At 30.8% G+C, this 72,089-nt stretch overlaps 4 protein-coding genes and 1 long non-coding RNA gene across 8 annotated transcripts in view; 1 reads left to right on the top strand and 4 right to left on the bottom strand.

Annotated features, from left to right (window-relative positions):
- The window catches only part of LOC114393601 (topless-related protein 4-like), an 8,407-nt gene extending 1,838 nt beyond the window's left edge, over positions 1 to 6,569 (bottom strand). Inside the window, exons 1-21 of one of the 2 annotated variants that reach the window (XM_028354955.1) lie at positions 6,339 to 6,569; positions 6,044 to 6,182; positions 5,766 to 5,945; positions 5,541 to 5,654; positions 5,284 to 5,442; positions 5,005 to 5,188; positions 4,793 to 4,916; positions 4,428 to 4,543; positions 4,016 to 4,184; positions 3,781 to 3,890; positions 3,609 to 3,678; positions 3,432 to 3,505; positions 3,173 to 3,268; positions 3,000 to 3,095; positions 2,467 to 2,594; positions 2,135 to 2,369; positions 1,889 to 2,053; positions 1,730 to 1,822; positions 1,494 to 1,640; positions 1,052 to 1,162; positions 785 to 964 (exon numbers count right to left, since the gene is read on the bottom strand). In XM_028354955.1, coding sequence (XP_028210756.1) covers positions 785 to 964; positions 1,052 to 1,162; positions 1,494 to 1,640; positions 1,730 to 1,822; positions 1,889 to 2,053; positions 2,135 to 2,369; positions 2,467 to 2,594; positions 3,000 to 3,095; positions 3,173 to 3,268; positions 3,432 to 3,505; positions 3,609 to 3,678; positions 3,781 to 3,890; positions 4,016 to 4,184; positions 4,428 to 4,543; positions 4,793 to 4,916; positions 5,005 to 5,188; positions 5,284 to 5,442; positions 5,541 to 5,654; positions 5,766 to 5,945; positions 6,044 to 6,123 — 2,631 coding nt within the window. In that variant the 5' untranslated portion in view covers positions 6,124 to 6,182; positions 6,339 to 6,569. The remainder of the gene's footprint in view (positions 1 to 784; positions 965 to 1,051; positions 1,163 to 1,493; positions 1,641 to 1,729; positions 1,823 to 1,888; positions 2,054 to 2,134; positions 2,370 to 2,466; positions 2,595 to 2,999; positions 3,096 to 3,172; positions 3,269 to 3,431; positions 3,506 to 3,608; positions 3,679 to 3,780; positions 3,891 to 4,015; positions 4,185 to 4,427; positions 4,544 to 4,792; positions 4,917 to 5,004; positions 5,189 to 5,283; positions 5,443 to 5,540; positions 5,655 to 5,765; positions 5,946 to 6,043; positions 6,183 to 6,338) is intronic. The other variant, XM_028354956.1, reaches the window with a different exon arrangement.
- A 12,095-nt stretch (positions 6,570 to 18,664) lies between these two features.
- LOC114391447 (beta-1,4-mannosyl-glycoprotein 4-beta-N-acetylglucosaminyltransferase-like) lies at positions 18,665 to 28,067 on the bottom strand. 2 transcript variants are annotated; one of them, XM_028352462.1, is made up of 4 exons: positions 27,775 to 28,067; positions 27,337 to 27,675; positions 27,192 to 27,232; positions 18,665 to 20,062 (listed from the first exon to the last, which is right to left on the bottom strand). In XM_028352462.1, the coding sequence occupies exons 1-4, from the start codon at positions 27,981 to 27,983 to the stop codon at positions 19,065 to 19,067; spliced, it is 1,587 nt and encodes a 528-aa protein (XP_028208263.1). In that variant the 5' UTR covers positions 27,984 to 28,067; the 3' UTR covers positions 18,665 to 19,064. The 2 variants fall into 2 exon arrangements, with proteins under 2 accessions (XP_028208263.1, XP_028208262.1); XM_028352461.1 differs by lacking the exons at positions 27,192 to 27,232; positions 27,337 to 27,675; positions 27,775 to 28,067 and adding an exon at positions 21,100 to 21,342 and having other exon boundaries at positions 18,665 to 20,235.
- A 9,015-nt stretch (positions 28,068 to 37,082) lies between these two features.
- On the bottom strand, positions 37,083 to 47,124 carry LOC114393315 (TBC1 domain family member 15-like). Its single transcript, XM_028354607.1, has 15 exons — positions 46,766 to 47,124; positions 46,428 to 46,598; positions 46,304 to 46,355; positions 46,114 to 46,221; positions 45,290 to 45,374; positions 44,594 to 44,648; positions 43,906 to 44,298; positions 43,013 to 43,072; positions 41,104 to 41,202; positions 40,897 to 41,007; positions 40,119 to 40,190; positions 39,903 to 40,019; positions 39,270 to 39,419; positions 38,223 to 38,323; positions 37,083 to 37,548 (listed from the first exon to the last, which is right to left on the bottom strand). The coding sequence occupies exons 1-15, from the start codon at positions 46,826 to 46,828 to the stop codon at positions 37,218 to 37,220; spliced, it is 1,968 nt and encodes a 655-aa protein (XP_028210408.1). The 5' UTR covers positions 46,829 to 47,124; the 3' UTR covers positions 37,083 to 37,217.
- Positions 47,125 to 59,001: 11,877 nt separating this feature from the next.
- Positions 59,002 to 60,068, top strand: LOC114394115. Its single transcript, XR_003662644.1, has 2 exons — positions 59,002 to 59,615; positions 59,694 to 60,068. It is a non-coding gene; the product is annotated as an uncharacterized LOC114394115 (long non-coding RNA).
- A 982-nt stretch (positions 60,069 to 61,050) lies between these two features.
- Positions 61,051 to 65,083, bottom strand: LOC114394114 (probable serine/threonine-protein kinase PIX7). Of its 2 annotated transcripts, none has more exons than XM_028355689.1 (6): positions 64,694 to 65,083; positions 63,713 to 64,032; positions 63,471 to 63,606; positions 62,629 to 62,762; positions 62,424 to 62,547; positions 61,051 to 61,876 (listed from the first exon to the last, which is right to left on the bottom strand). In XM_028355689.1, the coding sequence occupies exons 1-6, from the start codon at positions 64,851 to 64,853 to the stop codon at positions 61,428 to 61,430; spliced, it is 1,323 nt and encodes a 440-aa protein (XP_028211490.1). In that variant the 5' UTR covers positions 64,854 to 65,083; the 3' UTR covers positions 61,051 to 61,427. The 2 variants fall into 2 exon arrangements, with proteins under 2 accessions (XP_028211490.1, XP_028211491.1); XM_028355690.1 differs by having other exon boundaries at positions 64,769 to 65,083.
- Between the last annotated feature and the right edge of the window lie 7,006 nt (positions 65,084 to 72,089).

Here is a 72,089-nt window from a genome sequence, read left to right as displayed (position 1 = left end):
TTCACAGAAATTAATGTAACCACAATATACAATTGCAACAAAAAAATGATACTAAGGTCTGGAAATACTAAACCAAACCATCAAAAGGTTGCTTAGTTGAATTACTAAGTAGATAGTAGACTATCATCTAATTTATGTGGAGTTGCATTTTTTTCTTAATATAGTATGTCCATTTTGGCAATACTGCGTAAAGGTCAAAGAGAATAGGAACTACTAATAATGTGAACACCATTAGTCTCTGTCTCTCTCCTCCAGAGAGAGAGAAACAAGGAGTAAGAAAGACATGTTAGGCTCCAAACTACTTCACCCAACTGAAGCAGCCAAGTTGGTGATTTCCAATTGTCTTGGTTGCAACTTCATAACTAAATTAAGTCTCTTTCATTTGTTTTCCAATCTTAGGCATTCATAAAAGCCTAAATTGTAAACACTTTTAATTTAATGAGGTATATGATAAATATGACTATCTGAGAACAGGCTATACTGTGCACCAAATTGAATAGGTGCTAGCCTATGACAACAACAATAATGTTGCACTCAGAAGTGAGGTCGGTTCAGTGATCCCAACAACATGGCAGTCCTAATTCAATATAGTAATATTAACTACCAGTAAATGCATAAATATCTGCGTACACCCGCTATGTTTATTATCTTGTCTATTGAAGGGTCAGAAACAAATAACCAGTACATAAATTCTTTCTAAATAAAGAATTAGCAACATGACCTACTTAATAATTTCCTAAATTATTAGAATACAAGAACATCCAAAATGAAAGCCACGACATACCTTAAATGTCATCATATTGAATAGAGAAATTTTCCCCCCTGAAGCAGACATAACATATGAGTCATTCTTTGACAGTGCAAAACATGACACAGCATCCTCTGGGTTAGTATCACTTATATCATTAGTCATCAGTATTCCACTAGATGGTTGCCATAGTTGTGGTTGAATACTTGCAGTGGCCTGTATAAGAAATACTTGTTTTAACAATCTTATGAACATTAACATGATAAAATGTACACACAACCAAGTATAATAGATGCTCATTACCTTCCCAGTAGTGTTCCGCTCATTTCTCTGCCATTTCCAAAGCTTGTGAACAGCATTTGCTGCCAAAGCCAAAATCGCAACCCCCTGATTTGTATAAATTAACCTAGAAACCTGAAAAAATATTTAAAATGTTAATTGAATACTCAGTTGAACTTGTAATAAGATGCATGCATCCTAAAAGAAAAAAAAGTTAATACTGTTTTGAACACAATGCAAACAGAAATACTATACAGGAAAAGGTGTCATACACTACACATAAAGTACAACTGTACAAGCAACATCACATCTATTTATTGATTAATATATAACTTTGCTGAAATGTTGTGAATTAATAGGGAAGGAAAGCATGGATGCATTGATGGGAATAGAATACAAGTACAGGCATCAGCTTCACATGCCAAAAAAATATTATGAATATATAAGATTTTAATATCTGCAGTACCCTCATAGATGATAAACTATCAGGAAGTTTCAGGGAGCGGCATTGTGATGGTTCATTAATTTCTGTCAGCTTCCATATCCTAGATTTTTCCACAGATTCATCAACAATTCTGGGTTTCACATCAGCTAAATTCCGAGTATCATTATTCTACAAAGAGAAAGAGAATAGTACAATTAAAAACAAAAAGAGAAATAGAATCCTCATTCATTAAAAGATTTGTGCATGGAGAAACTCACAATCCCAACCATGGCTGCTACTGGAGGAGCTCTATCAGCAAGGCTTGTTCCAACAGTTACATTGGTAGAAGGAAAAGCTCCAATAGTAGGTGCCTGAATTAACATGAAGGATTCAGAAGATGTACTTGCAAAAGATTAACAAAATATCAATCACTTTACCTTCACAACAGCTGCAGAAGCAACTCTAGAAGCATCAAATGTACGATTTTCCACCGTTCGAAGCAGCCTAATTCCTTCTGCGTTAGCTAGAATTTTAACTCCATTGTCATTTGTGGAGACAGCCAACAGTATTCCATCCTTGTTAAATCTAATACAGGGTGAAGCCTGCAGATTTCAAAGACATGTATTACTACATAATGAAATTATCATCAGATAAATAAAACACAATGTCAGTCCAGTAGTTACCAGTAATCCACCTTCTGCCTCAACACTTGTCAGCATGTTTGTGTTATCCATGTCCCAGAATTTGATTGTAAACTCGTCACCAGCAGCTAAGAACCTATTTTTGGTGGTATCAAATTGAACAACACCTACAGATCTCTTCCCAAGACCATGATAAGTACGCTTCACAGCTCCTTCACTTTCATTCCATTCTACTAGAAATGATTCCCCTTCTTTATTCGTTCCACACGAGAACAATCTAAAAACCAGACATATAATAAGAAAATAAATAAACTAATTCATGCATCAAACAGAGCAAGGGAAGATAAGAAGAGGAAAAACATTTATCTCTTAACCTTGTTCCATCAGCACTATATGCCATTGTAGTAGAAGAATGACCAGGTGCATCATAGTCAACCCTAGAACCCATGTTATCATACAACCATGCTTTTATTTTTCCATCAGTTGCGGTTGAGAAGATGAACTGCAGAGCCATATCAGAACACAGTTGAAAATTTTATAACACAATCGAAAATGTGAATCAAAACAAACTACTATATATATATATATATATATATATATATATATATATATAGTTATCAAGGCCGGGGCATCCAACAATGTGAAAATATGACCACCACATGCAAGCTTCCAGATTGAGAAATATGTCCATATTATAATGCTATTGTTGATCTAGCATAACCAGTTAACTACTATGGCACAGCGAGAATTACATATACCATGAATTATAGAATTACATGTATGACTGCTCCCCGCACAATTTATTTTCTTTTTTCTCCGTTTTGCCCTTACTTGGTCCCACTCAATTTAGACAAATGATAAACATGTGTGCACATGTGCAGACATACACACTGATATAAATTATTACCTGAATACTTTCTTTGTGATGAGGGCATACAGAATATACAGGTGCTTCATGACCCTCAAAAGTATACTGCTTTGCACCAGTAACTGCATCCCATACCTGCAAGACCTTGAACATTTAAAATTGTTTTTTTTTTATTGATATTGATATCTATAACAAAATATGTGACAACTAACCTTGATGACCCTATCCTCTCCACAGGTCACAACACAAAGCTGTTTGTTTGGATATGAAAAGGCAAGATCATTGACACTCCCAGCATGAGCTTCAATCTGAACCACAAAAACTGAGTAAGCAGCTATATATCAAGCACATAAGTTGTGGGCCTTTTGCTTTCAATGTATAGATTGGACATAATAAAGAATGGCTATAAATTTAATAGAAAAATAATGAGCTCATAGAAGATCTAATGAACATTAAGAGAGACAAACAAACCTCTAGGTGGTTTCTAAGATCATCCCCACCATGATAGGAATATATGTGAACAATATGTTTAGAATAAGCAACACCTGAAATATCAATGAGGATAAATCAAACTTTAACTCCTTGCAAATCTGTGTTCTAGGCAAACAGCAGAAACATCACAGCACACAAAAACTCATTAGAACATACTGCAAAGTGTTCCATCAGGACTCCACACCACCCGATTGATTGATGCTGAGTAATCATTGGAAAGAGATGCCTATATAAGAATCGGGGAATTAGTAGTCATCACATGGCAAACAGTCTTAAAAAACAATCAATAAATACACAGCATTGACAAATTTTATTTTGAGAGTCATACTTGTAACGCCACAGAGCATGCTCCAAGTTCCCAGACTTTAAAATTTCTTTGTGCGATCCTTTCACGGCTGCCTATATCCCACACCATGACATCGCCCATGTTTGTTCCAACTAACCATCAATAGAAATAATAAGTAAATAATGAATATCAAATATCACTAGATATAACATATAACATACAGAGAAAAGAAGAAATTATCAAGCCATAACTGACGTACACACCAAAAGAGGCTTACCAAGAAGTAGAATTTGCTGCAGTGGATGGAAATCCATGCTTTTGACAATTGAACCTTGGTTGAGAGTCATCACAACAGTCTTGGGCAAGTCATCAGAGGAATAGGAGCTCTGACCATGGCTCTGGCCAGAGTAAGCAACGGGAAGCAAATTTACTGGTAGATTACTGACCTGTTGAAACATTTTAACAGGGACCGATCATATAAAATGAACTATCACTCTAATCGGTACACTTTTCATTGCAAAAATGTATAGTGGATAAAACAGATACAGTCTTACAGATAAGTGCATGTGCACACAAACAACAATGAAACAAAGGGAATACCCTTAGGTATAGATAACAACTTCAAACTCTCATTTTTAAATTAAAAGAGAGAGAGAGACAAAGGAGCAAATAGAAAGCAGGTACTGTACTTCATCTGATAATCCAAAAGGTCTTGTTCTCTTCAATACATGATCTGAATCAGCAGTTTGATAGTCCATAGCTGGGTTATTGGAAGGAGGGGTTCTGGGGCGCTTTAAAATAGCTGCTACCATTATCACAAGTAGAAAGCCAAAAAGGGCAAAAGAAAATCAGTTTGGTTAAAGACGAAGTGTGCAATCCAGTTTCATTGAATGGCGGAACATTAGCTGCTATTGCATACTGCATGTGTTTTCTCAATCATGAGTGATTATACTCATAATCGATAGCAAACCACATATTGCTAGCATAGAACTAATGCCAATTCTCAGGCCGTGTGTTATTAGAAACACTAAAAAAAAGTTACTTATGACCTTACCTGCATTATTAGCTGCTGCCAAACCTATGGGTCCGGCAGAAGCCGAAGGGTGTGGAACAGGAGATGGGTTAGCCATCCATCCAGCAAGGGATGTCGGAAGAGCAGCTGGTGTGGGCTGAAATGGCTGAAAAATGTAAAAACAGAGTCATAATAAGTATAAAGAGGCATTACTAGTAAAACATAGATGGATCATGTCCTGTTGTTTTACTTACACCATGAGCACCAAGTGGTGGGAAACCTCCAGCCTTTGGGACAGCACCCATTAAGGGATTGGTAACGGGAGAAGGGGCTCGTGCACCATTTGGTTGCACTTGCCCACAACTATGGTCCACAAAAAGGGTCTTTATGTCAGGGTTGGGCCTTGGGTTCTTACAAAGTTGATGTTGCCAATTTAAACTGAAAGTCAATACACAAATAATAAATGTGAGTAACATCACAATTATCACAGCACGGATTATATTTACACATCTAAGATAAGATCTTTTAATAACCTCTGATTAATTAGAGTCCGCAATCTGGAGTTCTTTAAAGTAGGAAATTGAAGCTTGTCGCGAAACAGAGGGTTAGCTTCTATCAATTTCTTCAGTTCAGCCAGCATTATGCCTCGTGCAGATTTTGTATCTCCATACTTGGATAGCTGTTCATTATGTCTGCAAAATCATAAAAACCCACATTATAGGCCAAGAAAAAAATTACATCAATAAGTCAGGCACCAAAACATAAAATCCAAGGGTAACCATCTTCATACCTAAAGTTGTCCAAAGTCAACAACTGTGTGATTTCCTTAAAAAGTTCTTCATTAAATGCAGCAAATACTTTCAAATCCTTCACTAAAATATCCACCGCTTTTGCTCGATCTTGCCTGTGACAATATTTTTCCCATTCAATTTTTAACTAACAACAAAATAAATGTCTAAGCAGTAAGCAAATTGGAAAAGAATAACACAGCAGCCAAACACCACAGATAACCTACTTGTCCAATGCTTCTAAGTACTTCTGCTTGCGTATCTCAAAGAAGATCTTCATGGAGTATCTATTGTCATCCACCTTCGTAAAACCAGACAAGTACTTCTCCACCTCATCCCACTCCCCATTCGTCACCATATCCTCAAAATACCTCATGTTAAAGAAAAATCCCGATTCTTGCTCCAACCTTCACGTTCACAAATTCACATACAAAATAAAAAAAATTAAATTAAATATATAAAAAAAAACTGCAATAAATTTAATTTTTTTCGTAAACTAACGTACTTGTGAACAGTCTCCTTAAATTTCTCTTCATCGAGAAACTGAAGTATGAGAAAAACAAGCTCTCTGCTGAGGGAAGACATGACGGTGCCGTCAACAAAAGCCGCACGAAAAGATCTAGAACCGAACAGATCAACAATACCTGATCATCGAAACACGGAATTCAACCGCCGATACATAAAAAACCACAAATTCATGAAAAACAAGAATACACAAAAAAACACATCACAAACAAAACGAACTCTAAATTGGACGGAAAATTCGCGCTACAAAAATGACAGAGCGAAGAAGCTCTCACCTGCCAGAGAATCCCTGACGCAGATCGAGAGGGACGGAGCAGAACAAGAATGGCGAGGGAGGGTTTCAGTATTTTTCTCGCTCCACTTTCTCTCTCTAGCTTTTTCTTGTGTTAGAGCTCTTCTGGCTGAGTATTTATACAACAAAAGGGGGCTAGGGATTTGAAGAAGAAGAACAAGAAGGAGAAAGAGAAAACGGAGATAGAGAGAGAAGAGAAGAATTGTTGTGAGCGACGAAATAATGGTATCATCAGACAGTTTAAATAGCACGAGATGAGATGGAATCATGGTTTGTATTATAAGTTGTTGGATAAGTAGTATAACTTATATGCGCTTTCAATAAGCGAACGTGCTTATACGGTCTGTGATAAGCTATTGGCTTATGGAGAGTCCTAGATTTGGATTTATTTTCGGGTGGACTCGCGGCGTTTTCAACCAGCGGTAACATTAATTATTTTCTAATTTTTGCTATTTATTTAATATTTAGGATTTTCAAAAAAGATTAAATCGAGAAATATATTATGTTATGGCCATATTTGTCATCTATGAATTTTCCTCTATTAGGCTGTTTTTGTGTCTAGGTACGTCTGTGTGGTTTTGTTAGGCAGAGATTTCAAGTTCTTTCTAATAAAAAGAAAAGAAATACAACATTTTTTTTTGTTTTTGATTGATTGAAAAGGTAAAATATTTCTTATATTATTAGAATATAAATATTAGAGTCTTTTTTGCTGTTTCTGAAGAATAGGATGTTATCACACAAGTATTGTTCCATGCGTGGTGGATCCCATGTTATCATCTATATGCATGTTTGTAAATTGTAAAGGGTAGCCCCTCCAGTGACAGCCAACTTCACCCACTTGCAAGCACTAGCACGTAATTATAACTGTCCAAGTAAAATAACAACAATAATAAAATAGTCATGTTAATGACAAGAAGTAAAATAAATATAGACTCGGCATGCATGATAAAATAAATAAATATTGGATGTTTATCTTGCCGGATTGAGTTTACAAGCAAACAAACAACTTAAATGAAAATATATATATTTATTACTATTGATTTTAATTGAAATATTTTGTAATTTTAATTAACTTTAATTGAACAGTAAATGCATTTTTCTTCTTCGTGTTATATATTTTTTGCCTTTGAATCAGTCAAATCTTATTATATTAATAAATTTATTTGTCTTTTTGTGAAAAATGGACATTATTTCTAAAAGATTTTGTTCATTTAAAATAAGGAGATACACTTTAAAAGATAAAATACATTTATTAATATTAATTATAAAATCAAAATCAATATTTATCTTTTTCTTTATTAGGTCATGTAACATAATAGGCCATGTGCAATGTATTTATCTTTTTTCTTATTAATCTTTTTACTCTCTTAATACTTAAAATTGATTTTAAAAATCTAAAAAGATGTGTGTTTATTTAAAAAGAATATATTATTATTCCTTTATATTAATGAATTTAATATAATAATACTTTTCTTTTTTAACAAAATCTTTCCAAATTTTAAATATTTAAAATTAATAGCTATTATTTTATTTATTGGGTCATGCAACATAATAGGCCATGTGCAGTGTATTTATCCTTTTCTTTATTAATTTTTTACTTTGTTAATATTGACCCTTAGAATTGATTTTAAGCATTTAAAATTAATAAGCGTTTATTAAAAAAGAAAACGTTTTTTATACTTTATATTCAAGAATATAATACGCTGTTAAGACATGTAACATTTCTTAAAAAAGGAAAAAAAAGACATGTAACATAATAGGTCACGTACAGGTTTTGTATTTACCTTTTTATTTAATTTCCATAATATTAATTGACCCTTAAAATTGATTTTAAGCATCTAAAAGTAATAAGTGTTTATAAGAAAATAAAATTTGATATTAATGACCATTTTAAAATATTTGAAATTAATAGTTATTTTTTCCTTTATTATTATATTAGGTCATGTGCATGTTTTGTACTTATATTTTTATTAACATTTTATTTTTTTTATTGACCCTTAAACATATAAATTATATTTAAGATTTATGATAAATAATTTATACTATGATATAAGGTTATTTTATTTATTGGTAATTTTTTAAAAATAAAATATTAGAATTCAGTTTAAAAATTAATATAAAAAGGGTGAATTGAGAGAGACGAGAGATTGAAAAAAACACTTAAAATTATTTTTAAAAAATGTAAAATGCACGTGTTAAAAAATAATTTCTAAAAACGTTTTGATTTAAAATAGTTATTCTAAAATATAGAGAGATGATAGATTATGTGCAAGTTTTGTATTTATCGTTTTCTATTAAATTTTTTATGATATTGATAATTATCCTCAACATTGGTTTTAAGCATCTAATAATTACTACAAATAATTTATTGTTTAAAAATAAAATATTTATTACACTTTTGTATTAATAAATATAAAACATTTTTTTTTCTTTTTCAACAAGATCTTACCATTTTTTAAAATATTTAAAATCAATATTGTCTTAAAACATACATGGATGACTACTACAACAGTCACATGTTTCTTTTTATATAAATTGCATGTTTAAAATAGTTGAAGATGTCATATTGATTAACAAGGAGTTTAAAAGAATGTCAACGTTGTTGTTATATTGTCGATTAATGTTGCTATTGGACAATAGGACTTGAACAAAAAAATTGAAATCTTTAAATGACTAAAAAAATACCCTCATACCAATTAATCTGTGTCATGTGATTATTGTAAATATTGTAATTTTATAAATTACATTGTTATTGTTTCTTTAAATATTAAAAATAATTATTGCATTTCTTATATTAATTTTATTAAAATAAACTTTAACTAATTAACCATAGTGTTTTTTTCATGAAAAACCTGATCTTAAAGAGAGAAATAATTTTTTATATACAAATTTACTTATTTGACTAAGGAAAGAAAGAGAGGAAATAATTAGTGAGTTCCACGCTAATTTTATTTCTCCCATTTTAGAAAGAAAAGTGAAAGAAAAATACTTATTTACAAAAATACTCTCATTTTTTTATACAAAATATAATATTTGTCTTTTAGATAAGATATTTATTATTCATATTCTTTACCCAAACAAATATGGAAAAGGAAATTTTATTTTATTTTTTCTTTTTTATTCCTTTTTTTCTTCCATATATAACAATACAAAAATCAACACTATTTTTTCACCTTTTCCTTTCTAGAAAATTCTTTCTTTCTAATTTCATATTCACCAATATTTTTTTCTCCTAGCAAAATAATGATAAATATACTTAACAATAAGAGAATATTAATTTGTTTTTTTGGGGAGGTAATAAAAGATGTATAAATATCAAATTTATCTCTTCCACCCAACCCGTTAAACTTTCCCGACTCTTTCTATTTTCTCTCCAGATTTCTCTATTTCTTTTCCAAACTTATCTTCTTCCTCCCCATTTATATTCCCTATATCTTTGTTTCTCTCTCACTACATCCTCTCTTGTTATCATTTTCAATGAGATCAGTGACATACTGACATTGGTAACTTGTCTTTGGTGATTCCTACGTCCAACTTAGTTTTAGGCAATCTTTAGTCATTTATCACGTCTAATGTTGCTGGGAAATTTGATATGGATTTCTATCTGACTTGACTTCAAATAAAACACTGTAAGAGTGATACTAAGAAAATTTGAATGTATTTTATTTTATTGTGTTTTGTAATCTTGAAATAATAATTTATAAATTATATGATTATGTTTCAATGGTTGATGGCGTAGAGGTTTTAGGTGATTTTTTATGGGTGTTTCACTGTTTTGGATTAGATGATACAAATGTAATTGGGTGATGGGTTGTTCACAGAGAAAGTGTGAGAGAATGAGTGAAGCTTTGTTAATGGACATTGAATTTTTAACTGTTACATGGATGGGTAAAAACAATGGTGTTTTAAAGTGTTAGTTTAAAACACCATTGTTGAAAAAATATATAAAACAATGTTGAAAAAAGTTAATTAGCTTCGTGACTTTTTTTTTTGCAACAAAATCGTGACTGAATTACAAGCTAATGTAATATTTTAGTTAGTAACCTTCAATTTTTTTTATAATTGGTAACTACTTGACTAATTAAAATACAAAGTTTTCATTTTTGCAAGAAGTAACAGTAAAATTGTGGAATCCAATATAGGAGTGAAGTAGTCTTAAGAAAGTAAAACAGTATTTTGAAACTTTATAGATTATTATTATTATTATTATTGCATAAATTAGAGAACATATGATCAATACCATTTTATAAACAGTAAGGATAATAACACTAAAATTTTTTGTTGGTTTGAATGCAGAAAATAATTACTTATATCAAGAAATTGTGGCTTGGTTGGGAAAATGTTGGTGTGTGTGATAATGTTAATACCCAAAATAACGTGCAAAACATAAGGGAGAGAACCAACAATTTTCACACAAAACAATAACACCATTAAGCAGGTAACAATGCAAAATTCTAAACCAATAAATTCAATGTTGGCATTACTTTGGTTGATGAAAATGAAATAACGAGTTGTGTTCGATAGTAGATAGTTATGAAATTGTGACGAATTCAATGATTGAAGAGATACATTTAAAGAACAAACTTAAAAATGTCTTATATTTATTTTTATATAAAGGATTCAAGATAGTATCATAAGAACATATAAATAACATCTGTAACAATTTTTTATTATTTATAAATAGCATTTGGTATCACTTAAGACTTACATGTGAGATTTTTATTTGACACTTAACTAGTTAATTTGTCTCTTATTGGGTTAACTCATCATTCTAGAATAAGTGATATTTTTAGTTTGAATTTCATATCCAAGTTAGAGATGAAATCTCAACTAATCACTCAAGAGTTTTTGAAATAAAATGTTTGATTTTTTCCTATTTTGTGTCTTTTCATCAAAACATGCTTATATTTAAAAAGTACTATAATATTCTTTGAAGAATGACACGCATTATAGGAAAAGGATATATGACTTCAACGGTAGAGGAGAATCAAAAGATGGAATATAACACCATGTCAAAAATGGACCCCAGCAAAGCAAAGAAATTTAGAAACACGTATAAACATTTGGATTCAATGAGAATTTTCTTCCCCCAACAACAATAATAAAGACCTTTGGAGTTACCAAAACAACACGCACGCACACACACACACTGCCCAAACCAAAAGGGCGAGTAAGCAGTGACTCGTACTCGCGCGCGTAGGAATCCAGACACCAATTGTTCACATCAATGGGCTTGCATAATAATTTTTATATTTATATAATATATCTATACATGCGTGTGACAGACGTCTATTTAAATTGGATAAAGTAGTAGAAGAGTTAAACAAACAAAACAAAAAACAGAGAAAAGTCACACTCAATTTATCGCCACCTTTGGTATCGCGATATATCTCGCGGTGTCAATTTATCTCCCGTCACTATCTCGTGAAGAAACAACCGCACGTCGATTCACTGTGACGCAAGACATTTTAAACGGTTCCAATCAGGTCGCTTTTGTATTTATCTAGAAAGAAGGAGTGCCATTCACATGTAAAGCTCCCCATCATAAATAAATAAATTAATAATATAACTGCGACTTTCTCTTCCACTTCCTTTTCGCTTAATTCTTTCTTTTTTTACCATTTTCTTTAAATGAGAATTCCTACTGTATAAATATCTGCTCCTGATGTTTTGATATTATGGGTAATTTGTGATAAATTGTTTTTCAAATAATAATAATAATAATAATAATTATTACTATCTTTTGTCCTAATTTATTTATCACTTTGATTTGATTTTGACCCTCCACGTGATTGATGTTAATATGGATTATAAAGTGCCACTTGTCGTTTTTATGAGCATAAATACGGATTCATGGTATCCCCCTGGCACCTGGACAGCATCAAGAGTCAGAAACTCAGAATTGCTAAGTAACAGTACTCATTTTATTCGGAAGATAAATATTTTTTTATTAATTTAAATTAAATCAATAAAACTAATTTAAGTATTATTACATAAAAATTAATTTTTATACATTATCAATAATGTAAGATATCTTAATTGTTATAATAAAATCCTTTTACATTATCAATACATAAATCATTTATTCTTTTATTTATTATTGTGGTTCAATATTATTTTTTGTTATTGAAAATAGTCATTTTTTAATAAAAAAAAATTAATATTATTATCATATTTGACAAGACCTCATAATTATGTTTCTTTATGAGTGTTTCATGAATTAAGATGAAGACGTAGAGTTATGTAAATTATATATGTATTGAAATTAAAATGTTTTATCTAAATTTTGATGATCTCTTATATAACAAGAAATTAAATTATTTATTAGACAGTCCATAATATTTCAATATTTATATTTTTCTATAAATATAATTTTTAATTAAAAAAATTGTCCTCTCCTTATTTCCTCCAAAATCCATTATCATATGTCCCCAAAGTAAAAAAATTTCTTACCATATGTTTCTATTACTAGTACGGTTTTGAACTATTATCTTTTTTTTTTAATAAAAGATACTTTTTGGTATTAGATCTTTATTTTATGATTAAGAGATAAAATTTTTTTTTTTACCTTTTTTAAATTTCCTAAATATTTAAGATTTAAGGAGCTTATCATTAAGTATGAAAATTACTTAATCTGAATATAACATTTATATATAATATTACAAATATTATTTTTTAATCAGATTCATATTTATCTTGATAATCACTACTATTTTAGTTTCAATAACTAAAATTATCATCAATAATATAAAAGGTAAATCTTATTTAGAGAATAATATTTTTAATAATATTTTTAAATTTTATCTGTTTAGTAGTATATTTTTTTTTATCAAACTTATTTTAATAAAATTCATTAGGTATTTTTTTATATTTTCAATTAAGAGTATAGTTTACATTCAGATGTCAATTTAATTTTATCTACAATAATTCCCTTGATATATTAAATAAAAACACATTTTTTATGACACATTTACTTAATATTTTTTTTTGAAAAAAAAACACCGTATAATTATTGGTTATATTAGAAATGAATAACAACTATGAACAAAATTTACTTTTAATATTAGCTTTCTAACACTATTATGCTATTCTATTTTTTTTAGCGTGACTTTTACTTAGTTATTAAGAGTAGACAATTTTTCTCATTCTCCTTATCCTCATGCGATTTTTTTTTTAATTTAATTTATTTTTAGATTATAAAATTATAATGACAAATTTATCAATAAATTATTTTTTATTGTAAATAAAAAATTTAAAACTCAGTCTTATCTAACATTATCTATATAATTATTATTATTTATTTAAATAGAATAAATAATGCATGTATAAATAATATAAAAAAAATTATACTACCAATCAATTACAAACTATCATGTACTACAAGTTGTTGAATATTATAGTAGTTGCCTTAAAAATCATTTAAAAACTGATTAATTTTGTATAGATTAACAATGTAAAAGCATTTACACTCGTAGTGTATGTATGTAGTTTTTTTTTTAATAAATTAAAGTAAAAGGAAAATCTTAATATTTGAAATGTTTAAATTTGTTTTCATCTTATACTGTTCACATTATTTTTTGTTATATATCCTTAAGCAACCAATTACAAAAAAATCTCCTTATCTCTTAAATGTTTTAATTTAACTTTTAAAATACATAATATTTTATAGTTTTTGTTAAGATTATTAAAAGTATGGAAGTTATTCATACATTGCATGAATTAAAATACAATTTTTGTCTCTATAAGGTGAGGTAATTAAATGTAAGTCTTTCATAAGTATTTTTTTAGCTTAAAGATTTTCTTTATCTTTAGAGTGATACACTATTCCTAAAATTTAAATGTAGCCAAAAAAACAGAAAAATACTATTTTCACAGTTGCGTCTGTAAAATATTTGATTAATTAAAGGTTTACAATATGTTATTTCATAAAAATAATGTATGCCATTATTTTTTTTTATTTTTTTAATTTAACTTTTTTACTATGTATTTTTTTTATATAATTTTAAGTATTTTTAGATTAAATTTTTTATATTCTACCTTAATCAAGCCTCCCAGGTTTAATTTGCGGTATTTCAATAACTTGGTTCGGTCAGTTTGTCCTTATTTTACTTTCATTTTATAAATCACTACTCCCTAATCTAATTATAATTATCATGTAAGAAATTTTTTTTAAAAAATAATTATCATTTTAAATTTTTAATATAACATTAATTACTTTTTTTTACTTATATTTCTTATAATATTAAGATAAATATTAATCGATGTTTTTAGAATATTAATTATGGAACTAGAATGAGAAAAATAATGCTCTCTTCTAAATTTCATAATAAATGTTTATTTCTTCAATTAATATTTTAAGAGCACTAATTAATAAAACCCCAATATTAACCATGAACTATAAGATCTATAAATAAATAAACGATGATAGCTATTCTGAGAAAAAAATATAAAATATTATTATTTTTTTATCAATTTATTATTTTTCTTTGATTGGTATAAAATAATACCATAATTATTTAGAGATAAAAGAGAGTATTAATTTGTGTAATAAAAGTTGACGACTAAATTCGGTTTGATTAGCCTATATTCTGAGAATAGTACTAATTAGGTACTAGATTTTGACTTTTTCTGTTTTTATAACAAAAAAGTAGGAAATAATGGCGTGGCATAATTAACAGCCAAAAATAAAAATTGAGTATAGCGGGAAGTGATGTACTTTAGTTCTTTAGCATCAAAGAAAGCATTTTGCTCTGTAATTAATATGCATCTTCACCAACACATGTCGCTTTCTATGAGTTTTCGTGGTTGCTTCATGGACCAGGGGTGGCAACATCCCTTCACGCTCTTTTTTATGCTTTATTTGACAATCCCCTCCAACCAATTCTCCTTTGCCTCTTTCGAGTTTTAACAAATATACTAGACTCATTGCTGCACAAGGACAACTTTCCATAATGCTCATTAGTTACTCACTAGATAGTACCCTTGGGGGTGGAAAATTTTTGGATTATATTCACACATTTATTAATTTTTATATATATTTTTTTAAAATCTTAAATTTATTAAAATGTTCGCAATATATAATTTATTTATAAAAAATATTAAAATAAAATTAAATATTATTAGTTTCCAATGCAACTATAAATTAAATGTTAGAAAATATCATTCTTTTGAAGTCAAATAAATATGTATAAACAAATGAAATTACATGACAAAACTCAAATAAAAATAATAATACAATTTTTTTAACCGACTCAAATTCTTTTATTATAATCACTTTTATGGAGATGATTAATTTAACATTTTATGATAAAAAATATTGAAATCAAAATTAAGTGAATGGATGAAAAAAATGAAATTATATCAACCCATTAATTTATATTAAATTTGATTAGATATCGTATTCATCTGTGTTTAATTTGATCTAATATAATAAATAATATACTTTTTCTTTTTTATTTTAGTGTAAAACATAAGTTCTTATATGCATTTTAGTAAGGTCTGATTCTTTTATATATAAAAAAATAAAAAATAGTTGCGATTAAAAATGTTTTACTTTTTATTTGTCTATTTTTAAATGAAAAAATTGTTACTAGTTGTTACTTTTAAAAATCCAAGATAGTATTTTTTTTTATAAACTGACCGTAAATAAAAATACTGAAGTTACATTAATAAAAAATAAATTTAGATAAAAATATCTTTTTATCCTCATAAAATTAGAGAAATGTTTGAATTTCATTCTTTATTTGTTCTCATAAAATTAAAATATACTGTTATTAGCTTTAAAATAAACTTGGTTGATTCAGATATCTTACGTGTCACTTCCTTGTTGGTACTAGTCTCTTCCTACCATTTTTGGGTTAAAAAACACACAAATTGAAAAGGAAAAAAAAGAAAAAGAAGAAGCACAAAACAAAGACACACAAAGAGAGAACAAAACAAAACAACAAAGAGGAAAAATAAGAACAATTGCTTATTGTTGTATTTGGATATGGAGCTTGAGTAGCAGGAGCACTTCCTAGGAGCAATTTGAAGGTTTATTCACCTCCACCATATCTTTGGCACCCATACCCGTATCTGCCACCCATCACCATCCCAAAACCACCCCCGCGCGACCCAAACTCCTGATTTGTCGTCCAGCACCATCCCTAACCTCGCTCCTTCGACGAACCTATGATCTGAGTTTTCTCTCAAAGATTTTGGGGATTAGTTTTTACCATATTTGAGTTGTAATTTTTGCGATCTGCTTCCAAGTTGTGTTGTTTGCGTTTGATTCTTAGCATCTGACTCTTATGTTTATCATTACATTCAATGGCTATGGTTCTGATTTGTGATTTTGGGGTTGTGGTTTAATGGGGTTTGAAGAAGATGAATAAGGGAGAATGGTTTAAAAATTTTGTTTCAGTTTTTTGATATTTTGTGAATATTTAATTCCCAGAAAATCATATATTAAAATTTACATCTAAATCGAGTCAAAATATCAGATTTTAATTTTATAATTTTATGAGGATGAAAAATATTAAATTTTTTGCATGAATGCAATTTGAACATTTTTAATTTTATGAGGATGAAAAGTCATAATTTTAATATAAAAATATTTATTATACTTTTTTAATTTAGATATTATTTTTAAAATAGAAACAAGGTAAAAATGATAAATAACTGCCCAATGTATCCTACCTTCATCCTACCCAGTTGAAATAAAAAATACAGTTTATTTAAATGTAAGTCCAACCATTTTTCAAGAGACAAGGTTGCACAAAGAGACAGGGGCAAAGGGGGCCTAGCAGGAGGAGTGTTTGTTTGCCTCCAACACGATGCAGTTTCCTATATTGTTATAGCATGGCTATTAATAAGAGTAAATTATTCTCATTAGTTTCCTTTTTATTTATGTCGGTTCCCATTGTAGTCAACTATTTCACATCACTTTATTAGTGCGATTAATTTTTTGGGTTCTTTTCATGTTGAAAATCTGATTATCATTTTAGCTTAATTCTATAAAGGAAAAAGGTTACTTTCTGGCTTTTTATCAGTTTGTTTCAGAAACAATACATGTATTAAAAATATAATTAGTATCTTTGTTATATTAAAATTATTTTTAAATTCCTAATATGATTTTCTTATTATTGTTCTCTTGTTTATGATAAATAATTAGTATGTAAAATAATTTAAGAATTAAGTATAAATAATAATTACTCTAAGACAATGGATAAATAACTTGAGTTTTTAAAGCAATTAATAAATAATATTAAGTTTTTTCTCTCTAAGAGTAGGTAAATTAAAAAAAATACGAAATAAAAAGAGCGTCTTTCTTCAAATTTCTCTAACATTATTGATATTGTATTTTTCTGCGTATTTATATAATTATGTTATCAAGAGTTTTTGTAAGAAAATTGGAATAAATTAACAAAGTAGATATTTGAGTTTAGTCTTTATAGAACTTGAATTAGTAAGTAATTCTTGCAAAATAGATGATCTCGAGTCATTATAATCTAAGTTAAGATTTTAAATTTGACATTTAAACTTTGAAATTGATAATTAAATGTGTGTTTCCCAGTTTTCTTTCTCTTATTTTTTTTCCCCTACTTTTCAAACATCCTTTCTCACTAATAACCAACAAGCAAGAGCCAATTCATACCCAAACTGGTGCTGTCAATGTCATCGTGAAGGAATTCGTTGAGCTAACCATTTAAGTCAAGGCTAAAAAACCTACTCCATTACTCCCGATTAATTATAAAGAAAATAAATAAATAATACTCTCCATTTAATATGTATCATGTCAACTTCATTTATTTTAATGTTACATATACGTAATAAGTATTTGTAGAATCCAAGTATGAGTAGATAAGACTCTAAGTAGAAAGACTTGAATAAAATGACAATTTTCTGTAATCCTTAATTTTATCTTATGTTTGGTATATGAATTTAATAAAACTTTAACTAATCAATTAAAAATCACTATTCTTTTGGTTTGTATGCATTGAATGAACTAAATATGTCATGTAACCATTTTGTGGAATAAAGAGAAAAACAGAACCCTGCATTGTACATAAACAAATATTATTCTTATGCATAAAAAACATAATGATTCTATTCCAAAGCTTAAACTCTACTCACTTATCACAACTATAAATCAAAATCTTGAATTTGTCTTTTGCAAAAATTAATCTTATCATAATCATAATATTATAAATAACAACTATTTCCAGAAAATGAAAATTGAAGCTGCGATCAAGATTCAAGAACATAGAAAAGATAAAGGGAAATAAAATAGCAACGCAAATCTTACTAACATTTCTGTCTTTTACCCTCTTAGAGAAATAATAATTGACCGATGAAATTTATTTATGGTTCCAATCCATTCGTGCAAAGAAACCGCTTTCATAAGGAGACACAAGCACAAAAGTATTAATTTTCTTTTATCACCATTTCTGTCAGTTGAAGCTCTTTGTTTATTAAGCCACCGCATTACTAGTTCTCTCCACTATCTCCTATACTTAACAAAAAGATATGTGAGCGGGATGAGTTTCTACAGCTACAAATTGCTATAGTGACTGTGCTATATTCTGCTTCTCCATGCAATTTATACCTGCTGCTTCATATTCAAGAACAATGATAAAACTACGAGACTTAGTGCTATGTCATGTATCCTACCAAAATCTAAAGCTAAAGTGCAAATCTAGGTTATGTGTTACTTCGCAAAAAGGGTCATTTATTCTGGTGGTCTTAAGCAGCCTCCAGGAAGAAGGAACTTGAATTTATCTGCATTCTCTATCAAGTAGGCAGGAAGATGAACCGCAGAAGCTGACCGGGGTATTGACCCCATCTTTTTAATCAACTCCTGGAAAGAGTATTCTTCAGGGAGCATATCACAAAGATCATCTCCCTTGCAGATAATGTCCTGAATTCTTGAATGACTCAGAAAATATTTCCTTTTCACGCGGTCTGCATGGCTATAGGCAGTCATCTTGAACACAAACTCTGAAATATACTGAAAGCAAAAGCTGCAGTGCCATCCTGCATCTGAGAAAATTACATCCGTCTGGCGTGAGTGCCGGTATTGTGATCGGGGACCATAGACGTGGGCAGTGGCACGCCAGCTGCTGTAGTCCACAGGGAACTCAAATGAGTACATGTAATTCCTCAGTTCAAGATGCATTATGGGAGGAATCCCATCACACCACTGAAGCAGTTTCAATGTATGAGGACTTGGAATCTCATCTGTATCTGACATGAGAAGAATATCACCGTTGGAAATGCCTGCACGGCGTAACAATGCATTCATCGCCCCACGCTGTTTTGACTCAAGCACAAATGGGTCCTCGTGCGATCCAGGGACTGCAATTCTGCCAGGATAAATGTCATGGACAATCTTTTGTTTGGCAAAGGAAAATCTTTCCCGGTTTAAGGCGAAGAAGAGACGTTTTGGAATGCCCGTAAACGTAGTATTGGACTCAAGGATCACAAACTTTGATACATAGGGAGAAAGTTCGTGCCATCTAATCTCTAGCATGTCTAACTCATTGCTGAAGATAACAGCATCAAAAATGCGACGAGGCTTGGAACGAAGGGACCAGCCATGAAGGCGGCAAAGGTGTTCCATAGAGACATTTTCTGCATAATAGTGAGGTATACTTGTGAAGGGGGCAGGGGGGTTGTCCCAAAGTGGTCGGAAGAAATAAGTAATCTTTTGGCCATGGATAAAAATTCCAACCACACAAATTGGCAGTAGTAATAGAAGCAATGCACAAAAGAACATGGGAGGTTTTTGCCTAGAAATGTGACGTGGCCGGGGAGCCAAGCGTTGAACTTGAAGGGGGAACATGAAATATGCTAACGGATTTCCCCAGTTTGACAATCGGATTCAGAAAGACCATGTTCACCTGCAGCAGTTTGAACAAAAGGGATTAAAAACAATACTAATAAAATGTGAACATATTCTATGAAAGGTCCATGAAAATGCCCATAAAAAAATGAAAAGAAAACCCTTTACTAAACAAGGGAGTTTTGAAACTAGATATTGTAGTTGTTAGCAGGATATACCAAAATTTCCAAGAGTCAATAAAGAAAATATGAACAAAGGATACTTCAGTATGCTTTCTTAGTAAGAAAACTGTAGACATTTATCATAATATATATATAAAAAATAAATCTCCGCATATGAACAGGACGTTCGGCAAGAGAACTATCATAACATAACTAAACGGCCATAACTGAAACATGTGATCTAAGTCGTCCACTTATATCGTCAATGATAATAAATGATGAATTAATCTAGCTTGTAGCATAACTCTTTAAAGGAATATCATTTAACCTAACACAAATATTTCCAACTTTTATTGTTTCCTCGTATAATGACATTCCTTTACAAAGGATGGCTTTAACTTTAAAATTAATAGCAATTAATAATAATCCGTTCCTAAACCCGGGTTATAAATCATAAAAGAACGGATTCGGAAACTTGGAATCAAGCTGTTTCTAAAACCAAACACAAAGAATCCAAAAGGAATCATTTTAATCGATTCCGCCCTTCCCCCCAAACAAAAAAAAAAAAAGAAAAGAGAAAGGAATCATTCACCCTCCCCAGAATCTCTATTAAATGGAAAACCAAAGAGTTTCAGAAAAAAAAAGAGAAAAAAATAATAAATTCACCTCTCGGAATTGTGAAGAAGGCATTTTGCTTCACACCGAATGCAAATTCTGAAGGTGAAAAATGGGAATAGAAAGCGAAGAAGAAGAAGAAGTACCTTAGAGAAGTTGCAGAAGGTGAGGAAGAGACAGGATTAGGCGGTGGAAATGGAAGAGAAAAATCCATCTCAGGCTGGGAAGTGCGATAGAAGGGGAGAGAAAATCGGTGATGGTGGTGGTGTTAATATCCTTCCTAGGTGGGAATAGAAAATAGCTAGAACTAGAATAGTGTTGTGCTCAGCTTGGACTCTGCCTCTGGATTGATCTTCTCCATTTACTATCATTCCACGATACCAACACTACTTGGGTCTAAGAAATAATAATAATAATAATTATACCCAACTTTATATATATATATATATATATATATATATATATATATATATATATATATATGCGGACACCAATTTTAATATCTACTCCATTCGTTATTAATTATAAAGATATTTTTAGAAATTTATTTATTTCTTTTTATAAGAAAGTTTTTAAATTTTTAGATGAATTATTTTTTTTATATGTTTTTATTTAAACATTAATAAAAAATAATTGAATAGATAAAAAGATAAGAAAAAAATAATTTTAAAATGATAGTCTAAATAATAAAAATTTAATATAATTAACTAAACTAATTAATTATCATAAGAAGGTGAATAAGTTAAAAAAATCTTATACTTAATAGGAGTAGTATTTATTATTTACTTATCACTAATAATATAAATTTATTAGTTACAAAAATCTCTTCAACTAAATTAACATATTACTTGTATGAAAGAACATAAAAAAGAAAGTGTAGTGTAGTTGGCTTGGCGGTGGAGTTGGATTTGGGTTTTGGAAGGTCCGAGTCGGAACTTGTTGCCACACTCTGCGGCCTGCCCCTCCCCTCTCTCTTCAAAGCTGTAAAAGAAATCATTTTCTTATTCCATGGATCTTACTGCATTTGAATATTATTAGCAATTTTGATACCATCTTTCAAAAAAAAAAAAGAAGCAATTTTGATACCAGCTATCCCCATAAAAAATACTACTAGTTTATAGGAGTATAACAAACTTGTCCAATAACCGACAATTTGTCTCCCTAATAGTACACACGAATTATTCTTTCATAAACTTTAATCTTTGAATTCATTTCATTAATTATGGCATAAAGTTCCAAATTTTACAACTTATTTGCAAAATATTAAACGTTACACATTGCTCGTACGAATTTAAAAAACTTACCGCTTTGGTGATTAACGGAGTAAGATAAATTAATCTTAATACTTATCATATTCCATTCGGCTTTAAAAAGTAATCTAGTTAAAAGCAACCAGAATAAAATAAATATTTTTCTTTACACTTGTGAAACTATTTAATTTATGAGTTTAAAGTCTCTTAATATCTCTCTCTTAATTTATACTCATCTTATTTTTATCATTATGGTTATTATCGTTATGTTAACACTTTTGATCATTTATAATGATCATAATAGTTACCACTTTTATTATCTTTTTAAAAGAAAAAATAGTATTTATAAAATACTAACAAAATAAAATAAACAACTTATTGGATATTGACTCACCAAACAACTTATTGCAACTTATAAAAATATATAATATATCCCATTGAAGCATACTTTTCTCGAAATATCTTAGATCGATAACTCTACTTGTCGTCATGATGAAAGTAAATAGTATATGCTTTATTTTCTTTAATACGTTCAGTATCCTTACATGCTTTAATTGATCATGAAAGCATGTGCTTGTGTCATATACTATTATTTTTCTGAGTGCATTCATTACATATTTCATGGAATGCAAGTCAGCATAGGCGGCAAGTGGCCTTAATCTGATACACTTATAGTAAGGTGAAATTTTAGTAATAATCAACAACGATAGTCAACAATACTTTTATAAAAATGTCTAACCGTCGTCGTCATGTATCAAAATTTCAGTTTTTTTACTTAATTTTTTCTTTTATTCATTTTTTTCTCACTCTTTATTTAATTTCTCTGTTGGGATTTGCATGATTTTTTTATGTGTAAAGCACGCGGTCCCTAAAATAAGTTAAAATTATATATATATTAACATAGCCTGTTGTCGTCCATGAAATTGATGTAATTCGAAGTTATGGTGGATCTGTGGAAGCACAAGCCTGAAATCTAAGATCATCTCAGAGGAAGTAAGTTCTACTTCGATTTTAACCAGCTAATTCTAAGTCATGAATGATGATTATATCAAGAATTTCTTTAGAGGATTAGCTTTGTAAGCTGTAAATTCTTAATTAGAACTGTGTTTAGGCTTGCCTCTATATAAAGAGGCTTGTGTTTCAAGGCCCAAGCCTCTGTGATTTATTTCAGGAACGTTTCAACCCTGAGCATTCTAGAAGCAAACAGTAACAGAAATTACACAACATTACAACTGATAGTATTTAGTCAAGCTTTTTAGTTTGTTAATTCACTTAATTAGTTGTATCTGAATGGTATCATATGCTAGCTGTTAACTCTAGTTCCTGTTAGATGCTTCCATGCTTCCTATAATACACGTTCGCCTTTTATATCGATCATCTTAATCAATCGATAACAATAACTTTCTACTTCAATGGAACAACCCATCTCCTCTATGAGCTCTATAATTTGTGATCACACTAAGTATCACTTGCATCATCACCAATAGTGTTAAGTGTTAACTTTATTTTGTTGGTCAATTCTGCTAGCTAGATCTCAGTTGCCTCATTCTATGCTGCCATGCAGGTTGATGAATGCATTCTCTGGTTAAGCATTATGTTCATCACCATCTTGTGTACATCCCAACCCAACCCACTATTTTTAGATGGTCATCTACACCTCCAGTGTCAGATGAAGTGAGACTTCAGTGGAAAGGCATTTGTGCTCTTAGTGCATATTTTACGAAGGAAGTGGCTTAGTGAGATTGCAATCCTTGCGTTTTTCCCCCCCTAAATTTTTCTTTTCTTTCCCTTTTATATATGTTTCTAGTAGTCCCCAAATTCACCAACATGACACATCATTGAATTCCAATAGCCATGTTTGTAATTTAGAAATCACGTATCCGAGGAAGCAACAAATTCACTAGCATCTTTGAGTACTCTCCTCACATGCAAATGGAAAGCAGTGGTCTTTTCTGATGTTCCCATCTGCATAATCAATCCCAAAAAATAAATTCATGTTTTGTCATTTGAATTGAATGAATAACTATCCATTACACAAAGGTACAATCCAGGGCAATAGGAGACCAACTAAAGACATATTTTGTCAATTTCAGCTGTAGTAATACCACAAGGGGGAAAAAGGAAAAGAAAAACCTTTACCTTGGTCTCAATACGCCATAAGCTGACATTTTGGTCATAAGTTGCAAGTGCAGATCATATAATTTCCTGGCATTTACGAGACCATTTTTTTTATCTCCTATTGATGCAAGGTTTGTTTACAGGTCAATGCAATGTCTATATAAAGCAAGGCCTGCAGGATGCGGCAAAGCTAGAAATCTGCGATGAGAAACAGTCGAGGAATTGTAGATACAAGATAAAAAAAATCTCTTGTGGGAGCATAATTTGGAAAACAACACCCTAAGCTAATTGCACAGAACATACCGTTTATAGATATCTCTGGTCTGCTGAATTCCATCATTTTGAAGTATAAAACTTACAATGGCTGAACAAAGGGAAAATCCATTTTCACAGCCACCTTCTCTGACCAAAGTAACAACAGAAATCTCCACCAGTTTATCAAAGTATTGTCTTTGATTTGCAAAGAATTTAAGGGCCTGTATTGAGTGAAGGTTAGAAAGATAAATTGATTTAAGAACCTTGGGGGTTTAATGTTACACAAAATAGTTCAAGTGAAGGAACATAGAAATATTGTATAACTTAAACTCAAGAGGCAACGGAAAAGATAAAATGCATGTTGAATACCAAATTGGAAAAACAAAGCCAGATAATTCTAACCAAGACACTGTTGAAATATCCAATGATCAAGGAACATAGAAATATTGTATAACTTAAATTCAAGAGGCAACGGAAATTTGTCTGAAAAATGATTTTATCAAGCAGATTTTGTACAATAAGACATAGCTCATTGCAGAGAGCAGAAATAAGATATTAATGCAGACAAACATACCTTAAGCCATAAGTTCCCTGATTTTGAAACAGATACTTTCATCAAAATTTGTCAAAGGAGTTAAAAAAGGATTGCAAATCAGCAACACTAGGTGAAGAAGAACTTCTTGTGATGCTTCTAATTTCTATAGTAATCCTTAATCCCCAAAACTCTACCGCTTCTGCAAGTTTTCCACTGCAAAGCTTTGCTGCCAGAATAGATGTGATATATAATTTACAGCATGACCTGATGACCCAGTTATATTTGTTTCTCCTTCTTTAGGAGCTACAATAGCCGTTAGAAAATTTCCATACAAACTAAACATCGTTCCTAATGGTACATTTTTCAAAGCCTCCTCATAAACCCGCAAAACAGAAAATAAATCATTTAAAAATTCAACATCTAGAGCAGGGATACAAATAAAATGGATTACCATAGTAACCTTCTTCATCAAACTATACTTATTTTTCCTTGTTACAGGCTAAAGCATTCATAAATGTCAGTCTACAGTAAGCTTTATGACATTTTGATGAATATTGAAATGCATCAGTTATTCTAGTATAATTTGATCTCTCATGTGTGAGTTAGAATTACAAATTATTTAATGATCACATGATTATTTTAAAATTTGAACTCTCCTTACTGTGAAAACATTAAATTTATAAATGTTGTTCATACAATCATACATTTGATGATTTAGGATTAAAATTTAAAAGTTACTTAGTGAGCAAATTAATGACCACTTAATAAAGTCATATATATATATATATATACATTTTTTTAATCTTATTCATTGAAATAAGATACAAATTTAATTCAAATCCACTATAAAACTTGTGGTTACGCAAAAAATGTATTGAACTGATTATTTTTAATGAATCGATTCAATTGCAACTTCAAATATAAAATTTAAAGATATTAAATAGGAAATGATGCTCTAAATTGTAGAATTATAATGAAATACACCATCAATCAACTTTTATCTAATTTGAACGAGTAGAGAAAAAAAGTAATTTAATATGATCCTCTTGTTTTGATTTCTTGAATGGAGAAATATATGCACAAAACAAGATTCTAATGTATATATAAATACAAATACAAATGGTCCAATGTAAGAAATGGTCCAATGTAAGAAAAAAAATTTAGGAACGAAAGGTTTAGGGTTCTTCTCATAAAAAGAAAAGCTTTCATTTGATACTCATTTATCAAATAGAGTATTTTTCCTTTAAATTAAGTCGAGCAGAGGTGGTGTAAACAGACTAGGTAACTACAGATATGACTTATTTTGTCATAAAACCCATTTATATGCAAAATCCAGATCAATAAAACTACCTAAATCATTCAACGCAAAACATACAAAGTCTAGAGCATGTTTGGATATGCGATGAAATGCCAAAATTATGGTCAAAGACTAAAAAATCAGAAGCAACTCTCACAACTACCGTAATTTTGACCACAATTATGATCCGCTGCACTGCCATTCCAAACACGCATTAAGTATATGTTTGGATTAGGTCTTTCATATGAGTTCAACTTAAAATCCAAATCTATTTCACAGAAACAACCTTTTACGTACTGCTTTGGTTATACGAGCGCACATCAAATGGCATTCAACGTCATACCAAACACGTTGTATATAATTTACCGAAAGTAATAGGAGGGATTAGCTCATTTATAATAAGTTAATAAGAACAAAATACTGGGAAAAAAAAGTAAACATAAGAATATACTTTAAAAAATATGTATTACAGTTTTAAACTTTAAATTGAACAAACAAATAAAAATATAACCTTTTCTCGAAAGTAAAAGAATATACGAACAGAAGCCAGAGAGAGTATAAATATGAGTGTGCGCAGGTCTTCATAAACTATAAGGAACTATATTTATATTATATCCATATTGTTAATTACTGACGTTAATAATATGTTTCATACAAAAACTACGTACTAGGAAGTTGTTATGCTCTTGCACACAAATTAAGCTCGATAAGATACAGTTATCCAAAAAGGAAAAAAGTTGAGAAAGTCAAGATTGAAGATTTTGTTGCCATTTTATCTGCTGCTCTTCACCAATTTGAGTCTTCGCGCACACCCAACAAAACTTCTGCAGAAGAGAACCGGAACATATATATTAGTTAGTTACGTTACTTACACTTGATTTGATTAAAAAATTAGAAATGAATAAGGTGATAGGTAGGATGCACTTGCCTCCATGGTAGATCTTGTGCGAGAAGCCAGTCACCTTCTTTGTCCAGATAAGCCAGTTCATAGTTGTTTGATTGTTGAATATTACATTTTCCAAACATGTCCATCAAGGTTTGCTTGAGCGTGTGAAATGATTGGTGCATGCTGAGATCAACCTTCCGTGCAATTCCCACACCCTCCATCTTCACCTTCACGTAAACACTATGATGACGATGATCAGCAACCGATACCATGTGATTATTATTATTATTATTCCCTACAACCTCGTCCACACGAAGTTTCTTCCTCCAATGATAGTTTACTGGTGGCCAACCCACTACAGACTCCTCCTCCTCATCATCCCTAAATATTAATTAAACAACAATAATAGCGAGTTAAACACAAATATTAACATAACGAAATGAAGAAGAGAGGTAGAAGCTAGGGCCTAGAAGTACGTACTTGGTGATGTTAGAGCATTGACTGTGGTGATCATCATCATGGTGGTGGTTTGGGGTTAAAGGGAGGAGAGACAGAGTAGGAAGCATAACATGGTCGGTGAGGGTGCTTTCTGGTGGTGCTGCATGGTCCATCATGAGGAGTTGGGAGAAGGTACGTTTTTTATGATAGGTGGGATTGATTGGGAGAGCGAGAGCCAGTTGAAGCTCCATCTGAAGCAAGCAAAAGATAGTATGATGCAATGTGTTGTTGTGAGTATAGTATGGTATGGAAGAAAATAGAGAGAGGCTAAAGAGGTGGGTATGAGGGTTTTAAGTAGTATTATGAGAGAGGAGAATAGTAATAGGGTCCGGCGGGTATGGGACAAGGTGTTGGGGACAAGGCTAAGGTGTCCGTATCAATGTTTGCCTTTTTGCCGACCCAATTGCTTCCTTGTTTACTCCTTCACTCCCTCACGCGCATTCCACCTACTTCCTCTTCTGTTTCCATCCACTTCCTAATAATAGAATTTTGATTTTGCAAAATTAATATGATTTATGTATCCATATTTTCATTATAAAATTAAATTAAAATCATTTTTTATATTCAAATTACAAGTTCATCAAAGTTTAATTTTAAATTGTATAATAAAAAATATAATAATATCCAAACCAAACAAGCATGAACATCTTCATGAATCCCAGTTCCAACAAAATAAACAAATTCCACTCACCGTTCTATACTACCTTTCAACTTTCAATTTGGCTCCGTACACTGCTTAGGATTTTCGACCATTACGGAGTGATTCTCGCCTCCTTAAATATGCCTTTTTTTTCTTCTTCAAATCTTAATTCATTCATACGCTTTTACTCATTTTTAATTTCAACTATTATTCTTCGTTGGACAGACAGGAAAAAGTCCCAATATACAACTTATTGAGCTTAACATCAAAATCTATTTAATATTGTTTTACTAGGACAAAACATATTTGTTAGATGTCCATAGATTAACAAGCAATACATTAATAGCTAAAGATCTGCAAGAAGCAATACATTAATAGCTAAAGATCTGCAAGAAAATTGTCTTGCTCTTTTATGAATGTGAATATTTGACTCTTCTTACAGTTATATAAATTTTCGTTCTCCTTTTAAGGATTAGTTACGTAAGTGTGACGACTTAACTGCAGTTTAAATTCCTAACAAATTAAAACTGCAATTTAAATTTATGTAATTTCTTCACTATAAATCTTTACCATACCTGACATGGAAAAACTGCAATTTAAATTTATGAAATTTCTTCATTACCATACCTGACATGGTTAGACGAGAATAAACTTTCTAGCACAAAAATAAACAAGAGCTAAATTTGTTTATCAAACATACACTTACGTGATTGAGTTAGGTCTTGTTTCTTTAAAGTTGAGTAAAACTACTTTTTATATAACTAATTTTAAACTTTTGGACAAGATTAAAACATCTATATTCAAATTAATTTTAATTACAAATTGATATTAAAATATGTAATTATTACGTATTAAAGATACAAAGAAAATTAACGTTAAAACAAACGAGACTCAAAGAGGAGCGTTACATACACGCTCCCAGAAACGTGACTGTAGAACGAGTTGAAAAGCTACTTTGATTACGGGGTCACAGTTCTCTGCTGGCTTGAAGAACTTGTAGTCAAATCGAAGACTGGGAGTTGGAGCATAAGAGCAGGGTGGGTCCACCCCAATTCCTCATTCCCCATTCTTCTTTCCTTCCTTCTCCTTGCTTTGAAATTTCGTTCGATTAATTTAGAGAAATACTATTTTATTTATACTAATATATTTTTTTATATAATCGTTTATTTTCTTTTTTATTATGATAGCTATTTGGACTGAAAGTAGTTTTTGTATTAGCTAGTTGTAAGACAGTGAATGATGAGTTTTTATATATTGAAATTTTATTTATTAAATTCAATCTGTACCACACAAAAAATATAGAAAAAAAAAGAAGCAATTGAGATATTTTATAATTTATTACAAGATTATAAATAACAATAATAACTTAAAAGACGTTAACATAAAAAGTACTTCTATCTCATAAGACAGCATGTTTTTAAAAAAGATGGATATGCAAATTTATGATAAGAACATGGTCTTAAATTTGAAACTAAATTTTTATCAAAAAAATAAAATAAAAGCAAGGTATCTTGATTAGGTACGTCATTAGTTAGGCATAGAAGATTTTTAGCACTAAGATTACATCCACATTGCTAATGATTTAGAAAATCTGAGTGTTACATTCAACGTGACATTCATAGTGCTTATCAAAGTAGATTCCCAGGAGAAATTTGATGCGAGAAGGAATCGAGGTACGGCACGCGGTTCGTTCGAAAGATCCACTTATTTAATACTAGTACATAATTTAATATAGGGGACAGTATCTTAGTGTGCAATTACATGACATAATTCTCTTTTAGAAAGTTATGCTTGTGCAATAAATTCTTACATTTTTTTATAATTAAAAACATAAAAATCAGATGAGTGATATCATAAAAATAAAAATGTAATTAGAAAAGTTTATAGAAGCCCATTCTCTTTTCACATCAGAATGAGACACGGATGCAGAAATCAATAAAAGACCGACAGAGGGAACAGATAGAGATAGGGAATTATCGTTCAAAATATGCCGAATCTATCTCGCAACTCGCAAGGATAAATGAATAAAAAGCAATTAACAAATTATTGCTAGCATTATATACACACAGACAGAAACTAAGCAAAAATGAAAAAAAAAATGTTTCCCTTCCCTAAGCGCGTTAGTAATATATTCAGATGCTTAATCATGCAACAAATCAGAGAGATTGAATATTGTTGTTTTATGGTCTGTGTTTGAGCCACGCACGAAGGTAAAGTCCCAACAATATTCAACCTTAGAAGCATTGCCCCCTGCCCTAGACTCACAAAATCACACTGCACAGTTGCTGTCAGCGATTGCTAGAAGCGTGTAAAGGGGTTTTTCACGTGATCCCCAACATGCACACGAGGCATCTGGGCCGGTGCACCCCCATGGTTTCCCTCTATTATGCACCAAAAATACTATATCAATGCGATTTGATATGAGTGGTTAAGAGTGTAGGAATTCTCACTTTTTTTACGAGTGCAAGTTTAAATCTTTGATCTTGCCATCCTTATAATACTTGGTTAGCACCTTTTTCTAGAGAGATTTTCTAATGTTTAAGTGTGTTCGGATATCTGTTTGAAGAGTGTTGAACGAAAAATTTGCACTTTTTAACACCCAAACGAAAAAGCTACGTGAGTGACGAGCTGAGTTTATCATTGGATCAATTAGATGTAACGGTAATCCAAACATACTCTAAGAACTTGAGGAACTACAATTCAGTAAAATTATTTGCAATATGTGTAATAATTTTCTAAGTAGGCTTCTATTAGTAGTTTCAATGTGTATTTGATCCCCTCCCTATTCAGTAATATTAGAGGTTCCTCATGAGATGTCCCTTCATTTTGCTTTTTTTTTATTTAAAATGACGGTAGAATCAAACAAGGTCTCTCTTTCAATTCCTATCATACAAACAAAATAGCTTGCAGTTCAAGACCTAAAAGCCCATGTGTTTCAATGGTCCAAGCCAACAACAAGTCGGAAGGAGGACCACTTTAAAATGAAACCCCGTCAAAGTTCAAATGATCAAATCCAAACCCAAAAGCTAGATAAATGCATGAATATACTTGTTTGTCCTTTGGATTGGGCAGAGTTGGGTGGTGAGGAATTGCAGAGAGAAGAGAAGGGTTCAAAATATTGTGTTGACCTATGAGGGTAGGGTGAGGGCTCCCCTAGGGTGCATAGGGTATGGAGTGGTTCAAAGTGTGTCTCCTCACTCCATTGGGTTTGTTTGTCTTAATTGGAAGCTTCATATTCATGTCATGGGGGTGAAGTGAAGTGTTGGACATGCACTGATGCCATTGTTTTCTTTTGTGGGCGCGTGCTGTCCTTTGCATTTTGTGTTTACTGTTTAGTGGGTTACTACTAAACAGGCCAAACAGAACGTAGCAGGAACTTTCAGTGTGAAACAGCCACATCAGGCAAAACTAGAGCACTTATTTATAATTTGGTCCAGTTTGGTAGTTTTCATTTCTCTTTTTGTGTATTATGCTGACAGCACGGAATAATAATTAATGGATTGGCTTGGGTGTTGGGCGGCACTGATTGAAATTTCTGAGCTTCCTCTCAAGACAGAAGGTACAAAGCAGAACGTACAAAATGAGCTGGACATGACTGGCCTGTACACATTGACCACTCACCAGATACAGATAGTGATAAAGATTAACTAAGATACACCCAAGCCACAGATCAGAATACAGATGAATTGATTTGAAATTGATTTAATCTAATCAAAACTCTGGAATTTTATTCATAAATATCAAATTAGTTTGTTTAAATTTATTTTAATTAAATAAACAGTTTTTCTATTTTATTTTTAAGCATGTTTATCAAAATTGTTTATGTTTTAAAAAATAGTTTTTTTATTTATTTTAAGAAATAAATCCTATCTATTTCTTTAAAAAAATACTTATATAAAATTATTTATTTTAAAGTTATTTTTTTTTTAAGTTTAAACAAAATCATTTAGTAATAAATATGTAACTGTATTACTGAAATAGAGTTTTGATGTTTATAATAGTTATATTTATTTTGAACATAATTGTTTTTTTAGAAAATATATGTGATTTAGAAAAAAAAATATTTTCTCAAGAAAATAATTGATTTTAAATTAATAGGATTTGTTAAATTAATTTTAAGTAAATGCGAATTTATAGTATGTAATTTTTTACTAAATAATAAATATTAAAAAGATTGAAATATATATAATTTTACATGAAACTTTTTAATCAAAATTAATATTGAGTGTATGATTATTACACTCATACCAATTTAACTAAAAGTGTACATAAAATTGTATGTCCAAGATTCAATCATCATGTTATCAATTTTAGTGAATAATTATTTTTTATTTTATTATTATATTTATTGTTTTATTAAATTATTAATTTGACAAATCATTGATTAAAATTAGAGACTTATTATCATGATAGAGATTATGATAATGAAAAATAAGTCATTTATAATTTTAATCTATTTTTTTATCGTAAGATTATTGTGAATAATACATCAATAATTTGGATAGATTAATATATATGTAATGATCTTTGTTGGATAAAGATTAATAAATTTAATTTATTAAAGTGCATGTATAGGTTATATATATACGTCGATGTCATCATTGAACTGACCCAATTGATAATTTGTCAAAGTTAATGTTATCTTGATATGTCATTAAGAAGTTTTCAAAGAAAAAAAAATATAATAGTTTCATTTGTTATATTCTAATTTCGGACACTTAATGCCTTAGGGTATTAGTTGAATGAATATTTAATATGATTAAATACTTCTAGATAGAATTAAGACATTGATAAGGATAATTGAATGAAAAGAAAAATGAGTTTTTTAAATCATTCTTTAATTAATTATAATGTGTTAATTTATTAGAGTTTGACAATAATATATACTCTGGAATTAACCTTGAGTTATACATGATGGAAGAAATATTGCATTATTCTTCTATTAATTCTTGAAGGAAAAAAATATTATTTCATTTTATCCAGACGTTAAGAAATGTTGTTAGGCACGATTAGTAAATTAATTATGATTAATTTATTATCGATATTGAATCTACGGGGTCTCACACAAACTAGTATTTCAATCTTTACAAAATAAAATAATTTACTTGATAATTAAATTAGAAAATTTAATTTAATCAACAAAATATTTTAGTGAAATATTATTATATTTTTTGCTAGCACAAAAAATATAATTAATATAAATTAAAAGTATTATTTTATAAATGTGAAAGTTGTTTATGAAATTAGAATAAGAATACATATGAGGATGGGGATGTGCGATTAGTTATTAGTTATCGTAATAGTCATGTGATTGTGAATTTTATTATTAAATATAAAATAAAGAGATATGCAACTATTTTAAATAAAACATCTCATTTTTAAACAAAAAGCTCAAATTCATATATTTTTAACATTATAATTTACCTTAGTGTACTAAACACAGACTAAAAAAGTAAGTCTAATTTTAGACCTGAAGGATAATAAGAAAGTTTTTTAGAATTTCACCCATTAAATAATTAATGGCAGAGATTGGTTTTAGTGTAAATACATCTTCATGTTATTGAAAAAAACTTTGTTACTTGAAAAATGTACATTCAAGTTCACAAAATTTTATTTATTTACTATTATTATTATATGTTTTAAAGGCAAAATATATCCTAATTTTTTGTTGTAAATTTTAGAACATTTCTATTTAACTATGAAAAATAAATAACATGATTAAGAGTATATATGAAACAAATAACATGACTTAAATGATTGTAAATACAAAAATCACTTTTGATAGCTTTAAATGGTAATATTATTTCTAATCTGAATATTCTCCTTACTTTGTATTTCTCTCAAATCAAATAATCAAATCCATACAACAGGTCCTTAATTAATGTGTTGTTTGTTAGTCACGGTCACTTGGATATGGAACAGTAGTGAATGCAATGAGAAATGAATCGTGTGGTTCCCAGCACACACGTGAGGAAATGACGTAAATTGGACCTTAAACATCGTTATCTTCTTGACTTGGCTAGGCATCGCACATTATCTGGGTGAAAAAGTGAAGTGAACATCGATTTTTGTAATCCTTGTATGTTAATTTGTAACGTCGTGGTAAATAATGAGGCATATATAGTGGGAACTAGGGAAGAAAAATATTAACGGGTTTTACTCATGCACGACATGTCAATGTTTACATAAAATTATTAATAGCATATCGGATCGTGACCTCTAACACGGGTGAAATCATGGATTCTGCTGCAGTAAATTAAATCATATAACATCGAAGGGTTTGTCCTTTGCAAATTTGGTATCCATAAATTTTTAAATCGCAGAAGATTCGGTTTCTCCTTTAAAATTTCATTAATCGTCCTTGTCAATGTTTTACACTTGTAATTATTCAAAAAAGTTACATTTTAATATTAGATAATATATTCAATGATAAATTAATATATAAATAAGTACATATAAATCAATACAAAAAGTTGTATAGTATATTTTACATTTTTTTTATCATAGGTGTGTCATGTGTGTACAATGTTATTTAATTGAAAGCATTTTAAAAAAATATTGTAAGAAAAAAATAGTTTAGACTAGTTCACTTTTTTTTTTATATAAAATGAAAGATTTACAACATTTATCACCTTATTCAACTAAATTAGATCATGATAATTCTAGTTCACTTGCATAAGTTGTTATCGGATTTGGCCAATTAGCCGGTTCAAAGATTGATTTTTGCCGCACTAATTTCTTGAGTAATCTAATCCAGATACTGTACTGGTTCCTAATTTAATAGGTCTATATTAAATATTTTTAATTCATTAAATTTAATAATGCAACATAAACAATTCATCTACGTAACTATACACTGTAGATCTCTTATAGCTATAAAAATATATTAATAAAACCAAATTAATATTTCATTTTATTGATACTTTTATTTTACTTAATGAAAATATAATAAAATAAAATAAAAACTTTTTTACACAATAACTTTGTAAGACGAAGAGAATAAATGCATCTCCTCAACAATAATACGTAAAATAACCAACAATCACGCCCAGAAAAGTTTATTCATAAGGCTGAGGAATGAGGATGTGTATTTTCTTCTTTTTTTTCCTTCATTATTTTTTGGGTCAACATAAGGGTGAGGATAACAACACAAAATGGACAGAAAGAACATGTAAGGCCCATATGATTTATGATAGTTTGTGTCGCATGAGTGTGAGTTTTCTAGTTGGGGTCGGACAAAGGGCCTTGTTTGATGGGCGAGACAATCCATAAAAGCGCAGACCTCCAAGATAGAAAATAGGAAAAAGAAAGAAAAAGACCTTGCAAACCTTTTGAGTTTAAAAAAGAACAAAGAAAAGAAAAATAAATAAATAAAACCCTATGATAGTTTCACTTGATATGCCAAAGATGAATTTCTCTGGTGGAGTTGAGAGACATTGTGAAAAAATGAATTCACATCTAGAAAAGACACTACAAGGCTTAAATCAATAGAGATTCTACCATAGTAATGATATATAAGAAATGCAATGTCTTGGTATATGACATGGTAACTTTGTTCTAGACAATGTGTGATTCACACTATTCAGAAATGTATATTATTAGGAGCCTCGGGTCTCAAGCTTAGTCTAAAATGCATACACTCAAGACACAACACATTTAAAAAAAAAAAATAATTTACAAAATAAAATTAAAATGATATTATTAATGCATAAATTAAAACATTTTAAAATATTAAATTTATAAAATATTAAATATATCAATAGTTTATTATATTATTATTCTTGTTACTATAACTTTAGTAAGTACAAAGATTTTTTTCAAAATAAAAATTAATAACTTAGCCTCAAGAAAAATTAATAATTTAACTATTTTATCAAGTAAAAATAATTTATTTTATGAACTTAATTTAATAGTTAATTTTGCATAATAAAGAAGTAAAAGCCTTAATATAATTTTTACTTAAGTATCAAATATCCCCTAAATTGACCTATACCCTCACTTGAATACTGCTGTCTGCTGGCTGCTGCTACATTGTCATGTCTTCAGCTTTCCAGCATCATTAACTTGCAATGATATAACCTGTTGTGCACGTGCATGTAAACAATGGGATTTTCATTGGCTTTATCAAAGAATTTCACCCGTAGCCAGCTCATTGCACTAACTCTTCAAATCTATCAATTTATATTTCACTCTACGAGTTCAACCCGCCCCATCTTTGATCGTGAATGTGTGTGGTTACCCATTATTATTTTTTAATAAGCAAAACTTTATCAATGATAAGGTACAAGTATAACATAGCACAAGATGTGCCTAAAAGGTTGGCATCTGAAAGGTATAATAAGATTATTCATACGCAATAGTAGTCATTATTAGACATTAGTTATTCTCTCATTGTTAGTTGAAAACGGAATTCATAGTTAAGTGTCTTGATAAAATGGTAGATGAGTGATTTAAACAATTTTCTTAACAATTTTTTATTCTTAATATTAAGTTGAATGATAGTTTAACAAAGATTTCTTTAAAATAAGATCAATAAAACTAAATGTTAACTTTGTGAATTAGTTATTTTATTTTACTTTATATTCAAGACTGGAAGGAAATAGTTGCGGCGGTGATAAATTAATCGACAAATGATGCGCTTAGAATCAAAGGTACAACAAATATGATTAAAGAAATGCATTAAATATGCTAACAACGTATTTAAACTGTGAATCAATCAGGAAATACAAAATTAGGTTGATATATTCAAGTATCACCAAAAAATTTATGATAAATATGAATTTATTTACAATATTTCATCTTGTTCTTGTTGGGCGTAAAAAGAACCATCTTCATGAGGCAACGACGGTGGGGTTCCAGGGGGTATACGAGCAGCACCGTTCTCACCGGCACATATACATAGAGCCTCTGCATCTCTGAGGGTTGCATCAAGATCGATGTGACCACTTAACTCATTAATAAACTTCAAAAGGGTGTCGAAGTCCATTTGCTCTCCAATTATTTTACCACGATATCGTTTCAAGATTGCCACACATACATACAGGTGCAAATGCTCAGACGGATAATGTGTCCATAAAACTTCCCACAAGCGCATTGTTTTCTCGTACTCAAACTCCCTGAAATGTCAATCAATAGTATTTACCGGTCTAATTATGTGTTATAGATAAATGTTTTAGATAACTCTAGGCAAGGTTAAACCTACCAGACTTTCAATTTGCAAACCGGAAACACTAATAAGACTTTTTTTTTTGTTACGAACACTAATAAGACTTAACATTAACTGAATTTATATATGTAATCACTAATCTCCATCAGAAGAAACAGCAAGTAAAATCACCTAACTTGTAATCTCTATAACATTCTCTATAATTGCTGAGGAAACTACTATCAAGAGAAAAAGAGACCAGACTTCATAAACCTATGAAATTTTGTTCATCGTTGATAACAAAATCAAACTATTGGTCATTATAATCACACAATTTAAAGTGTATGCAAACTAGAGAACATTGGCCACAAAAAGAAAGCAACTCAAACAGAGATTAATTACAATTTGCAATTGAAAATAGTTTTCAGAGGTATATTAGATATTTGGATTCTATCCAACAAAAAAATTCTATTAATTATAGTCAACTAACTGCCTTCTGTGTTGCTGGTATAGCCAAACTATTTTCAAAAGGTAAGTAGAAAATAATTACATTTGAAACGCACAAACTCAGCAGCATCACATGTAGTAAAGTAAGTACCAAAAGTTATTCAATTGCGACAAATATAGCAATTTAAGGAATCTAACCTTTTAAATTGAATCAAAATCCAGCGGAAACAGAAGAAATAATTCAAGCAGTCACGCTGCTTAAAATAGTTATGCAATGGACTATCCAGCAGCTCCACCAACTGTAACAAATAAATGTATTAGTTAGGAATGGTAAAGGACCCTAAAATCAATACACCTTATTGACCTCAGTACCAAATTTCCTATAAAGATGTGTAGAGACCAGTTACCCAAAGATGTAGTATATAAAAGGTGGGATGATGATTGGTATATACGCCATAAGACACACAATGAAAGTGTCAATTCAAGCTTCAGCAACAGAAGGCTTAATGCAAAATCCGATTGCATAAAACTCCTATTCTGCCATTTAATTTCATGAATCATGACATGAAACAAAGAAGTTTTTTGGGCTTACAATGACCAACATAATAAAAGATTACTAATAAAAATCTTAGGAGAACCACACCACAAAAACTAGTCATTACAGTTGAAAAGCCCAAGGTCTTATAAACTCCACACTAGAATCTCATACTAATCTCTTTTATATAGGCTGGGGAGCAAACTATGTTAGAAATCACAACAGAGCACAACATAAGCAGAGTAATTGTTTGATGATGTAGCTGGTCTCATCTGGGAAAAGGCTTTGTTGTTGTCATTATTGTTTATGTTCATAAAAGTTAGGAATCATCATAAGCTAGTTACATCAACAAAGCAGATCAGAGCCAGCAGCACAACCTCTTCAAAACTACCAAAACATTATGGAAAATCATAACAATACCCTCATTTTTCAATCTCTCAAGTCTACATCTAAATTATTGAAGCACACCTCTGGGCATGCAAATGCCCTGTAAGATGAATTCATAATAAGCTTGTGTGCATGTACAACAACAGCCAAGCCTTAGCCTTTCTCCACCAAGTTGTAAATGAGTGTTAAAATAATGTAAGGCCACTAAAGGCAAGCATAGTGTAAAATTAACCAATAAAAAATGACAACCTAATAATTAAAAATTAAAATTAACAGTGTGGTGAACGTGAGTGGCTTGTAAAGAAGAGAAAGAAGAGAAAAACCTTAGATAGCGCAAAAAGTTGAGAATGCATGCCGTTTTGATCACGATTAAAATTGGGTCCGAGACGTTCCATTAGAGCAACAAAACACCAAAATGCCTCTGATTCATTATCCATCACAAACAATATTGGAGATAGAAGATCACTCATTCCCTGTAAAACAGCATGCATATAAGATTTCCTAACCTTATGAGAAAATAATCCTCAAGGACCTCCTCAACTATAACCAGTTCTTGAATTGGAGGAAGGGGAGAATACGGCATATGAAAACAAAGAGGCATAATGATCATGGTTTCGAAACATAATTGGTTCAACATAATAGCTATTAAGATACTACTCCCTGTTTTAGGGAACACATAATATATTCTTTGTTTAATCAAACAAGAGGAGGAAGGGGGGAAGGCAGCACATGAAAACAATAAAGAGGCATAATGATTCATGGTTTCAAAATACACTTGGTTCAAGAAGATAATAGCTATTAAGAAACTCCTCCCTGCTGTAGTGAATATATAAAATGTTCTTTGTTTAATCAAACAAGAGAGCTCATAACATCTGGATAAGATTAAAATTTGGTGTTCAAAATTATATGATATTAACAACAGATAAAATTCAGTCTAAGATCCACTGCATAGTTACCTGGCAATAACCAAGATCAAAGTTGTAGAATGAATATGTCAACAGGATATCTCGCAGAACATTTACATTTGGATTATCATCGCCTTCATAGAAAGCGAGTGATCTATCAGTTCTCACCTTCAAAAATACAAGATAATTAAAACTACATAAGCATCATTTATCTTTTCATTTATAGCCATTTAAATTTGGAATCTGTTGCACTAGTTTCCAGCTTACCACATCTTTCTCAATAAGCCCTTTCCTTTCCCTGAATTTTGTGAATCTTTTAGCCTGTGCTGAGGATATACTCTACAGAGAAAAATACATAACAAATTTATATTTAGAAAAAAGGCTTAGCTGAGAGCATATAGAAATACAGCAGAAAAACAATGTCAAAAGAGATGGTAATATCCATTATGAGAATTCATAATTACAAGGGTATTGATTGAAAAAGAAAACAAACGTTGGCAACAACAAATAGTTGAGTAAATCTGGTTCAGACTTCAGATCATCATATTTCAGTAACTGGCTGGGTTAGGGTATGCATTTAATCATTTATCAGCTCCATATTTTCTTTAGGGTCGCATGCAGAACCCAGTTCAATGTGGGTAGCAGTAACTAAGGAGCATTGAGTCAAACCTGGTTCCATGTGAGAAAAAAAATTCACCAGATGCAAGTGCAATGTGGTCACAAATGGTTTTACTATTTTTGACCGAAGTCTAATTCGTTCTCACCCATATTGGATATTGTATCATCAGTTTTGCATCAATATACGTAACAGCTTATGAATGTAAACTCGAGAATGGCATTAATTTACATATTTGGCAAACTATAAACTAAAGGTATTGCAGATCATCTCATGAAATTGGGATAAAAAGTATTACATGGGACACAGACCTTCATATAATTAGTTCCAACCAACTTATGATTTAATTTTTTTTTTTTTGAAGAGAATAGTAGGAAAGCAGAAAGAGAAGTACATCAATGGAAAAGAATGGTTGGAGCAAATGAAAACCTGCCACTGGTTCTTTATGTTCTCGTATTCTAACTTCTTAACTGACTTCAGGAATTCTCTCTCAGCATATGTTGATTCATATGGATAATATCCCAAAAGCAAACCCCATACCTATCGTTTATATATAAGCTTTATCAGATGAAGAACAAGTTTTAATTTATAACCAAAATGCTTAGCCTAAAACCATTACATATGCAATACACAAACCTCATTTTGTAATTCGTGGTCAAGTCCACCATAAAATACTCTCTTTCTCAAAGCTTCTGAATCTGTGACTCGTCCTTCAGAATCCAAGAAGGCATTCCACTGCAGATGTATAACCCCAATAATAATTAGCAAACATCTGAAAACTTTCAGTACAAACTATTTCACGTAATAACATGAATGGTATCCCTCAATAATTTTAGCAATCAGCATAGCAATTAGCATCTCAGCGGATCAGAAAATATTGCATTTCAATATTGCATCAAAGGCACCACACCAAAACTAACACATAAGCTGTCACCTCAGCTTCAGAATGCTCCTTTTGGTCACAGTATAGTAAAAAACAATCCAGTATGTTTGAGATGGAGGTTTTGAAGGGAAAGAGAAGAAACTATAAATGTTACATTTCAGGTAAATATTCTGAAGGTTAACAATTATTTAGAAAATTAATGAAAGGAATAAAATTATAGATTATCATGAAATCTTCTAATCCCTGCTCATTTTTATAAACTTTATCTTATAAATTGGTCTTAGGGCCTAACTCAACCCCGCAAAACCAGCTTTCACGGTGAGGACTGCCCAACCTTTATGAACTCTTCATAAGCCATACCTTTAGTCGATGTAGGATTAAACCACCACCCTTGAGGCTGCAATTAAGGAAACCCCCAAAGAGGCCACAACTAAGGCAAGCTAAGGGTGATGCAGTTATGGCAGCTTTCCAACACTTTATATAACTCAATTCAAAAATGAAAATTTTACCCACTTGCCCTTTTCCCTTCAAAATCATCCATCTAAAGGTGCACAGAAAGGAATTGACCAGAAGTCTATCCATAATGACACACTTAAGTTTTCAAAATTAATGAAAACAAAAATATAAACCAGATCAAAACATGAACATAAAACTGAGTGAATTTTCATACAGAACAATTTGTGATAGTAAAAATTTGGCATCCATGCTTGTCAAAAACACTAGTACATGCAAGCATACCATCTATGCACCTGACAAAAATGTGTCAAAGTTCCTTTCTTTCCATTCCAAACTTCACATTTACAGGGATAAGAATCTCCCTCATAATGCAGTTTAAATCTTTAAAGTTCCTTTCTTTTCCCTTCTAAAACACAAAGTCGTCTCACTTCTGGCCTGCTATTTTTACTATAACACAGTAAAAATTAAATTGTTAGGACAAACTATAAATAACCCCCTAGATGTTTCAGCCATTTTAAATTTTCATTCATAAAGCTTATTCTGTAACAATTTCCTTTGGTTTAGAATGAAAAAAGTTAAATTATATTAGTTTTTAATGTCCCATAGATCATGTGACAAGCAACTGTTTTAAAAAACGGAAGGTTGGGTACCTTGTGAGCTGGCTCAACTACTACAAGATAGATCTTATAGAATTTAATGTTTTTATTCTAACCCAAACTCCAACGAGATTATTTGCAATTTGCCGGATTACCCTAATTTCTATTTGCCTCAATATGCTATTTAAGATTTTTACTTTTTTTGAAAGGCATGTTATTTAAGATAATGAAAAAAGAAAATGTTTATATCAATATTTACCTTATATACACCCAATTGTATCATGGAAGATAAAAGAAACATCAAAGAACATTATTTGCCCCGTATGTGGGAGGGGGGAGTTAAAAGAAGAAAGCTAATTGAAGCTTGCTAGCAGTTAAACCAAAACCATCATACTGACCATCTTACTTTTGGTCCAGTCATTGCCAAGAATAAAAAATCCTTCTAGATAGCATCATTTGCAAAAGCAACAATAAGCAAAAGTTGCACACTTACAATATCAATGACCATCATAACAAAAGAGCATTTGCAAGAGAAATTCATGTATACAATATGATGATTTTGGAAACCTATATAAGAAATAATATCTTTTATAAAATATACAGCTCATACCTCTTCAGAACCCAAAGGGGGTTGCCTTGGTTTTCCCCATACTAACGATAAATTATCGAACTGCCAGAAGAGAAACAAAAGATGATGTCATTAATATTATACAGTGTAAAATGGAATGGGGGAAATAAAGGCCCTATAAGTTTTTGCAAATATGAACAGTATCCTAAATCAATTCATAACAATAGACACCAAATATGATATTATCTCACATGACAATCAGATTAGTCATAACAGCTATATCAACACAAATTTACAAGGCCACCAAGTTACCACATGGACAAGCAAATTGACATATCAAACAATTTTTAATACTGCCAGTATGACCTTGAACAAATCCTAGCACCTTACAATAATATTCACATTTTAAATTCCAAAGTTGTGCACATGTTGCCAACTTGTTGATTGAGATGCTACAGATGGTAAAATACTCTGAATTTTAAAAAGCTAGTTGTTAGTCTTTGGGACTGGGTTTTGTACTATGAAAATACTCAGAATTTTTACCATGAATGTTTTCTCCTTTTCTAATATTAATGTCTCTCTTCAATGAAGCACTTATTGATGCCTATTGCCTCAAAGAGTTAAAACACCTTGCGTTTTGTTTGACTACCTTGCTAGTAGCCAATAAAACTGCAAAAGTAACCCAGAAGCATCATAAGGGCATCAGTTTCCAAAAAATAAAAGGAAAATAAAATATACAATTCCTATCTTAATAAAGATGTATACCATCATTCCACCAAACTATACACAACAGGGGACCCTTAGACATACATGTTGATTATACAATGCAATCTCACGGTTCATTGGAAGTTAATTATGCACGCCTAACAACACCAGTTTTGTAGGAGATAGTAAGCTAAAATTTACAATAACAAGGCCAAAGAAAAAGAGTTTACCTCCTGAGAATCCAAGACAACAGGACTTTCAACAGAGGTATTTTCCTCAACATTGGAAGACTTAGGATGATCAAGGTTAGTCTGGATATGGGTCCTCCTGTCAATGGGACTAAATCCATTACTCTGGTTTTCTCCAAAAAGTTGTGAAGTTGTTTCACGGGCAAATCTTGTGACAAGAGAAAACTTCTCTAGAACTTGAATAGAGAGGTCTCGAGCAGGATCTACTTTATGTCTTGGTCTCCCATGGAACTGATTAACACTAAATCTTCCATCATTGGCACCATTATCAGCTCTTTCTTGGTTCTCAATCAAAATGGATTCATCAACTGATGTATTTGAAGGTCCACATGCAAGGGGAACAGCCCTGGGCATCTCCAAGGAAGACAAAGTCCTCTGGAAGTCAACCCAAGCATTTAGAGAATTTAGCAGCACAATTAAAATGGCATAATAACAAGAGAGACTTTAGAGAGCTAAAGGGGATTTAAGTTGTAAGCATTTTCATTCTTCTCATCTTTCTAGCTAGAAGAACAAGTATAAACAAAAGAGGAACAAGTTACTCATGGTCTTCTATCACCAGTGATGTAAATTTTCCTTCTTTGGAAATATTTTCCTCCACAAAGGATTGTAAGAATCTATGATTCGGTTGTAAAAAACAAACTAATCTACTTGAATATCACACCACTCATACCTGCAGTGTATTCTGAAAATCATTCACAAGGAATACGTTGGCATCTTCTTCAGATCTGAAATGCAGCACAAGAAATGAAAAAGAGATATTTAGCATTTAACATATGCATACATTTGGCATGCAAATAAGATTATAATAACAAATTTACAAAAAAAAAAAAGACTAAAAAATGATAGAAATGTGCTGCAAATTATGTATTTTTCCTTGATGCAATAAACATGACCATGAATCTTGAAGTGTAAATGTTCTATTGGAATCATGCCAGCAATAAAGAGTGATCTTGATGCACATAAAAGAGGAAAAGGCTAGTGTGTATCTGAAAATACTAAATACAGTCTCAGTCTGCATGCATAAAACATAGGCATGATGATGATTCTCCATCATTTCAACAACACTGTGCTTGTAAGGATGTCATGCATGTGGCAAACACCTGATCACTTGCTCAAAACTAAGAATGGTCAAGTCTTGCACATAACACATAATGATGTCATGTAAAAATCATTTTTCCGACAATCAAATAATACGTAGGTTCAAGAATTTCATACACACAACACAGTGAAACAAAAACACTATTTATAAATACACAGAAACAAAAGCAGTGGCAACAACTAGCTACAAAAGATTGGTTATTGCATTATTAATGAGCCAAAAAGAAAATTAAAAAATAATAGTAAGGGCATGCAATCTGAGGCTAACCTCACAAGAAGAACATGTTGCTTTATTGTAGCAAGGAATTCTTTGACTCCTCCACTATAAAAATATAATGGAGGATAAGAAGGTCCTGCAAAATTTTATTCACACAAGATTGAATTGTAGAACACAGAATTTAAGGTATAGACCAAGTCAAATATCTAGAGCTGCCATAGATATAAATAGTGTCTCCAAACAAACACAAACATCTTATTTACCAAATCGTTGTTATCCAGAATACTTTAAAATACTACAACTAGATATATTTAACAGAGATCACATCATGAATGAGCCATAATATTAATAGACCTTCAAAGAGAAACCATACAGCCAGCAATTAAGTGCAGCAGCAGCTAGGTTTGAAGCCTATATCATGGTAGCGCTGCTATAGCATGCGAAAAGCTGCTATTTTGGATGCTAGGGGCGCTATTGAAAACCGCTCTGATGGTTCCACTAAATGAATCCCAGAGCAACCCAAGGCAACTTTGCTCGACTATCTTGCTATAGCGCTATTACGTATTGACTTCTATGGCTAAAAAGGAAAGATATGTCATTTTTAAAATATTTTTTATAACAATTTTTAAATATGCTAAATCTTATTTTTCAGCTATCAAATTACAAGTATCTTGCAGTACCCTTTTCCTAAGCTATTCAATAGTTATTCTATTCCTACGTTCATGCATCACAGTAAATCACATGGAGATTTAAATACACAAAAATAATAAACTATCTGGTTTATAGAAAGCAGGATAGACCGATAGAGAACAAAACAATGATTTAAAAAAAACATAATAAATAACAAATCCACTATTACATCAACAGAAATTCACCTGATGATAGAACAACAATGACATATTGCCACCCAAGAGCAGGATTATGCCTCCGGATGGACCTGATGTCAGTGAAGGGCACCGCCCTTATGGTATAAAGGTTTCTGTCTAAACAAGAAAACAGAACAAAATTCAGCATATAGAACATATTGTTGCACAAGGCAGTAAAGTCGTCCAGAATGTAAACTACCTTTATCAGACAGCCTGGCCTCTGAGCTATGCGCTTTGTAAGGTATCCAAGTCTACATGCAAAAGGCATAAACAATAAGACACTGACAACCAAAAAGTAACTTGAAAAACCAACCAGCGATTACCATAAACAAGGACGAGCTTTGCTTAATCAATTTCAGTCTTCCACTGATTCTTTCAGACGCAAATTGAGTCGGATGAATTGCAACATTGTCCTTCGAAAATACAATTTCAGCACCGTTCCGAGGGGAACTCTGTTTGGCACTGTCACTCCGCAACATCACGCTAGCAGATCCCTAATCCCAATAATAATAATCGCAAAGTCAGTTAAATTAAATATTAAAAAAAGTACAAGGTTGGAGTATTCAATTGAATCGCGGAAACCCTAATTGACACGCAATTTGCTCGAAGGAACCAAAAGGTCACTGGAAATTACGAAGTGAAAAAAGGGAGACACTCTTACTTGTTGCTGCGACGCGGCGTAATCGGCGTCATCGGATAAATCGTGAAGCTCCGATTCTAGCATCGGCGATTTCGCAGAAAACTGAAAACTATGAGAAAGAAAGAGAGGGATATCTTCGTAGCGAAGGAAAAATCCGTGGTGCGGGAAAATGAACAGAATGGAGAGAAACGTGACGTTTGTTACTCGTTTGTCTTCGACGCGGTTACGAAATTCGCTTCTCAGAATCTGCACCGTTGGATGGTTGAAGCACCCGAAATAAACGGCTGCGATATATGGATTTCTTTTCCTAGCAATACTTTGTGTTTCCTTTGGGGTCCACCGGCCCAGCGTTCTTAATTCCTGAATTCTTGAACTTTCTTTTCTTCTCCTTCGCCCTTTCCCTTCACCGCCTACTAAGAAACTTCTGTTACATCATCATAGTTTCTAGTTAATATACGCATAAAAATTTATTGGATCTTGAATTTAATTTTGGTTAAAAATATTTTACAATTCAATATTTATGACTTAATATTTAATTTGATCCCTTAATATATTACAAGTGTTGAATTAGGTCATTTAATTTTTTTTATTATGCAATTGAGTCTCTTAATTTCCAATATTTATACAATTGGGTCCTTTCTATCTCTATTAAATTGATGGATGGAAAAATCATGTGGCAACTGGGATATATTTATTTTTGTTTTTCATGATGTGTACATACAGTGGCGGTTTTTAAACTGCCACTATAGTTATTATTATTTAGAAAAAAATCAAAAAATTATGAACATAAACCAGAAAATCATCACAAAATCTCAAAATGGGTACCCAAAAGCTACTCAAGATGACATCGGAATCCTCTTTGCTGACAGATCACAAATGCTTATGTTGTTGGTGTCACTCCATATATGCAACAAGGATTGTGTACACACACTTTGGTCCCGAAACACACAAACCAGATCTGACCCTAATGGATGCCGCAGCATTACCAGAAATGATCCCTCTCTTCATGTCCATTTCACTCAAATCTTCGCCTGCTCTCCATATTATGCTATTGGGTTTCTTCTTTTCGTTTTTTCCTTTTCATCCTTCGCAGGTCAGGGGTGTTTTTAGTTCCTAATTTCTATTATTGCGTATTATGGGTCAAGATGGCCAATTCAAAATGTGAGGGGGTGTGGAATTTGTTGGGTTTAGGTCTTGGGAAGAGTGTGTGGGGATTGTGGGGAGTTAGTAGTGGATGCAAATTAGGGATTTGGCAGAAGTTGTTTTTCATTTTATGATTGAAGACTATTTTTTTAAACACGAATTGAAATTTTTTTATGATAAACCACTTAACTATTTTGTTGGCAGCTATAAACATCTTTCCTGTTTGTGTTATTCGATGTTTTCTCTTTTTTTTTTAAATAATAATAAATATAAACCGCCACTACATGTATACATCATTAAAAAAACTATAAACAAATATCCGAAGTGTCCATCTATGACTTTTTCGTCCACATATTTGACAGAGCTGACGAAAGGATTCAATGGGGTAAATTTTGAAAATTACGGAATTCAATTGCATAATAAAAAAAATTGAGAAATCTAATCAAATGTTTTTAATAAATTAAAGGACCAAATTTGATATTAAGCCAATATTTATTAAAACTTTTAAAAAAATAAGTAACATTCTTCCAAAGTCACTTATTATTCTAAGCACATTGTATTTTCATCAAAAGAAAAATAATTATATCACATAAGATTTGAAGTTAATATTAAAAAAAATTAATATCATAATTTAAATAATAATGAGTATAGTTTAATTGATAACACAAGTTAAATTTATAGGAAATAATTTAAGTTTGATCTACACATAATACACTATAGAGAAATGATAATAAACCTTAAATATAAATAAACTCCAAATTGAATGATTAATATGTAGTATTTCATTTGTCATGAACATCAAAACTCGACAAATTGATTTGCTTGAAGTACTAAGTGGAGGATAAATAATGGCGGAAAGACTAGATTTTGGCAAGATAATTAACCAAAAGGACAAAACCTTGCTTCTAACTTATCCTAGATTATTTGTCCTATGTTTGCAACAACAATGTTCTCTTCAAAATATCAGAGAAAGAAGGGGTATGGAAATGAAAATTGAGGTGGAGAAGGCCTTATTTTGTTTGGGAGGAGATTTTGAGAAGATAGTTATAGAGAAAATAAGAAAGAATTTCATTGATAAATAACATACATGATAGATGATGGTGATTGAAAGATTCTAATGAATTATATCAGGTCAACTCGATTTATATGATTATTAGTGGAGTAAGAGAGAGTTGCATAGAGAATAGATTATTCTTTAACATTTGGAGAGACTAAATGTATTATCGAAAGTTTAATGTTTCATTTAGAGGATGATTTATAATTATTTATCATTTAGATTAATTATTAATATGAAACTTAGTTATACATTCAAATTTTTTCATTCGTTTTTAAGAATATATTTTACGAAAATTAAACTCACATAATTTATCATTAACTCAACGTGTATTGTTAACTAAATTCCACTATGATCACATGCAATTATGGTCAATAAGGCCATATGGGCCTTAAACAAACAGAAATGATTTGCTTTCTGGGTCATGGTGACTTTCCGAGCAATAGAATTCTTGCGCGGGATGTGGGCTATCAAGTACTTAGAATAGTGTTTAGCTTGACTTTTTTTTTTTTCTTTCAAATTAAAAGCAAAAGCTTTATTTTAAGATAAAGTTAAACGATGAGAATTTCAAAATTAAACTTAAAAATATTTAATGATTATATAATTTTTAAAACTCATTTAATAATATGCTTTTGAATTTAGGGATAGAAAAATAGAGGTTCTCTTAAATAAACATATCTAAAAGTTTTTTATTAAAAAAGTTCCATTGTTTTTCTAAATTTGTAAATGATATAATTTTATTTTAAAAAGAAATAAAAAAGTACAAAATAAATAAACCACACAATTTAGAAGAACTTATCCATAACTTATTTGAACTTTATCTTATGACACAATTGCTTGTATATATATGTATTTGAAAGAACTTATAAAAATATGAATAAAAAAAGTTATGAAAAAAACTTATAATACGACCATAATTTTTCTAGGATAACTTATGGAAAAAATTTAACCACATTTATTCTTTAATTATGAAAATAACTTATATGTAAGTACTTACATGATAGTTACTTTCAAATAAATTGATTGAAATTAACATCTTAAAATTAGTTAATAGATTACAATGATCTGATAAATTGGGTTTAAGTGGATTTGATGATTTACAATATTTGGGTTATTCTTTTGTTATTAAATTTATTTTGTGAAGATAGCCATATGATTCCACTAGCACCAAGTTAAAATTGAGTTTACTTAAAATTTAAACAAAATGAATATATTTTGATATGCTGTACTAAAGATGTTTTATATAATTCATTTCAAAATAAATTACTATTTAAAATGACATCCTATTTTACATAAAATTATAATTTCAGATGTAATATTTTTTAAAGCATAACTTGTAAAGTGCCTTCGGATGAGGTCTAGAGCACTCTTGACAGATTGGAAAAGGATACTAACTTCATTGCGACCGCATCTATTTTCTTCTAAAATAGAAGATGGTTCAATCCAGCTTCTGGCATTAATTAGAATTCATCAGCTCCTGCTTAAATTAATCTTTATTTTAAAGAACGCGTGTGTGTTCAAACTTATAACCCTCAAAATTCCGTTCGTGTAAACTATTGGATAGATAGATAACCCGCGTACGTTGAGCATAATTATTTTATGTATACGTGTATCCACCTATCATCTCTAGCCAACCCAGGAATTAAACAAAAATAGGTGAATGTTTCAAATTAGAGTTTAATTCCTCTTCTGAATTAGTTTAGAAAATCTTCTACCAGTCACAATATATCCATGCATGGTTTAGAGAGGAAGAGCAAGTGGTGTTATTATATATAGTACTACCACTTCATGCATGTGTGAATGAACAGAGAGAGAGAGAGAGTTCACACACACCCCACATGAAAATGAAATAATGCATGATAACTGAGAGAGGACAAGGAAGAGGAAGCAACTAGAGTTCGTGTCTTTACTGTCTTCGCAAACAGACAACTAATATTGACTTGATTGCCATGCATAACTGAAACATTTACCCGTCACATTCCTAACGCCCGGTAATTTCTTTATTAATTTCCTTTTACCTTTTCTCGATGCAATCTCTTCATTTGATTCTCTTCATCCCTTCATTTAATGACAAGATATTTGACCCCCGAGATCTTGCTCTTTCTACTACCTAGTCCTTATAATTAAGTTTTTCACACTAAGATAGAAAAGTTCCTTAGTTACGGTTGTCCCTCATATTCAACTGTTTACTTCCTTTTTAAAAAATAAATTAATAATTCATGCACTATCAAGGATATAAATAAAAAAATGAGATAAAACTACTCATAATTAAAAGGTAAATATGTGCGAAGTAATATATGTAAATAACATTATTCTTTGCCCGGTGAAAAAAAAATATTATTCTTTGTCATTTAATAATCTTTTAAAAAGTATTAGAAAGAAGAATTAAGGCATAAATAAATTTATTATTAAATAACCAAAATTTCCCTCCATACGAAAAAAGAAAAACTTACCAAACAGAAATAGTCAAAGTTTCAAGAGAACAACATCATAACAATAAAAAGTATATATATATTTAAAATATACAAAAGCATATATATAGTGATTGAAATATTCCTTTGAACAGTAACACTTGAGAAAGCATGTTAGCTTTCCTCATTAGAGGAGGGCCAACACGTCCCCGCGAAGCATTTAGAAATCCCAGTTATAATAAGAAAATGGGTGGTGTCCTTGTCCAATGTCCACCTTTTGATCAAATAGAATAGAAAGACTTAAAAGAGCAGCATATTCTTTTCTGACCTCTGACCATTGAGGAATTTATGTTTCCCTGCACTTTTGCCACTTCAACCATGCACGAGGCTAGAATTTTAAGTGTACTTATATAAGAAAGAAATGAAATGATCGAAAGCCCCAAGAGTTCATGAGCTAGCTAGGTACCTTTTGACCATCCCCTCAGCCTTTAATTAACCCAAGAAAGTAAGAGGAATTGGAATGGAAAGTCCTAGGATCTGGTGAGGAAAGAAATGAGAAATGGCAATGGTTTAAGGCGTGGGGGAATATGTTTGGGCACTGGCACGCGAACTTATCGCCACAAATCATGAGAGAGAGATGCAGGAGATTCTTTCAAGAATAATGATCATTTAACATCTTCAAATGTATACACAGCACATGAGAAGAGAAAATTAAGAACAATATCTGTTACAACTTCTAAACTAATCATAATTATCTAATGGATTGATATAAATAATTTATTTAATAATAAAATTCATGTTTACATCATGAATAAGATTAATTCTAAACAATAAGTTAAAGGATATCAGTAATTTTTAATCTAAGAAAAAAAAGTAATTATAATTAAAAGCAATAAACTTATAAATAATTTGTAATTAAATAGACGAAACATTCTTAATGCATACATTATCTACTTTCTTGCTCATCCTATTATTTTTTAATTCTATCTTAATCCTTGTTTTACCTCGTACAAAAAATGGGAGTGTACTAGCAAGCGAATTTTCTTTTAGAAAAGGGTCTTTTACACTTCCCAAAACCTTCAAATGGACGTAAGAATATATGGAAAGAAAGGAAGACAATTAGAAATGAAAGAAAAAGATAAAGAAAGTTGTAAGCAAAACCCAAGGAGAGTGTCTCCTAGTGCAGACTCAAGGCAGGCCCGCTTTGGCGCCGGTGTCTCCGCGCGCTTTTTTGCTTGTTTCTTGTGTGTCTTTGTATGAAAGATTGCAAACTCTATACGTTCCCAAACTTCTTTCAAGACAAATCCCTTCGCTGACATTCTGCACTCTGTTCCCAATCTATATTCATCTCTTTCTCTCTCTTCCCACCAACACAACACACAATTTGACCACATTATAATAACTTTTATATTATCTCTACTAGCTCATATTTCTAATAGCATGTACTACTTATATTAATCCATTTTCATTACCAAATATTGTACCATGTTGCAGATATTGTATGGCAGAGAGAGGTTGGTCATTAAAACTCCAAAGGGATGTGTCATGCAAGATGCAATTCATATTTTAGTACCTATGGGATTCAAGATCATATGCATGAAATTAACACATGGGATAATTAGTTTATATATTTTTAAAAGAAATGTAAGACTATATATACAACATTGATCAAATATAATTAGAAAGGAGTTCAATTTGATTTATAATTACTCATTTAAATATGGTATAGTAGTCTTGTGGGTGGGTATTTTTAGGAAACCATGATTTGTTCCTCCAGCCAGGGTACATATAAGCCAACTATCTTATTCTCTCTTGCTAAAAGCATAATCAAATGGGAGCATGATCTAAAAAGGGTCCTAGTTAAAAACAATAATTAATGCTAGAAAGAAAGGGCACAATTAAAAGAGTTGTTTGGGATGTGTTTTCATTTGTGTGTGTGTGTGAAGAATATTTCAGGTGCATGCGCAAAGACAGAAGAGCTTGATTTTATTGAGTGCAAACTAAGCATGACAAACCCTAAAGTAAGTGGTGCTCCCCCTTGACATCATTCCACTCACCTTCTTCACCTTCCCATCCCGAGGCAAAACCTACCAGTATATACATTCTCTGCTTCTCCATCACTTCTATATCCTCACTTCAACCTCTCATATCTTCTACTCTTCTCTCCCTGGTCTCTTCCTCTCTATTCATAGAATTCAAGTATTTATTTGAATTCCTCCTATATTTCATTTGGTTAGTCATTTATATCATTCATTACTAAACCATTCCTTTTTATTTTATTTTGGAAGCCATGCATGAATATATGTTTTATTTAGGCATCTCTAAACCTAGTTAATGAGTAGCACTCATTCTTAGAAAAGAAAGAAACCCTCCACCTGATCGTCATCAACGTGTGTTGTTAGTGTGGATTACAGCTACAAGTAATGTTCAAGCTGTATGTTGGATACATATATCGACAAATTAATTACCAAAAAAAAAAATGCCTTTGTAGTCTTTTGTCTATTATATTTCCCAGTTTTTGATCTACATCTACCCGTGATTTAGTATGTGGAGAACCCACTTATGTTTGCTAGGAATATAAATCTATTTATGGGTGTTGTGCTTTCCACTTTATTAATTAGTTTTCATTTAGGCATGCTGCTAGCGCATATATAGTCGCACCTGAATGCATTAACAGTGACTCCCATCATCAAGGATTTAAATTTGTGTGGTTAGTATAGTGATGTTCCTAACCACATCAACCAACCTTATATCACTTCCTTCTTCCTCCAGCTCCACCATCATGGTCGCATTTCATATTCATGCTTTAATTACAACAAGGACATTCAATAATTGTGATTAGGTGCATAATGGGACCATAGGGGATATTGTTTAATGTTGAAACGCCTTTTTCTTCCCTTTTGGTAGATAGGCCATTAGCCAGCTAGAGAGAGCTATCCATGAAAACCACTTGAAAATTTTCATTAACCCCCTCTAATGTATAGTTCAAAAATGGATCTTGAATAAGTGATCATATTCATATCCATAGTGGAGTAATATCGTATCATTGCTCGGATCAACTTGTGTTTTGTGCATATGTTTTTTTATCTTACATAGAGAATATGATGATGATGAAAATGTTTGGGATATGGGAAGCAGAGAAAGCGATGTTGGTGAGGTTCAATCCGAAGACGGATTTACATGTAGAAGCAGTAAAATACGATCTCAGATTGAGCCGCGCCAATATCACTTTATCATTGATGAGCTCCCCCCCGCCCCCCACACACACTAGGTTGCTTTCCTACTCATCAGATTCTCTAGTGAAATATGTTTCCAATAATTAATATTGATTGATCTTGTCATAACAAACATTTCCCTCTTCGACCAATCTTAGTTGGTGCTACCAGCAAATCCATAGAAGCTCAAGCTCAAGTGCAATAGGAATTGCGATGCATTGTATATAGATCACTTTCTTTCACATGGCAGAGGTAAGTACACTTACATATAGGCTCTCTCTCTCTCTCTCACTTGGTGCTGTTTATTCTGGTTTGATTTTGAGTATGAAATCACAAAGCAAAATTTATTGCATCTATATATGTGTGTGTTTGTCTCTTCTCATCTACATTGATATGAAGGTTATCTGACATAAAGTATGAGACACAAGTCAAATGGGGGAAGTGATCTCGATCTGTATAGTGTAGCCATGCGTATGTATACCGTATATACTAATATACCATGTCCAGATATTCATGATCCGTTTTTCTTTCCTTCCTTACTTTTGGGTTAATTACGAAGGTTTGTTTAATCAGTATTTAATTAGACACTACTGTCTATGAATTTCTTCTCAATAACATATTATAGTTTGTTTGAAGCTATATATGGATGTTTGATTAATTAAAGACCAGAAGTTAGAATATACTGTTAATTACTATATATATGCAATTTCATTTTCATTTTCATTTTCATTTGTACGTACTCAAAGAAACAGACCTTTTGTAGTCATCGTATTTTTACATATTAATTAAGATTGAGAAAATGTAGTTAGATTGAGAAAGATGGAATACAAGAATATGGACGAGACCCATTGTTTATCAACTTCCAAAGTAAACCCTTTTATAGTAATTTGAGTATGGGAAATGCTTATTAATACAAATTAGTGGGAAACAAAAACTGTATACAAAACCAATTTGTCTTCAATTTTAGTAAAAAAGTTTTTGCTTTTTATTTTCTTAATTTAATATTTAATATTTGTTGTAAAGACCCGGGTTTGTAATGCATGTGTGAAAAGCTGTATCTTTACACATAACATTGCTGTTTGATGATTGATTTGAGCTACTGTTTAAGTTGAACTAAGCACAGTATTAATTTGTTTTAATAGAGTTGGTTTAGGCAAATTAATTTGAAAATGAAAAGAACTGTTGGTTTTTTGGGAGACCAAAAATCAATTACTCTTTATTAGATTCCTTCCACAATATTGAGGTTGTGTGCAGTGCAAATATATGAAGCTCATGCAGGAGCCTACTTTGGAGCTAATGATAAATGATTGATCTTATAATAAGTGTGGCAAAGTCTCCATGTTTGAGTCTCTCAAGTGTGGCTGGAGGGATGTATGTTGGCTTTAGGGGAGACACATTAAGCGCAGCATTTACACCTTCAAGTTTGAAGCCCTTGAGTTCGGAATTAAACTTCAGTACTAATAGTATGCAGGATTTTTATAATATTTTTTAATCACTAATTATGATGATAAATTTATTGATTATTATAATGATTTTATTAAAAGTCATATAAATGATATTTAAACTTTTTATATAAAAAATATGTACCTTAAAAATAAATAATACGAGACATAAGTAATATTTTTTATTTTTTATATATCGTTTTAAAGATTTTTTATTTATCTGTCATTTTAAATTTTAAGACGATATTAATTACTAATTTTAATTATGAATAATTGTAATAAAAATGAGAAAATTAATTATTTTTTAATCACTATGTACCATAATCTTAAACGATTAAAAAATGAAACGAAGAAGAAAAAAATACTATTTCTATTGATTTTTTTAAAATTGAAGTGTTATTTTATATATGCTTTTATAATAAGTAAATAAAGTTGTGTCTCACTAATAATTTAAACTTTGTACACCATTGTTGATTATTAATAGTACGACCCATTGTCAAATTATGTCTTCGAACAACTGGATAGTGCTAACAAATTGGTTTTTTTAATATTTCGTATAAATTATAAAAGGGATCAGAATATCATCATTTAGAATTCGAAAATTTCCTCCATAAAATAATGTTTTAATTTATAACAAAATTCATCATCAATTTTAAATACGTAAATATGTAGATAGGCTAATACGCATTCATTTTTGCTTTTTTAAAAAAAGAAGAAGAAGAAGTCAAATTAGTCAGTATTAATCTACACCACAAATGTACAATACGTGCAATCTCCTTCACAAAAGAAATATCCCAATCTGTACTCAGTCTAAAGCTAACTCTTAAATTCTTATAAGTTTATATAATTTCAGAATACATAACAGAATTTAATCATATGCATACACTCTATCTTTACTTCTTTAATCAGACTCGTACAAACAAAAATGAATTTTTTAATTTACACATGGTTTTAGTCTCGGTATAAATACACAATTTGAGGTGGTTATATTGGGTAAGTTAGGGTATGTTTAGGTTGCATTTTTATTTTCTGTTTTTATTTTTTATTTTCATTTTTTGAAAATTATTTTTATTTTTAAAATATTAGAATTATGAAAATATGTTTGGTTTGATTTATTTTTTTAAGAAATAAAAACACTGAAAATTTATGATATATTGACTTCTTGTCTTTTTTGTATTTTTAGATTTGTTTAAAATTACATTCCTTATAATCGTATTTTCATTTTACCCAAAATGAGATTTCTATTTTCAATATTGAAAATGAAATTTTATTATTCTTATTTTCTGGTTGTTTTCTGTTTTCATTTTCACTGAAAATGTTTTAAAAAATCCAACCAAACACATTTTCATCACCATTTTTCTGTTTTAAGTGAAAATGAAAACAAAAAACAGTTAAACCAAACATCTCCTTAAATTTCCTATAATAGCTGATTGAGTCACTTAGTTAAAAAGCTTCTTAATGGGCCTTGTATGGACTCAAATCATTCTAGAGCCACTTTTCTCCATTGATAAACAACTCTTTTTAAGGGAGATTTTCTAGTGTTTAAGAACTAATTGAGTAGTTACAATTTACCGTTAATAAGTAAAATTATTTGTGGGACTCACAGGCCAACATGTCATTGAGGTCCTGTTTGATAGGATTAGGGTGCTTCCCCATTCCACTATACTTTGAATTTTTTTTAAAAAAAAATCTCTGACATGTTTTTGCTTATGAGGTAATTTGTCTATGTTTATTATTGTTTTTATATGCTAGCTAGCTACTTTTTTAAAACTACAATTTAGAAGTTAAATATGACAAACCAAGTAGCAGACCTTCTATCGGAACATGGTCTCAATATTGACATTCATGGTCATGTTTTTAATTTTGTTCCTTTTTTTTTTAAACCTGGCTACTTTAGTTGATGTAGCTACTGTTCATTTTTCTCGTGGTTTTTAATATAGTTTCTCGAGGGCCCCAACCCCGATCTTTCACCTAGAAAAAAAATATAATTAGAGGTTAAATATAGTAAATAATGGGTAAAGTATTTAGTTATGTTTTTACTTTTCTACTTTCTTTTTGGTTCATTATAGAATTGAAATGGTAGATATTAAAGAGATTGTTACGTTATCGAATAAATTTAAGAGTTTTGGTATAATCATTTTTAAGTTAGTAGTTACATGAGTTTGGGTACATCAAGAGAAAGCGAGGGAGAATTAAAGAGTTTCTAACAGTACCAAACTCTTAAATTTTTTAGGGAAGCATAGAATTTCTTGTAGATTAATTATGTTTTAAAACAAAAAAATGTAAGTTCTTAAAATATGTTTTTTAAATAATGTTTTTGAAGTACTTAATTTTTGTAAGATTTGAATTTACATCTCCAATGAGATTTTAAAGTTAATTAAAAACCACTGTTAATTTTATATATTCTAACAACTCGCCATCAGAATAATTGACGTGACAGAAAAGTTATTTACACAAGCAATTTAAGAGTTGTGAATAATCATATATGTATAGAATGTACTTTAAGTTTTTAAGAATTATATTACTATTAAAGAGAAAATTTTAAAAAATTTATATTCTATGAAATATAATATTTATTGAAATATAAGTGTGAGATAAAAAATTTCAGCGAGTAAAAGTGAAAAAATTAAACACTAGGAATAGATCTATAAACTTGATACTCAAGATTTTAGATTAAAATTTAGTGTCATATGATTATTAAGTGACGAGTTAAAATGATTGAACTTTTAATTATATATATTTTAAAAAATTTTAATTAAATCTGATTTTTTATTTCTTTTATTATTATTATTATTAATATATGTGTGGGTAGAAATTTACTTTGTAAGTTCTTGCAGAAAGTCTAAATCATGCATCATTTTAGTTCAAAATGATAAGATTCCAATGAACTTTCCGGAACTAAACATCAATCAACATAGATCTTTTATTTTTTCAAAAACTAGTACCGTATTTCATCTCTGTAGTACGTACTAGAGGATATGGACTATCTTACAAGAACAGAGAAATGATGCACTATTCTGACACTTTTTTCTTAAAGGGGAAAAAAAGAAAGAACAGTAATAATAAATAATAAATAAGGAGTTTTGTCCATTGAACCATATAACCAGACGCTCATTGTTTCAGAAAAGCAAGGGGTGGAATCTGGTATCATTATGTTACACTTTTTCCATCGCGTGTTTGATTGCTGTGTTGGGTTTGGTCTCTCACACTGCTTCCAGGTCCAAACCCCCCTAGCTAACTGTTTTTATTTAATACCTAATTTTTTTGTTTCCCTGAAGGACCATATGGTGTTAAAAAAGGACCGTACATTGGATTTTGCTTTATCCTAATAGTGACAAGATAAGATAAGGTCAAATATATAAGCAAGATATTTTGTCCAATATTTGAATTATAATAATAATATCAATATGCATGCTGTTGGGATATTGATTAGGTCATGTGTTTTGGTCTTAAGCCATGGCTAGCAACTTCTGATTTGAGTACCAACATGTTAAATAATTGCCCACTGAATCTTCTTGTATCTTGGATATGCACATGCTGGTATAATAAGGGGAGAGAAAGGTTTCCGTCGCCACCTAAGTAACCACTGAGAAGGCATTATTGCTGGTTTTCTTCCTTTTACTTTTCTAGCTTCTTTTCACGTTATGGTATTCACTCACTGGGTTTGGGTTTTCTTTCTTGCAGGGAAATGAATTGGCTTTGTAAGTGTAGCTTTAACAACTATAATAAAGATACATAACACAGACTTTTGGCAGGTCCCAGAACAGTGACTGGGTTGCCATTGTACTATTCATTTGTCCCCAGTTAACGAGGATGTTTACCTGTTTTTCACCAAGCATGCGTCCTGCCCCAGATTTCTAATCTTGCTGAGGTAAATATTGTATGTTGTAACTGAAAGAATCTTGCTACCAAGTACGCATGAGGAGTACAGAGATGTCTCCATTTCTTTTACCAAAAAACAAACATCTCCATGATCCACTTTGTGGTGGACACTATGTAGAGTATAAATATTGATTAACCAAAAATTTTGATTAAAAAGGGTGTGCACTTAACTTGAAATTGCAAGAGCATTGTGTTTCAAAAACTTCTTGGGCCAAGAATAAAAGTTTGATTCTTGCTATCACCACTCTTCTAGTTAAATTGAAATTTTTTGTTGGTACAAAGTTTGAATGGCTAAATTGTTCTTTAAAGGTAACTTGTTCTATGAGAAGTTTAGCAATGTGTGGTTACTGGTTAGCATTAGATATTCAAATCCCATATCATTACGAAGGTGAATTCCTCAATAATAAGCCTCGAAATTTTAACTTGGATTTTCTAATTTGAGCAATGGATGACTTGCATGTGACAAAACTATAGAGATGGGGCAACATGGCCTATCAAAATATCTCAATTTGGTCGGGACACTTTTATCTATAATATGTCAAATCAATGAAAAGAAAAAAGCCTAATCATGTTCCCATTAAAAAAAAAACAGAAGCCTATTCTCTCATGCTAGGCATCTTGAAAAGGAATGGTGTGAGCTTACGAAAGATTACAGCATGATTGATGCTAGAAATGGCATAAGTTTCAATTACTGACGATAAGCAGATTCCATAAATAATTGCTGCTTTGATATCAAAAGGAAACTTTGTGACTACCTTTATTACATAAACGAATAAATTGAAGTAAATTCAGATTCCTTTTCCCAATTCAAATTATCAAGGAAGACAGATATTAACAGAATACAGTCCACAGACAATTATGCTATGCATAAAGACATATGCCCTCTATGTTAGTATCAAGTATATATACTGATTCGGGTGGATAGTTATTTTTAACATTACCCAATTAGAATATAGGATCGGATATATGTGTGCAAACAATAAAAGATATTGAGGAACTTAACATTATCTTGCTAAGTGGCCTTAATTTCCTAACAAATAATACGTATTACGATTAAAAATGTTGTTGAAGATATAAAATACTAATAGTAGCAAGCAAATTTTTGTGTACACTAGAAGTATGATTTGGTTCAATATATTTTAAATAAAGCATAAAAATCTGGCAACTAAAGTAGCAAAATGTTATTGCCACTGAAACGCAATTGATTGAGGTTTACTGCAAAAGACTTTCTGAGATGTGAGGCCTTTCATATACATATAGGGGAATTCTCAATTACAGCAATAGCAAATGCAAATGGCAAGTTTCTTTCCATAATGATGGTTAGCTCTCTAATAAAAGAGCCCAAATAAAATCAATGTATCATCATCACTCTTCCCTCATTGTTCTGGCCCTGACATATTTTAAACACCCAAAAATTATATAAGCTTGAAATGTTCATCTCCACACAACAACAACAACAACATCAACATAGGAGGCATTCCAACCTTGGTTTCAATCAATGATTGAGCCAGCAATAGAGAAGAGGATCACTTCCCATCATTGACGCTGCTTGCCGGTATTCAAGGGAGAAGCCCTCATGCTCTTGGATTGTGTGTATGTGAACTGTGGAGTTCCATCTTTCTTCTTCCGTCTACCTTGTTGAGACAAGCGAGAGTGATAAGACAAGATTGCAAGGTCATTAAGATCCTGCAATGGAGTCAGAGCCTTCACAACTTCATCCACGTTAGGACGGGATTTGGGGTCTCTAGTAAGGCAATTATAAGCTAACTGGGAAATCTTCTGCACTCCTTTTAGAGAATAATTTAGTTCAAGGCGAGGATCCACGAGTTGGAACAGTTTTCGCTTGTCAGCTAAGTATGGCCTAGCCCATGTAACAAGATTTTGTTCCCCACTCGGGCGCTTCTTGTCCATTGATCTTCTTCCTGTTAATATCTCAAGTAACACAACTCCAAAGCTATAAACATCACTTTTAGCTGTCAAGTGTCCTGGTAAAAAAAAACAAGAAACACAATTGGTTAGTTCTCATAGGTCTTAGAAAGCCATCTACACCATATTGTGGTGCCTGGATAGATGAGCATGGGATGAAATCATCAGAATGTTAACAAGTCTGAGCATTTTGATGCCCTTTGCAAGCTCTTACTCGTACAAGACACTAGAAATACGTCAAAAGGTATCATCAGAGTTAACTATTCTTGCTTACTAATAACTAGTAAGCAACTTATCTCAAAGATTACATATGTGTTGCCAATGTTGGGAGTATTGAAGTTAAAATGAGATATGCAAACAGAGAAACAAACTAAATAAACACATCAAGTCAATTATCTTGACATGATATCCATTGCAGCTCAGCATATGATTCAAATGCCTTTTGGAATGATTGGCATGTGCTGCCTTTACATAATGTGCCGCTTCGTAGCAGACATTGAACTCCATGATACAACTATTAGCACAACATTTACAGAAGTTCTTGTGCTGCATTGGATACTAAAGAGTTTTCTTGTCCTTTCAAGCTACCTACTGCTACATTCTTACCTGTCATGACATATTCTGGAGCAGCATAACCATAAGTTCCAACTACCCTGGTAGAAACATGTGTTTTGTCTCCTTGAGGCCCTGCTTTTGCAAGACCAAAATCTGAAAGCTTCGCATTATACTCCTAATAAAAACACTACATGTCAATAAGTAATCCAAAAAAACAAAAAAAGCTTCTCAAAACCTTATTTCAGTAACCACATACCGTATCAAGCAAGATGTTAGATGTTTTAAAATCTCTATAAATGACTGGTTCGGGACCATTATGGAGGAAGGCCAATCCTTTTGCTGCACCAAGGGCAATCTTAATCCTGTTGGACCACGGAAGAGGTACAGTTCCTTCAAATATAGGCAAAATCAGCACTTTTATTGTTAGATACAATGATTAAGAGGAAAGAGACCAGAAAATAGTAGTTGTAAGGTGTTCCAGATCTATCATCATCAATAAGAATATGGAAGCAATGAGAGGGGGAATGCCAAATAAAGGGTGAAAAGTAAAAGTTATTAGGTGATACAGAAAACATTCAGGAAAGAGTATGAACTGATGAAAAGAAGAAAAAAAAATTCTGCAAATTTCTCAAAGCATACTGAAATTTTATAGGATTTTTGATATTTTATGCGGTAATTCTACGGATTATTTCCAATAACCATAGAGTGTATAAATTCCTTCTTTTACTTTATACAGTCATTGGCTACTACTCAAGAAATACTTTATGATAAATGACATCACATTTTGCTGGATAGTTATAATTTTATATAAAAAAAAATCACTTGTGATACAAGCCATAATTAATTGCTCCAATAAAATTCCTAAAAGGGGGAAAGAAATGCAAAATATATGTTGGTGAAGAAAGTATTCTACAATGTTGCATAAAGTCACAGATTAACCAAACCACATCACTTCAAAACAATTCATAGGTTTTATTTATTACTCTAGCAACAGGAAATGACTTGTGCAAGAAACCTAGAAACTGTTACCGTATAATCTCTAGATATAGCAATCCATACAATTCCTATGTAGAAAGGCAAGGCAAGGCAGAAACTCACTTCTGAATAGATGATTTTCTAGACTTCCACGGGTCATAAACTCGTAAACAAGAAGCCTCTGATCATCTTCAATGCAGTAACCAATAAGTTTCACAAGGTTAGGATGGTGAAGCTGTCCAAGAAAGTCAACTTCAGCCTGCATCAACAAAATGCCATGTTGTTACAATCTAATCTCCAGCATATCCTAAACAACTCTTTACAACACCAATCTACTAACCCAAAGCAGAAGATATTTTACTAACCACCCATTCTCTATGGCCCTGAAGGCCATCTGGCTTCAAGCTTTTGACAGCCACTGTAATCCCTGACCCAGGTTTCGCCGGTGCCGTTCCATCTTCCTCAATCCAACCTTTGAAAACATAACCAAAGCCACCCTCCCCAAGAATGCTATCGGGTCTGAAATTCCCAGTTGCAGCCTTTAGTTCTTGAAATGTAAATTGAAGGAGCTGGCAAGGAACCTTATTCTCCTGAGATGGGGGATCAGGATTATCAGAAGATAATCGAGCTTCATTTGGAGGGCATAGTTCTCTATTGCTAGCATTCAAGTATCTTGTCTCGGTTGCTGCATCAATACAAAGAATGTGAAAGCTTCCTTTTTGAAAGAGTAATGCTATAATCCATAAATAAAATAGATGATAATTGCATTTAGCTTGGTTTTGGATCTGACAATGCCAATGGAAGCACCATCATAACACAAAAATCCTTGATTTCAGCTACAAAATCTTTGAAACTTCAAATTTCAGAAAATGCCTTGGAATGAAAAGTAGAATTTTACAAGAGGAACTAGTTTAGTTTTCCTCTTTGTACCCCACGTTCCTTCAAAGGAATCATGAAGTTAGCTATGCTTAAAGTGCTGAAACATGAAGATGGAGAAAAAGGGTTCTGAGAAAGCTGAAAAATATCCATCTTTTTAACTACCCACATCATAATTAAACTCCATAAAAATGCCTGCCACAAAAAGTTCATTTTTTTTCAAAAAAAAAGGTTCCCCAGAAAACGTCATGATTTTAATTTTGAAGTAAACCCAGAATCACAGCAAACTTATTGCGGATTCAGAAGGAAGCTGGAGAAACAGAGAGAAGACTCGTATAGCGGGAAAAGACTCAAATGGAGCATTTGAGAGAGGGTGGCATGACACTAGGCTATTTTTTAGATTCACAATGAAGGAGGAGAGAAAACAGAGTGAATTTTGTTTCCATCGTGGAAACAGAGGGTATATGTACCTGCATCATAAACGAGACTAGTACGAGGGATAGTGTTAGGAGAGTCTCTGGAAGCTGAAGAAGGTTTGCACGCACCTCTAACGCCGCGTTTGAGGACAGCCCAGCAACCGCACTTCTTCTTCTCGTTCTCCATGCTCACAACAACAACTTTCATATTCATGGGCTCCTTCTAGTGAGTGAGAAGAACAACAAGTCAACCATGGCTGGTTGAGAAAGAAGAAGAAGAAGAAGAAGAAGAGAGAGTGACGAGAGAGAGAGAAGAGGAAGAAATGGTGTTTGTGTTTGTGTTGGAGATTGCAGGCATCATCATCGCAGTGTGTACAAAAAGAACTTTTTTCCCACCACCTTTTGTGTGGGGGGTGGGACTCTCTTTCTCTGTATTTTTTTTTTACCTTTCTGCTGCTTGAAATTACCAAAACATAACAACATAAAACCTCATGTCCAACAAAGTTTTATCATTTTTTTTTTGGGAGTGCCTCCTTCCTTCATGCCTTTCACCGCCATTCATTCATCAATCCTTTATTCGTAACAAAAACCATCTAGTATTTTACTTTATGTTTCTTCTTTAATATTATGATTTCGACATTTTTTACGGTCTATCTTTGGTTCTAACTTTTGCATTTATTAATTTATTACTTTATCATTTTTTTTAACAATTTAGCTCTTTACTATTTATCTACTTGCTTAAATTTTATCACCTCGGTTTCTTTTTAATTGTCAATTTTTAAAAAAAAGTATTATACATTATTTGTAAAATTTAAAATCACATTAATTATTCTTTTATCAATTATACCCTTTTTGTCTTTTAATTTTTAATTAATTTATACCTACATTTATCATGGAATGAAAAAAATTTGAGTAAAATAGACAATTCTACGGCTATTTCACACTCTTTTTCTATAACTAACGAAAATATTTTACACAATCATCTTAAACTACCTTACTTTTATCCTTTTTATTTGTGTACTTCATTTTATTAGTCGCCTGCCCATTTAGTTTTTTAAGAAAATTTAAATTACAATTTAAATGATTTATTATAATTATAAAATATAATTTATATACTGAAAAATATTTATTTATTATAAATTTAATTACAATATATTTATAAAATCTGATAAAATATTTATTCATAATAAACTATATTATCTAAAAAATATTTATCACGTGTGTAAAAATACTAGTTATTTAATAAAAAAATTATTAAATATTTTTATATACTTATTAGTCATTCATTTTTATAAAATTTGATACAAAAATTTATTGGAATATATGTATATATATATATATATATAATTCTCGTGGATTTTGTAAGTATTTGATGTTATTATAAAACCTTTGACAGTATCATAAAAGCAACAATTCACAAAAGAGTGCGATTCTTATACTATTTATTTTTGCATCTTTTTCTATCATATTATTTATCTTATTTCATATTTTTTTCTACCTTTTCATATTATAAAAATTATGATAAAAATCAATATGAAAATAACATTACTCTTCAGCAAATGTATAACAAGCATGGAGGTAACATCTCCCATCATACGAATTAAATTGTATTTGGATAAAAATTGGAAATGTGTTTTTTGAAAATTTCAATATATATTTCTAAATTTCAAAACTGAAAATTTAAAGAAAAATTATTTTGAGAATAGAATTCTTTAAATTTCCACAACTCACATTCAAACATAAACTTTTGTTTTTTAAGCAACATTCAAACATGAACTTAAAAAGGTAGAGAAAATAATTTTTTACAAAAGCCATTATCTAGATACGACGTTTACAAGATTCAATAAAATAATGCTGTAAAAAATAAAGATTGAATAAAATAAAATAAAAAAATGAATATAACGCATTTCAGAACATTGTTTGGGGTTTCTGATGACCAGAGTATATAGATTTTTGTTGTTTGGTTTCATCATTGATTCATTCATGATTCTTGCTGATTGTTGGTAAGTAGTAAAACTGAAACAATGGGTTTAGGGTATTTAGCAATTATCCTTACAGATTATTATTATTCTTGTCAGGGGAAGAAAGACACTCTCTACCTGTATTTTTTATTGAAAGGAAATAAAAATAATAAAGGAGAATAATAAAGGCAGTTTTAGTTTTTGTTTGTTTAATACATGTATGCACTTTTAGTACCACTTTGTATTTAAGGTAGTTTGTTTATTATTATCTTACTTATGTGCAATCATAGATTAAAAATCTGCTCCGATTCTAACGATCGAACCGGTTCAACTGAGATCTAGTAACATAATCGGACTGGTTTGATTAGTGGACTGGTCATACATTTGATCCAGGATGATCCGATCAGACCCGACCAAACACGACCGGTTTGGGGTAAACATAGCGACTTAAGCCAGTTTTTAAAACCCGTTTCGTGTAAAAAAACAAAAAAAAATGCTAAAAAAAACTCGAGACTTGTGTAATTGTGTTATTGAATTATCATTTGTGAACTTGTGTTATCAACTTTAATACTTTAATTGTTATTTTGGATTTTGAAGTATAAATGAATTTTTTCTTAGTCAAATAATGTTAATTATATACTTATATATAATAGATATATGTATAATTTTAATTTTTTTAATATTTACCGAGTCAAACTGAGTCAATTACTGATCTACTGGTTAGACTGCTAACTCATTACTTCAATTGGATCACTAACCCAACCGGATTTCATAATTTTGTGTGCAACTATTGAGAATAAAATAAAATAAAAAATATGAAAACTAAACGGATTATTTTTTATTATTAATAGGAAATTAAAATGTGCAATTAATTTTATAACAGTTAAAATGCATATATATATTATTTTATTTTTAAATCGTACATATATATATAATTGTTAACTATTTTTCTTTTAGTCATGTGTAAACAGTTGAGTGTATGTGTAACTATTGTGGGTAAAATAGATAAAAATAATAATGTGGAAACTAAATGGGATTATTATTATTATTATTATTATTATTATTATTATTATTATTATTATTCACCTCGGGGCAAAAATTCAACGATTCAAAATGAAAAAAAAAAAATCCCATAAAAGACAAGGATAGGCACATTATTGTGGCTTGCAATATAACATACAACTCCTTATTGGACATTGGTTATTTAACATAGGGGACTTCTCTACATTGCTTTGACTTTCCTCCTCTTCATCTGCGGAAAGATTAATGTTATATGGTTGTGTAAGCAGCATATTGGCACAAAAGATCCGCAAAAAAGAGTTTGCGATATGTAAGCCATCGCCACCAAAAGCTCTTATAATTAGGCGTCAATTAAGTTACACTTATTAAACAATTTAGAGTCTTATAATTGTTTGGTCAAAACTAATAGAAAGATGGTCAAGAGCATATTTGAGTGCAACCCCATCACTCTCTCTCTCTCTCTCTAGGCATTGGGGTGGGATAGATTCCTACATGGATGCATGAGCAATGGGTCTAGCATCGGTGGATTTCTCTTGAAGAGGCATATTTAAGGGAGAAGGGAAAGAAAGAAAGAGTGAGTGGGGGAGAGGGAGGGAGAGGTTGCTTGGTGAGAGGTCATTTCATCAACCAACTATAAACAAAATTGTATTCTATGATGCTTGGGGCGATGAAAAGCAATTTGAGATCCTATTCTTTTTTCTTTTTTTTCTACACTGTGCTTGCAACTTGAGAAACCTTGTTGGAGAGGAGTGATGCCAATTGCCCCCACTAAGTTTGTGGGTCCTAATCTTTGGCCCCCACCATATACTCACTAACACATAGAAGAGACACACAGGATGAGGGGAGGAGGGTTTTGGAATAGTGACTAGTGTATGGCACTGAAGGCCATCATATGGGCAAACAACAATTCCTGTTGTTGGAGGGATAAAGTTATCAAGCCAAAATTGGCATGAAAGAAAAAAAAAATCCATCAGAACTATATTTTTTTCATAAATATTAATGTAACACAATATGTCACACCGTGTTTTTTTTTCTATTAAAAGTTTAAATAAATTAAATCTCGATCACTTATTAAAATTAGAACTGACTTCATGACTTAAAAAATACCTACAAAAATATTTATAAACTACCTATCAACAAGATTCTTTGGTTAATATTCAGATTCCAACTCATATTTTTGTTAAATATAACTTTAGCCTTAAGTCAACTTTTGCTGATTAAAAAGCTCCACAGCTATTGAGACATTATTATCTAGGGCCCAAAAATCCCTACACAATACATACTATTAGCTTGACATCTCATTGGATTCACAATCAAATACATAAAGGTATAATAAAAATGAGTAATTTATTGTGTGCTTATGAAAGTATTGCAAAGACGGTGAAGAACTTGAGGTAACATGGTTCCGTGACTTCCGTCCAGTCAAGCATCAACATCATGCAATCAAGCAATAGTGTCAGGGAAGCACGCAATAGATGGGCGCCATTGGTAGTAAAGGCACATACATAGATGATAAGATATCTTAAAAGAATATGTCATTTGTGTCCAGATGCTTCATGCTTCTCAACTTTTCCGACCATTGTTCCTAAGCCTAAGCCAGGACCAACACCAAATCTTTAAATGCTAATTTAAGTTCAGCTGCAATATCAATTCTACTGGCGGATTTTTTTATTTACCATATTATAAGTATCAAATATTTATTGAATTTATCTGTAAATAAGTTTTGTTGAAAAAGCTGACTAATTACTCTTTATGCAGTCTTTTCTCTAAGCAATTTTATTTTTATTTTTTTAAACTGAAATTTGCCACACCCGCAGCTAGCATTTTATTGTGTAAAAACTTAAGAAAAGAACAAGCATGAAGCTATAAATATCTCGAAGAAAAAAATGGTAAAGCATTTTCTCAGTTATAGTAAATAAGATCGACCAATTGTTTTAAATGAGCCTGTTATTCTTGTGATTTTTTTTTTATCATGTCTTGAGGTAAAGTAGAATGCAAATGTAAACGGTTTATGTTGGGAAATGAGATCTGGAGTAAGATTTGCTGAAGAGAAAGGTGAAGATTCTCGTAATAGAACAACTTAATGGACCAAAATTCGTGTTCTTTTTCTTCTAAGTTACTATCTAATAAATTACTCAACAGATGTAAGAGGTTAATGTTTGTACTTTGTAGGTTCCCACTATCGTCGGCACATCAAAAAGTACCTTTGGCAAACTGGCAATTCAATTCGGGCACTTCTAGCCAACACACGCAAACTAGGTATGGGATTGCCTAATAAATTAGTATCAGATCATCTCTAATTCAATATTTTCAATTTTAAAATTTTAAATGAATTCTATCATTACACATTACGTTTTTTTTTTTACAATTTAACTACTCTTCCAATGTATAAACTTAAAAAGAAAAATTACTAAATGAATATCATAAATGATGATACCTTGACCGACTTCATCAAGTCTCTTCAACACTCGCGACTTGCAAGGTTGTGTAGTCTTCTAATTAAGAAGCTTCATCATCTTCTGGTGCTCAAAGTTTGTCGGATTGCATACTCTTCTATTCACAAGGACCTCAGTCATAATCATTAGACTCGATAATTCCTCAAATCATGTCACTCATCATTGAAAAGAACTTGAACAATAATGAACTACAATAACTCTTCAATTAGTATCACAATCATTTCATCTTCATGAAAGTCACTCAAATTATATATTAATGGGAACACACTCTCTTCAATATAAACATATGAAAGCCATTTTTTTCATTGAAGATGGTTTGAACGTGTTTCCAAACACACTCTAAACTAAAAGCACAAATATTTTGTATCATGTCAAAAAAATCCATACCTATGAGTGAGTATCTACGAGATAAAATTTGTCACAGATGGAAAATCAATATCTAAATTGGTACTGATGAATAATTTAAATTCAATAATATATATTGTTCATTTTACTTCTGTTAAATAGTTTTAAAATAAAATAAATCAATTGAATCCTAATTTTAATGATCTCCAAAAAAGAATTTGAGACATGTCCACCATCGAAAAATAGCGTTGACATGAAAAAGTAGAAATATATCGTTAGACATCTGTTTGAGAATGAGTTATATTAAAAAAAACATAACTATTTTTTTAAAAAAATAAGTTAAGTCAAACATTTCTGTAAAAAATTTAAGGAAAACATGCTGTAAATATTTTATATTATCAATTTAACTGTTAAGAATACGAGGCATAATAGAAAAAAGTAACGTTCTGTGAAAAAAGAAAAGTTCTTAAATTCCCTAATAAAATATTTTTGCAAAAAAATCCTCTATCCTTTTTTATGTATATATAAAAAAAATCTCACTCTTTCTTCGGCCTAACAGACTACAGAGGACTACAGAGATAAAACAAGTTACCAACCTTACAATAAAACAAAAATGGTTAAGATATGTTCTTTTGACAGACAAAAATGGTTAAGCTAAGAAATAAGAAAGTTTATATTTCGACAAAGAATGGGCGAAATTGAAAATAAGATTCAGATTGCAATTTTAGTATGAAACGATGAAGTGGCACAAAACTAAAAAAAAAAAATACTTGTCTGTGAATACATAATAAAAGAAAGGTATTAAAAGAATATTGATTACATTAAAAATATTTGATATTTTCTAATATTCAAATTATTTAAAATATGATATCTTCAAAAAAAAAATGTTTAGTAAAAACATAAGATATGTTTAATAATTATGAAATACTAACATGACGCTCTTATGAAATCCCAAAATTTTATAAGTACTGTATTATTATTTATTGAAAACGAGTTTCTTTTTTATTAGTAAATTATAACCAATAATAAAAAAAGTGTGTCTTAATAGTACAAATATAAGAAAAGAAAAATATTTATTTTTTAGTTTCAAATATAAAAAAATAATTAACTTTATCTTATTAATGTTATTATTTCTAAAATATCTTTTATAAATTTCCTTTTGATTCCAATGACTTATTTTTATTTCTAATAACGAGTTTTATTGAAATCCTAAAATGATTCTTTCGGCTATACAGATCTATACATATCTATATGTACATATTAATATGTGTAAGGTTATAGAATTATGCTTGAAACATATATATTTATACATACATATCATATTTTAATTGATGTGTTAGTTTTAATTATGTTTGTTGGGATTATATTTTCAATGGACATCGATAAAAAAAAACTTTAATCAACATGAGTAAAAAAAAATCTAGGCAACGTTCATTAAAAAAATAATTCTAATTAATGTCGATTGAAAAAACTTAATTTATGTCAGTAAAAAAACAGTCGTGTTCGACGCCGATCGATTAAAAAATTATAATCGACCTCAACCAAAAAATAATTTTAGCCTTGATCGAAAATAATCCTGTTCAACGTTGACAAAAAATAATTCTAGGCAAAGTTGACCAAATTTAATTATGACAAAAGTAAACTAAAAACAACCCTAGCTAAAATAGG

This window comes from Glycine soja, chromosome 17 (genome assembly GCF_004193775.1).
Source record: "Glycine soja cultivar W05 chromosome 17, ASM419377v2, whole genome shotgun sequence".
Classification (NCBI taxonomy): domain Eukaryota; kingdom Viridiplantae; phylum Streptophyta; class Magnoliopsida; order Fabales; family Fabaceae; genus Glycine; species Glycine soja.
The sequence above is the reverse complement of the archived record's forward strand: the minus strand, read 5'-3'. Positions and strand labels throughout refer to the sequence as shown.

Coding starts and splice junctions, on each gene's coding strand:
- LOC114391447 (XM_028352462.1), bottom strand. CDS start 27,983: ATGGAGCTTCAACTGGCTCTCGCTCTCCCAATCAATCCCACCTATCAT. Junction 27,233..27,336: donor GCACAAGATCTACCATGGAG/GCAAGTGCATCC, acceptor TCTCTTCTGCAG/AAGTTTTGTTGGGTGTGCGC. Junction 20,063..27,191: donor AAGACTCAAATTGGTGAAGA/GCAGCAGATAAA, acceptor TTTGTGTGGTTG/GAATTTTTATCCATGGCCAA.
- LOC114393315 (XM_028354607.1), bottom strand. CDS start 46,828: ATGCTAGAATCGGAGCTTCACGATTTATCCGATGACGCCGATTACGCC. Junction 46,356..46,427: donor AAAGCTCGTCCTTGTTTATG/GTAATCGCTGGT, acceptor TTTTGCATGTAG/ACTTGGATACCTTACAAAGC. Junction 41,203..43,012: donor CCCCTTTGGGTTCTGAAGAG/GTATGAGCTGTA, acceptor ATACATCTGCAG/TGGAATGCCTTCTTGGATTC.
- LOC114394114 (XM_028355689.1), bottom strand. CDS start 64,853: ATGAATATGAAAGTTGTTGTTGTGAGCATGGAGAACGAGAAGAAGAAG. Junction 64,033..64,693: donor TAGTCTCGTTTATGATGCAG/GTACATATACCC, acceptor GTATTGATGCAG/CAACCGAGACAAGATACTTG. Junction 61,877..62,423: donor TCCAGAATATGTCATGACAG/GTAAGAATGTAG, acceptor TTTTTTTACCAG/GACACTTGACAGCTAAAAGT.